Genomic DNA, 71040 nt, shown 5'->3' on the forward strand with positions numbered 1-71040 from the left:
CATGAACGGGGGAGGGGCAGAGAGAAAGGGAGACACAGAATGGGAAGCAGGCTCCAGGTTCCGAGCCATCAGCCCAGAGCCTGACGCGGGGTTTGAACTCACGGACCGCGAGATTGTCACCTGAGTCAAAGTCGGATGTCTAACCGACTGAGCCAGCCAGGCGCCCCTATTTTATTTTTTAAAATTTACATCCAAATTAACATATAGTGCAACAATGATTTCAGGAGTAGATTCCTTAGTGCTCCTTACCCATTTAGCCCATCCCCCCCTCCCACACCCCCTCCCATAACCCTCAGTTTGTTCTCCATATTTATGAGTCTCTTCTGTTTTGTCCCCCTCCCTGTTTTTATATTATTTTTGTTTCCCTTCCCTTATGTTAATCTGTTTTGTCTCTTAAAGTCCTCATATGAGTGAAGTCATATGATTTTTGTCTTTCTCTGACTGACGAATTTCACTTAGCATAATACCCTCCAGTTCCATCCACATAGTTGCAAATGGCAAGGTTTCATTCTTTCTGATTGCCGAGTAATACTCCATTGTATATATATACCACATTTTCTTTATCCATTCATCCATCGATGGACATTTGGGCTCTTTCCATACTTTGGCTATTGTCGATAGGGCTGCTATAAACATGGGGGTGCATGTGTCCCTTCGAAACAGCACACCTGTATCCCTTGGCTAAATACCTAGTAGTGCAATTGCTGGGTCATAGGGTAGTTCTAGTTTTAATTTTTTGAGGAACCACCACACTGTTTTCCAGAGTGGCTGCACCAGTTTGCATTCCCACCAGCAGTGCAAGAGAGATCTCTTTTTCCCCATCCTCTCCAATATCTGTCATTGCCTGAGTTGTTAATGTTAGCCATTCTGACAGGTGTGAGGTGGTATCTCAGTGTGTTTCTGATTTTTATTTCCCTGATGATGAGTGATATGGAGCATTTTTTCATGTGTCAGTTGGCCATCTGGCTGTCTTTTTTGGAGAAGTGTCTAGTCATGTCTTTTGCCCATTTCTTCACTAGACTATTTGTTTTTTTGGGTGTTGAGTTTGAGAAATTCTTTATAGATTTTGGATACGAACCCTTTGTCTGATACGTAATTTGCAAATATCTTCTTCCATTCTGTCAGTTGCCTTTTAGTTTTGCTGATTGTTTCCTTCACTGTGCAGAAGCTTCTTATTTTGATGAGGTCCCAATAGTTCATTTTTGCTTTTGTTTCCCTTGCCTCTGGAGACGTGTTGAGTAAGAAGTTGCTGCGGCCAAGGCCAAAGAGGTTTTTTTCCTGTTTTCTCCTGGAGGATTTTGATGGCTTCCTGTCTTATGTTTAGGTCTTTCATCCATTTTGGGCTGATTTTTGTGTATGGTGTAAGAAAGTGGTCCAGGTTCATTTTTCTGCATGTCGCTGTCCAGTTTTCCCAGGACCACTTGCTGAAGAGACTGTATTCCATTGGATATTCTTTCCTGCTTTGTCAAAGATTAGTTGGCCATACCTTTGTGGGTCCATTTGTGGGTTCTCTATTCTGTTCCATTGATCTGAGTGTCTGTTTCTGTGCCATATTTTTTAAATTTTTTTCAAGTTTCATTTATTTATTTTGAGAAAGAGAATGAGCACGTGTGCACAGGCAGGGGAGGAGGGGAGAGAAAAGGAGAGAGAGAGTCCCAAGCAGGCTCCCTGCTGTCAGCACAGAGCCCAATGCTGGGTTCGATCTCATGAACAATGAGATCATGACCTGAGCCAAAACCAAGAGTCAGATGCTTAGCCAACTGAGCCACCCAGGCGCCCCTGCAAATCTAGTTTTGATATTTCCACCTGCTGCGTACTATTCTATCATATGCACTTGCCAACTGTACTTATGCATATATTTCAGGACACACCCCCAAGTTTTGCTCCCAAAACACTTCTATGAACATCCACATATATTGCTATACTTACACTGCTCTCTAGGCTAGTCAGAGAAACTATCCCTAGAGAGAAGTGTTCAGTTTCTCCTCTTTCAAAACTGTCTAGTTTTTCTGAGGTATGTCCTCCCTAGGAGAGCTGCAGTCACCTACCTTCTCATACCAGTTGTGCAACGTTTTCTTTCAACTCATCCTCACCAGCACTTGGTATGTGTCAGACTTTATATAGTTTTTACCAATCTGATGATGTGCGATGCGATCTCAATGGTGTTCTGTTGGGCTCTTCTCTGACTGCCAGTTGGGCCGATTTTCTGTCTTCTCACATGATTATCTGTCACTCAAGATTCCCCTTCTGCTGAAACGCCTATGCATGTCCATTGTCCTTTTCTCTCCGTTGTTGTTTCCATCTTTTTATTAGCTGATTTGCACCAATTCCTTGCACATTCTGGCTGTTAACACCCTAAAGTTTTGGGTATTGCAAATATCTTCTGGACTGTCACCAGCCATCTGTCACTATTAGTTTTGTGATGTCCTTCATTGAACCCAAGTCTTCCATTTTTGTATTGTCATTCATCAATTTATCTCGACATTTTGAGTTTATGAGGTTTTTACTTAACCCAAAGGCAAACTAGTATTCCCCAGTGTTTTCTTCAATTAGCACATTTTGAAGTCACTGCATTTTGAGACACTTTTTAATGCATCAGGATAGGGGTTCAGTTTTATTTTTCTCCATTTAGTAAAATCGTCTTCTCCACGATTTTTGAAATAGTCTACACTTTCACTCTATATTCATTTAGCAGTCCTTATCATATACTTGCTTCTCCTAGATGCATCCTTTATTTGGGGATTTTTCATCCTTTCCACTGGAATGTTTGCTAGCTCTGCACTTCAGCCTGACAGTTGTCATTTCTATTCTTTCTCGAATGTCTCATTTTCAAGTAGAGTGGTTCAATCCCTTGCTTCTTCTTTTTCAAAGTGGCTTGGTTCCTCAAGAGCCATTATTCTCCCATATAAAATTTGAAATCAGTTCATCACAATCCCAGAAATGCTTGCTGTGAATTTGATTGGACTTGTAATGAACTATAAAGCAATCTGGGGAGCAGAATCCCTAATAGTACCTAGAGTTATCTGTATTCAAATGCGAATGTTGCAAATGTTCGCAGGTAGAGTTGAAACAAATAGGAATATCCCTCTTTTTTTTTTTTCTTATTTGAAGTCTTTTTATTTTTTTTCAATATATGAAATTTATTGTCAAATTGGTTTCCATACAACACCCAGTGCTCATCCCAAAAGGTGCCCTCCTCAATACCCATCACCCACCCTCCCCTCCCTCCCACCCCCCCATCAACCCTCAGTTTGTTCTCAGTTTTTAAGAGTCTCTTATGCTTTGGCTCTCTCCCACTCTAACCTCTTTTTTTTTTTCTTTTCCTTCCCCTCCTCCATGGGTTTCTGTTAAGTTTCTCGGAATATCCCTCTTTTTGCTCTGTCATTGTTCACCTGTTCCACTGGGCTAGATACTCCACAAGAGCAGGGACATGGTCTGTCTTGTTCATGTGCTTAGATTGGTGCTGTGCACAGAATGGGCACCCAGTAAACGCTTTTGGAATGAATGAAGGGAAGCCAGATCTATCAGAAATGGAACATCAGCTCTTTCTGGTTTCCTCACCTCATATACAGGCATCCACCAACCTCTGGGGCAGGGAGTAAGGTCACCAGATACAACTTGCTATAAAGTGCTTTCATGGTGCAAACAACTGCCTAGTTAAGGGCCATCTCAGGGAGCACTTTGAATTGATCTGCCAGGAATTCTAACGAGAAGAGTGAATCCACATTGCCCCTGACCTGACTTAACCCCTTAGTTCCAATGAATCCACACATTCCTGAGTTTATCTTCCTGATAAACTGAGTAACCTGAGATATCGAGCCCATGGCAATGTTATTGAATGAATGAGTAATGCAACAAGTTACAAAGTTCTTCAAAGAAGGTTGGAAGATTATCTCCTCCCTATTCTCTCCTGCTTTTCCAGCCTCTGCTCCTGGCACATAGTGGGTGGAATTGTGGGAAGGGAGGTCATATGAAGTGATGATCGATTGTTCTGTTTTTGTTTTCCTTTTGCTTCTACTCCCCTCACTTTGTTTTTCTGAGGGAGAGAATGAAGAGGACAGGACTGGAAAGGTGGCAGATTTCTAATGAAATCACATTTTTTTTTTTTTTTAAGAAAATGATAACACTAAAACCATAAGGCAAACCAGTAGGGGGTGTTAAAGATAAAATTACCACTCAGAAGTCAATGGAAATGCAGTTATAGGCAATTATTGCATGTTCTCTGTGTCCCTTGTAAGCGAATTGACCTTTAAAAATAAAATTGCTCTTGATTGTTTTTAAATCTCATTTTCTGTGTCTCTGAGATTGTTTCCAACTGGTATCTGTATATTTTTAAAATCTCCAAATGTACCGTCATAAATAATAGTAATCAAAGTTTCTTGCATTATTAACTTTCCCTTACATTAAAAAAAAAAATACTCCTATTGCCCATCTGGCCATGAATAAGCAAGTCATAATAGTCCCATAGACTGGAATATTATGCAGCCATTAAATAGTGTTTTAAAGAAGTTTAAGATATATGGGAATGTTTAATATAGAATCTTTTCTTTTAAATTAATGTTTATTTATTTTAGAGAGAGAGAGAGAGAGAGGAGAGAGAGAGCATAAGCAGAGAGAGGGGAGGGGCAGAGAGAGAGGGAGACACAGAATCTGAAGCAGGCTCCACGCTCCAGCACAGAGCCCAACGTGCGGCTCAAACACATGGGCAGCGGACCACGAGATCATGACCTGACCTGAAGTCAGACGCTTAACCGATTGAGCCACCCAGGCGCCCCTATTATATAATCATATATAAAAAAAATAAGATACAAAACCACGTATAGAGAATATTCTTTTTTGAGTTTTTTGATGTTTAAAATAATGATTATGGGATTATGGGTTGGTTTTATTTTCTTCCTTATGTAGCTCTCCTCTGTAATTTCCAGGTTCTCTTCCATAAATGTCATTCTTACAATCCGAAAAAAAGTATAAAATTACTCATGTCTTTCTGATGGAAGTTAATTTGTCCTGGAGGTATCTTTTGAGGTAGGTAGGAAATAGGTACAATTTTTCTCATTTAAAGTAGATTCCTGAGACATCATAAAGAGCCCTGCCTCAAATCACATAATTCATGACAGAGAACTGGAATCTGAAAGAGAAACCAACCTCTTGGACTTGGTCCTGGCCTCACTTAATAAACCTGGTGAGAAAAGCACAGGGCTGGTATCTTCTCAGAGCCTCCACATGGCTGGTTCAGAGGAACATCCTTCCTCCCTGCACTGACAGCCCCTGGAGGAGACCCAGACAGAGAGTGAGCTGAGGCTCCCCTTCCCAGGTAAACTCTCTTCAGCCTTTTGCCACAGGAAGGGAAGAATCTGGAAACACATCTCTGGATTATCACGATTTCCAAATGAGTGGCTCTATCCAAGTGAGATCGCTCCATTTGCTGACAAATGCTATTGTCAGCAAAGAGCAATGTGTCCATGTTCGTAAATTACTGGAAGGCTAACTTCAGATACGTCGTGTCTTCAATCCTTGAACACTTAAGAATAGGGATTGTGTCTATTCTTTTCCGAAGGCTCCTAGCCAAATTCCCAATACAGAGACATTACACTTGCCATGTAATCTTTCTAGATACTCATTAACTCACTAACCATTGGCCTTAGAACATTGTACCTTGAGGGCACTTCTTCAAATTCAAACCCAGTGGACAGTGTATGCAATGTGCAACATCTTATTACGATGTGAGGTGACTCATTCATCAGTGTGGGATCTCTACATTGCCATTCAGAGAATTGATAAATCTTGTGATTTTCTTTCAAGTGGCTCTTTTAATTTTTTGAAGGGCCAAATGACAGCTATTTCTTTCTTTTGGTCATAGCTCTCGATAAATTTATTGCCTGGGCTCACCTACAGAGATTTCGCTTCAACTGACCCCCAATGGAGCCCAGGCTTTGGAATTCTTTTAAATCTCTTTTGATAATTCTAATAGGGTTGAGAACTATTAATTTAAAGTCCGAATTTCGGCTCTATGACATATTTAGTATCCATGATTTATTTGATGGCAAGTCTTCGGTCAAGAATGTAACATCCAATTATAACACAGATCCCACGGGTAAGATCAGATTTAGGATTTTCCATGAGATTTCCAGAAATGTACTGCAGCAACAATCAAGTATTGTTGGATATTTTCTATTTGTCTAATACCCTCCGAAGAAGCACTAGGAGAAACCAGTTTTCTTAAATCTGTAGCTCAATTTAGGGAGAATGACTTCTTTGCAGTATTAAGCCTTCCAAACCATGAACATTATTTATTCCTGAATTTGTTTAGGTCTTATATCAGCCAGGGTCCAATGACGAGATGGAAACCAGATCAGTCATTTGAATGGGGAAATTTTAATATAAAAATTTATGTCCAGGGCGCCTGGGTGGTTCGGTCAGTTGAGTGTCCGACTTCGGCTCAGGTCACGATCTCATGGTTCATGAATTCGAGTCCCACGTCCAGCTCTGTACTGACAGCTCAGAGCCTGGAGCCTGCTTCCGATTCTGTGTCTCCCTCATTCTCTGCCCCTCCCCCGCTCATGCTCTGCCTCTCTCTCTCAAAAATAAACGTTAAATTTTTTTAAATATCAAAAATATTTTTTAAATATTAAAAAAAATTGTATGACTAGTACAGCTAGAACAAAGGTGGGTATCTATTCTTACAAGGGTAGAGGGTGACCCTAAGGGGTACGGAAGGAGCAACCACCAAAAATAGCTACTCCCTCTGGATAGTGAGGACATGTGAAAGGGTCCCCTTCCCCACCACCAAGGCTGAGGTTCAGACCTCTCTGGAGGAGGCGTGGCTACCATGGGAAGCTGATGGGGAAGCAGGGAGGGCCGCAGCTGACTCCCAGGAGTGACCAACCACTGTGCAGAGGGGGACGTTCCTGGAGGGCACGGGCTGAACCGCTGCCTACGCAGGACAGAACTTCCATGATAGTGGGTGGGTGGGGGTAGTAGCTATCAGGCACGCACCCCCAACCTCAGAGAGAAAATTGTCACTCTTTTACCAGATCTCTTTTCTTGATGGTTTTAGAGGCTGTGGGCAACACCCAGGGAAAATCACGATGCAGTTCTACGAGAACCCAGCCCTTTGTTAACAGAAGGATATGCTACTTATGGTAGCAAGAGCAGCCTTTAAAAAGGAAAATGTGGATACCAAAGAAATCTCGGTTACCTGTGCTGAAAGGGAAGACTTTTGCTGCTAAGCCAGCAGCCCTCACCCCAGGGCCCTGGGCTCCCGGGGGGGCCCTCCAGCCTCGCCTCAATCTGGGTCCAGAATCGGTCCTTCCCCACCACCAGCCTTCTCTTCCACAGCGCGGGGATCTGATCTTCCACATACGAAGCACAGATCCGGGCACAGAAAGACGGAATCTCTTCTGACTAATTTTCAGAGGAGCCTGGGGCAGAGGCTCTTCTGTGTAAAGGCAGAGACGTGGCTGGACGGATGTTGTGGCAGAGAAAGAAACAAGAGTGGGTGAAGGAACAAGGAGATTCAAGGCATTGTCTATCTGGCAAGAAAGGGGACGGGAAAAAGACAATAATGCCTCAGGGGCTGTAAACTATTTATGATTCCAGATCGATATCAAAAGAGCCGTATCAGAAACTAGTTTCGGAGAGGAAATTGGTGAACTTTGCTTCAGGACAGGATACGGTGGATAAAATCATCTTAGGGCTGCTTTTCAAATTTAAGTAAGTGAACTGACCTGAGGCCAAGGGCACATAAGGGAGCCTGTTGGGCGTTGGAACAGGCTACTTGGGGCTGCCTTGGCACTTCCGACCCCTTGCCCTATCTCCAATGTCTGCCGAAACCTTACCCCAGCTCCAGGCCCAGAACCTGCCCCCTCGCTACTGCCCTCCACGTTCTCTTCAGATTCGTCCTCCTCCAGCAGCTGGCAGAGGGAGGAGAAAAGTCCAAGGATGCTGGAGCCCAGGTGGCCATGAAGTGTTGCTGCGCGACATCACTCAGTAGCTTGAGGAGACCCCAGACAGGTGTGACACAGGGCCCCGGGGACAGTCACGGGAGAAAGAAGAGGCTTCCCATGAAAGAAATAGGGCTCTTCCTGAGCTAGGAGCCCCGCAAGAGATTTTAATTTAATGTTACCTTGACGCCAGCTCGCAAAGAGGAAGAGGTTTCCTTGAATTCTCTGCAATTCCGAGTAGTAGTGCGAATGTGTGTATATCTCTGTGTGTGTTTGTGTGTATGCGTGCGTTCAGATGCAGCTCCCTTGAGAAAGGGATAAAAGGAGGTTGAGTGGGATTTTTAAGAGGAACCTATATGAGTACCCAGGGCATCGTGGAAAACTCTATTTTAAAAGAACTGATCCTGGGGCGCCCGGGTGGCTCAGTTGGTCGAGCGTCCGACTTTGGCTCAGGTCATGATCTTGTGGTCCGTGAGTTCGAGCCCTGCTTCTGGCTCTGTGCTGACAGCTCAGAGCGTGGAGCCTGCTTTGAGTTCTGTGTCTCCCTCTCTCTCTCTCTCTCTCTCTGCCCCTCCCCACCCCCCCCCTCAAAAATAAATAAACATTTAAAAAAATTTAAAGAGCTAATCCTTCAAATTACACGTTTTGGATAGCCCTCATTTTTTTCTGTTTGGAAGGAAAACATTCCTGTTCTTAGAGCTGACTCTCCTGGCGGTCCTTCAGCTAAGGACACAGCACGGTGCAATGACAAGGGAAGGGGCTGAGGTCCTGCTTTGACATTAAGCAGGAGCTCTGTGATGCTGGGAAAACATGTGCCCCCTCCCAGCCTCATTTCCACTCTGTAAAACAGGAGGTCAGCCCCAGTTATTTCTGGTGTAGAATTTTCATTCCAGAGGCTCAGCGTCCTTTGTAAAACCCACACTGCTGGTAAGCAATCGCCCTATCCCCTGCATAGCCCTCCGCCAGCTCAAGAACCACATGCTGCTCCCTTGCTCTCGGTTCTGTTGTAGACATTTCCGATGGGCGGGGAAGGGGCTCAAAGGAAAGGACAAGCCTCAAGACCACCCAAGTGCCCAGCAGTTCTTTTCCTTCCCATATGTTGTCTTTGCCAACCCAGCCGTGTGATGCCAGCTCTGTCTACCCGTGGATATGGAAGACGCACTTGGCCCACAGGGCCCTGGCTGGCAGGTGCACTCAATGCTCCTGGATCCTCTTCTCTTAGTATGCAGGTGTGTGTGGTTGGGAAACAGGACTGCAACTTGACCATGCCCACCCCCTCCACGCCCCCCCCCCCGCCCCGGCTTTGGGGAATAGGAGTGGCTGGCAATCGAGAAAGCTGCAGAGAAGCGTATGCTGTGACATCCCGCTCTTAGACCCTCAGCATTCCTCCCAGGATGCCCACCCCTCTCTCCTGCTGTCTGAGGAGCTGGAAGCAGCCTCCTGGATCCTCTGGGAGAACAAGGTGATTTCAGTCACACATATTTCTATGACATGGATGTCCAAACAGGAAACCAAAAGGAACTGGCTTTTCAGTTTTGGGTTTTTTTTTTTTTTTTTTTTTTTTGGCAGCACGCGGCCAGGGATGGACAAGACCAACATTACTGCCGTAATTCTAAATGCAGCTTAAGAAATCCACCACCGGATTGAGGTAACCGGATACAAAACGACTTGCACTGTTTAGAAAGCAAGGTTTCTGCACCGCGCACGGGCTGTGCGCGCCTGTATTTAGAAGTCCGCGCGGGACCTCAGCTGACGCTTCCGCACCTGCCAGGAGTTGCTGATGTGAACCAGGTGGCCTGCTTCAAGCCGAATTCAATTACCCAGATGGCAACTGTTTCCTAATTCAAAGCTTTAACATTGGCCTTATTATTTTTTTTTTCCATTATGAAAAATGAGAGGGGGCAGAAAATACATAGAGTCTGAGCACTTCTGGTTTATGAGATTAGAGGCAAGATAGGGAAATGGGTCCCTGGCCTCCCCCAGCTCCCTGCGGCTCCGGCCTGCAGCGCGGTGCCTGGATGACTGACTGCGTGTTCCATGAACAGCAGTGACGGCCCTACTCCTGGGCCCCTCCTTGGGAAGCTGTGAGAATTCTCCCTTGCTCATTAGCGATTGCATTCGCAGATGGTATCTCTCTCTTTTTGTGCTGTGTTTTGTTTTATTATTTAAGGAGAAGGGAAAAATAAGAAGAGGACGTTGCATTTGGAGACCATGCCTTCTTTTTCCTAAGGAGGCTCTGCCGTGTCAGTCCTCCCGGTTCAGAACGTGGCTATTCAAGCGTCTTATTCTCACGGTGAACATGTCCCAGTGGGCTGCTGGTGCCGTGCGTTAGCAGTGGGTTCACTTCCCCGGTCCTCACCTGTGGCTTGGGGAGAACCAGTTCAGACAGGTGGAGAGCCCAGCGGCCCCCACCCACCCCGCTCCTGCCCTCTGCTCTCTGGTTACCGCTGCAGGTTGGCAGAATATCGGCAGACGGGCCCACGGTTGGGTAAAGGAGGTTGGTGGGGGGAGAGAAAAGCCAGCGTCAAGTAGATTCTGTGCTCACGCCCTTCTCTAGAAGAATTTTCGTGGACGCCTTCCTCCTTCTTTCGGTCTTCCTTCTCTCAGACTGAGTAGGAGTTTGAAATCGGGACAATTCCTCACGCGTTTTGGACAGTTACCGTGTGGCCGGGCGACGTTCCAATCATTCAGGTGTGTCATGTCAGTTGATGGTTGTGGCGGCCTGGTGGTGGAGTTACTGATAAAAAGGTTCAAGAGTTTCGTGGGAATAAGGAAAATGCTGTTGCTCGGGAGACGTGTTTGACTGGGGTCCTGTCTTTTGATCAGCCGTCTTGAGTCTACTGCCTCTATCGTCATTGCCGAGTCCCCCCACCTGCCCCTTCCCCGCCTCCCCCTCCGCTCCCCCCACCATCTCTCCTAACACCCTCCACCGCCATGCCTCCCACCAGACGCTAAATGTCAAATGGATGGGGATGTCCGCAAATAAAAAACAAAACCAAGAGTTGAGATTTGTTTATACACGAACATCTTCTGCTTGAATTAGCTGGACAACTGAAGCTAACATTTGCATTAATTTGGCCTTTTACGCTGTTTTCCTTACCCTCTCTTGTCCCAGTCTTTACATGGGGAATTGGGAGCCAGGTGGCTTAACTTTCCTTTAGTCTGGGGAATTGCCTCAAGAGCTGGTCTATGTGAGCCGTGGAAACCGACCAAGTCCTGGGGCGCCTGGGTGGCTCAGTCGGTGGGGCAGCCGACTTCGGCTCAGGTCATGATCTCACGGTCTGTGAGTTCGAGCCCCGCGTCAGGCTCTGTGCTGACGGCTCAGAGCCTGGAGCCTGTTTCAGATTCTGTGTCTCCCTCTCTCTCTGACCTTCCCCCATTCATGCTCTGTCTCTCTCTGTCTCAAAAATGAATAAACGTTAAAAAAAAAATTAAAAAAAAAAAAAAAGAAACCGACCAAGTCCTTGGCCTATCTGGAATTCAAGTTTAGCAGAAAACCATTAGAAAAACTGAATAAAAGTCCCGCAACTCCTCAGCTACTTGAGCTACCTTCTAGGGATAGGCTGTTGTTGGCTAACTGTTAAAATTATGTCCAAATCCCAGTTGTGTGTGTGTGTGTGTGTGTGTGTGTGTGTGTGTTTTGTCATATCCAGAAATGTAAAGCCTCTGTTTGGGGGAAGCAGTGGGTAGTGGGAATTAAGGATGCATGTGTGTGCACAAAAAGCAAAACAAAATTAGCATGTTATCTCAAAGATACGTGGGGAGACACAGATGTCTTGGGAATCTGAATTCAATAAGATCAGAAGAGCTTTGATAAATGGCCTGATTGCAAAGGCTTAGCCCGGCATTCTGGGACTGCCAGAGAAATCTCTCCAAAGCACAAATCTGATCATGCTACCACCTCCCTGCTTCAAACCCTGCCGTGTCTCCCCATGGCCCACAGGATGAAGTCCAAGCCCTTAGACTGGCATCCCGGGCCCTCCACGACGTGGACCCTGCTCACTCCCCAGGCTGATCTCCCGCTTCTCTCCCCCTCACTAGTGACGCTCCAGCCACTTTAAATTACCGGCTCCCAACACGCTAAGTCTATGTCCTGTGGGGTTTGACTATGCCACGCCTTTTGCGTACAACCCCCCTCCTACCTCCACCCCCCTCCTCCCCAACACATACTGCTCTACTTCAGGAACTCCTACCCGTCTCTCAAGAGCCAACCAGGGAAGCCTTTCCAGCTCTGCTGACAGACGGGACCCTCCTTCCTTCACGCCCTCATGATCGATACATGCCATGCACAGATATCCGGCACCCCTCGCCCTGTTACTAATACCTCTGCCTGTCTTTCTTTTATGCCAGATGGGGAACTATTTGAGGCTAGAGAACGTGTCTTGGTCATCTTTAGCCACCAGCAACAAGCACAGTGCTAGGCTCAGAGTAGATGCCCAATAAAGGGCTATTCTGGGTTTTGTTTCTTTGCATCAACTAGCCTTCTCTTTAGTTAAATGCGTAAACAACGTAGCATGCCAGAGGAAGGGGCTGGAAAGGATTCTTCGTGAGACGGGAAGAAAGAGAGGAAACCTTTCTTCGGGGCTTATCTGTGGGAGTCCACATGCGGAGGTCACCCATCAACCAAAATGGCAGCCTCTAGAGTAAAAGCCAAGCTGTTAAAAATGAATTGAGCCGGTTACTATTTTTGTCCCTGACCTACTTTTGGGTTACTTTCTACTGCTAGAGTTACAAAAACTCTGGGAGTTTGTGTAAATGAACCCAACGGCTTTTCGATGGTTTTGTATTCTCTCCTTTTCACTCCACTGGAAGGAAAATCTGCACAGTCCCTGAAACCCAGTTTTCACGCAAAAAAGCCTCTATGGAAGAGTGTAGATGGTTCTCAGTAGGACCGTCTTCCACGGGACTTTCTCAATTGTTTTTCCATGGAAGATTTAGCGGCCAGGAATAGCAAATCTATCCACCCCAGTGGCAGCATTCATTTCCTTAGTGCTCATGACTCTATTCCCCTGAGAACTAGAAGGGCTACACAGCAGTTATCTCCTCCTGCCTCCTCTGTGGCGGGCTTGCCCACACCGGGTTGTAAGCCTGCCCAAAGCCACGTCTCCGCTGGCTGAGTGCAGATGGGACTCTGGCAATAGACAATTTTCCGGTCTAGATCCTTTCTTTGTTGCCATTTTGGTTTGCAGTGCCCCAGTGGTCGTTGATTTCTAGAAGACAGATGATGAGGTTTCACATGTCAGGACACCGTAACATTCGATAGATCTGCAGTTGGAGTGAGGGGCATAGACATGTCCAGGGAGTGGATGCTGGAGGAGGAAAGCAAACCCCGGCTCTGAATGTCAGGATTCTGTGTAGAAGCAGTGGAAAAACAACTTACCGTCTTCCCTACTAGGACTGCTTAATAAGAACAACTGATTTAAGTGGCGGTTGCACGAAAGGGATGCTGAGGGGAAACCGAGTGCTTGACTCTCTTTGGTGATAATCGTTCCCGGGACAGGCACCAAGGAAATGCTGTTTTCTGAATTTCCAGAAGCAGAACTTGAGGGCTTCAAAATTCATTAAAGGAAGAAAATATGTTCAGGAGAGTCCTAAGGAGCCCTAAGAGGGAATTAAGAGATGAGTAGAAAATGGAGGCTGTGAGGAAAAGTTGGGGGGGGGGGGGGGCGTGCAGTGGGCAGATTTATTTCACTGACAGATTTCGGATATCAGTGGTGTGCCCAGTGCCGTGCTGGGAGATAATCTGTCTGCTGCTGGACAGGAGAAAAGAGATCTGCAATGGTGGGATAGACACGGTCTCAGAGGAACTTTGGACGGTGAGAAGAGCTGGCTTTAATGCAGTGACAGTGGTAACTAAACGGCTTTCTGGGGGACCTAGGATATAATGAAAGATAAAGATGCATGCTTACAATTGTTTCCACACCGACTCGCACGCGAGCTGGGCCAAAAGGACTTTTCAGCAAGTGCTTGTTCAAAGTGCTAGCACTCTTGGCTCAAAGTACTCACTTGCATCATATTTTTCATACATCTGCTGACTCGATTCACAATGGCTGGGCCAAGCCTCCCTGGTTGTGTCAGATCCTCCTCGAGGCCATCCACTCTTGGCAGCCTTGGGTCTACGAATGCTGAGTCTCCAGGGCCAATCAGTTTCATTGTGACCCAAGCTAGGAGCTTAAAAAGAGCTGATAGTATGAGAGGCAGGTAGAATAGAGAGGCAGAACTTGCCCAGCTATCCCTTCTGGAAGTATTGCTTCTCCCCGGCACTGCTCTAGGAGTTGGAAAAACTCAGCCACTCTCCTGGGACCATCCAGTGTCAATTACTCCCTGGGCCTCAGGGCCTTCATTAAAAAAATGAAGGCAGTGTTCCATCTCGAAAGTTCTATTCAGAAGCCTCTCCCGAGAGGAAGAAAGAAGGCTTTCCCAAGAAAAGGACTTTTTTCTCCTTTGGTCATCTATATTTTAAAGTGCCTCTCTCAAAGGGCGCCTGGGTGGCTCAGTCGGTTGAGTGTCCGACTTCGGCTCAGGTCATGATCTCGTGGTCTGTGGGTTCGAGCCCCACATCAGGCTCTGTGCTGACAGCTTAGAGCCTGGAGCCTGCTTTGGGTTCTGTGTCTCCTTCTCTCTCTCTCTGCCCTTCCCCGCCTCATGCTCTGTCTCTCTCTCTCTGTCAAAAATAAAGAAATATTTTTAAAAATTTTAAAAATAGGGGCGCCTGGGTGGCGCAGTCGGTTAAGCGTCCGACTTCAGCCAGGTCACGATCTCGCGGTCTGTGAGTTCGAGCCCCGCGTCGGGCTCTGGGCTGATGGCTCGGAGCCTGGAGCCTGTTTCCGATTCTGTGTCTCCCTCTCTCTCTGCCCCTCCCCCGTTCATGCTCTGTCTCTCTCTGTCCCAAAAATAAATAAAAACGTTGAAAAAAAAATTTTTTTAAATAATAAAGTGCCTCTCTCACATCTGAGATGCCTGCACCTCAGTGCTGCCACGCTGTCCCTCTGTCTTGATTCCACAGACCTGTCCAGAGCTCCATGTGACAACCAGGTGGGTATTCCTTCTACTACTCTTTCCCAGAAGACATTTGCAACTCTTGCTTCTTGACCATACTTTTCACCTTCACCTCTTAAAATTAGCCATTCACTCCTGGCAATAACCTTTACTCCTAAAAACACCCCTAAAGACTGCCCAGAAGTGCCTAGACCATATCACCTGGGGGTACTGTTTAGAGAAAGCATCAACCTTAGAGGACCCAGAGTGAAGCCCTTTCTGATATTCTGAAATTTTTTGTTGAATCATGTTTCTTTCAATAAGACTGCAATGGCAAATGACATTATCAAAAACCTTGAAAATGGATTGGGATTTGCCTCTGGAGGTGGTCAGGTGGATCAGAACGAGGGTGGGGGTGTGTGTGTTGATCTATTTCGGGTGTTTCTACAAAAGAAAGGTTCTCTGCCTTAGAGGTTACACAGCAGACTGATGAAAAGTGGGGCTCGGTGGGGAAAGGCTCTAGTCGAGGTCTTCTTGGTTATAAGAGGAGAGGTGTGTAGGAAGTGTGAGGACAGCAATGTTGGAAGCAATTGGTCTCCCCTCCACCCTAACTTCCTTGGTGCTATGCTCAGATACCAAACTTCAGAAGTAGGAGGATGGCAGGGTGCCTGGGTGGCTCAGTGGGTCAAGCCTCTGACTTCAGCTCAGGTCAAGATCTCAGAAGGTGGTGAGTTCCAGCCCCGCGTCAGGCTCTGTGCTGACAGCTCAGAGCCTGGAGCCTGCTTTGGGTCCTGTGTCTCCCTCTCTCTCTCTGCCCCTCCCCTGCTTGCACTCTGTCTCTCTCTCTCAAAAATAAACACTAAAAAGCAGTTTTGTGAAGGCCAGGCAATGTACAGATCTTAGTTGACACTTCTTACATTTTCATGCCTTTTCCCCACTCTGGAATATAGCTAGAACTTTGAGGTCTTCCAGGAAGGACCTTCAGCAATCTTCCAGAAGCCAAATAAACAGCTCTAGAGACAAAGGGAAATGCCTTGATCTATCACAGTTATATTCTTGAATGAAGAAAAAAAAAAAAGAGGTAGTTTTACTTAAGAAGGGAGAAAAAGGACATCAGCTGGCAGGAAACATCTACATCATTCAGCCTTATCCTTTCTACATTTTGTTGTTTTTCTTGCTGCACTTTTCCCATTCAGACTAGGGCCCAGGGGATGATTAATCTTAAACAAGCTAAGAGATCTTTAGCAAGCAGAGGCCTTCTAGGGGTTAACAGTAATGGGGGCTATAAGGGCTTCTCCATGAACCATTTTCTAGAGTCCTGGAGACAGAGCCCTGATAATGGTCTGTAACTGGTTTTGAATGGCCAGAACCCTGTTCTGGACTTGAGGGCTCTTTCCCTAGCAGTCACGAATTTGAATTCCTCTGCTTTTCATGGGGGGATGTAACCAAGCCTGGAGATCCCTGGAGGAGGCACCAGCCCTTAACAAAGCCTTCTTCGGTGAGAGGAAGAGACTCCTGTAAGAAACAGTATCTTTTAAGAAGTAATAGAAATTACCCTAAAGTTCTGATAATACAGTTTTCATTTTTCCTTTTCTCCTTCCTTCCTTCCTTCCTTCCTTCCTTCCTTCCTTCCTTCCTTCCTTCCTTCCTTCCCTATTTCTTTCAAGCTTCTTATCTTTATCTGTTCATGTTAAATTAATACTTAGAGTCCACAGGGCCAACTTTAACTTGGTTAGGAAGTTAATATTTTCCTTGTTTCTTGTAGGCATTCCCAGACGCATACTGACTTGCTCCTGCGAATCTTGTGCTCTCCTATAGTCTCTCTGACTTCCTGAAACCCTTGTTAGTAATACTCTGCTTTCTAAAGGTTGGAGAACTTCAACCACAGCAGCCTCTGCTAAGAAGCAGAAGCTGTAACGGGAGGGAAGTCACACAGCGCAGCCAGGCCAGGGCTTGGGGTGGGGGTGGGGGTGTCCCAGGGCTTATCATCATACGCCAGGCCCAGAGTCCCTCAGAACAGCCAAGGTTGCCCTGGCAAAGGCGCTGTGGTACAAGGGGGGGGGGGTCCTCAAACATCTCCCCACCGAGTCAGCGCCTTTTGCTAAAGACAGGCATTGCTTTAGGCTTGTGTTCCTTCCCTAAAAACCGAATCCCCAAACCGGGCAAGCAGGTTTCTTTCACACAGCAGCTTAAATAAATTCACTGGACGCCCTTTGGGTGGTCACTGGGGTCATGAAGAAAAGTAGGGGGAGAGCGCTCGGGCCTTCTGCAAGACCAGCTCAGACCCATTCCTCCTGGGGCCGAGGGGGAAGTAGATCACGCGGATCCCGGACCACAGGAGGCATTTGGGGGGGCACCGAGAGACTGGGGAGGCGATCCGCAGGTGGGCGCTGGGCTCGGACTGCCCAGGGAGGCGGAGTCCCTCAGGCGGGCGCGGGCTACCATCACACCCGACCCCCCCACCCCTACCCCGGAGCGCCCTCGGTCCCGGAGGAGCGCCCTGATACGCTGGAAAGGCCCCTCGGCGCGAGGTTTCTGTCCCCAGTCCGCAGAGATTCAGGGAGCCCAGTTCCGAAAGCGTGCCCGCACCCACTGCGGACCTCGCTTGTCCTACAAAGCAGGCCGGTCACGCTGGGCGGCGGGAGGAGGGGCGCGAGAGCTGCAAAGCCGCCGAGTCCCAGCGGCCCGGGAAGCCGGCGCGCCCCGCAGTGGCGCGGCCGCGGCCTCCCGGGACGTGGGCACGCGCGCCCCAGGCCCCGGCGCCCTCCTGCCGGGAGCCCCGACTGGCCGCAGCCGGCGCGGCCCCGGCCCGGGGGCGGGGTTTGGGGCGGGGGCGGAGCCAGGCCCAAGGCCGGTGTCAGGTTGCTCCGGTAACGGTGACGTGCCGCGGCGTGGGCGGGGCAAGCACGCAGGTTGCATATTTTAGGAAGTGAGGAGGAGGCGCGGGCTCGAGCTGCGGCTGGGTCTGGGGCGCGGAGCAGCGGCGGGAGGAGGCGGACACGTGGCAGCAGCAGCGGTAGCAGCCCCAGCGGCGGCATCGGCCCGAGCCGCCGGCCGGTCTCCCTCCCTCCCGCCCCGCGGCAGCCCTAGTTCCCTCCTCTCCGCTCCCCCGGCCGCGCTAGCTCGGCCGGGAGCTGCTCTCTTCTTTCCTCTCTGATTCTCGAGCGACAGGACCCGGCGCCGCGCACAGACCTCCGCCACCATGGGGAAAGGGGTGAGTGTGCGGCGAGCCCGGGGAGGGGCGCGGGGCGCCGGGAGGGAGGAAGGAGGAGGAGGAAGTCAGGAGGGCGACCGCAGCCAGCGGGAAGCGGCGGAGGAGGAAGCGGCGCGGCGCGGCGTGGACGGGCGGGCAGGCAGGCAGGGCGGCCAGGCTTAAAAGACGACGCACTTTGGAAATGGAGGGAGCGCAGCCCTGGGGGCCCGGCGGGTGGGGGGAGGGGGCGCCAGGGGACGGCGGGGGGGCAGCGCGGGGCGGGCCGCCGACCCCCGAGTCCCAGCGCGCCGCGGGCCCGGGGCTCCTGGAGGCGGCGCTCGGGAGCCGCGGGGCCGGGAGGAGGAGAGCGGACGCCGCGGGGCGGCCCCGGGAAGGCGCTGGCCGCCGCGGCATCCCCGAAGCCGGCTCCCCTCCCTCCCTCCGCCCGCCCTCACCTCCCATCTCTTGCCTTCCCTTTTCCTTCCGCCCTCCGTGCCCAGAGGAAAGGCGTGCTCCTCCCCTTCCCTTGGGGCGCGCTGCCCGGGCCCCTCCCGGGCTGCCTTCCCACCGCGGCCCCGGCCCGGGCGCCGGCGGGGGCTTCCGACGCGGGGGCTGCGCTGGGGGGCGAGGCGCCCGGTCCCGACGGCGCTGGGGCTTAGCCCGTTTCCCGCACTGGCGGCCGCCCTCCCCCTTCCCCTCCCCCCCCCCAAAAAAACTGGCTTCCCCTCACTGCAGAGCCGGTCGAGCTGGCTAATGCCAGAAAGGGTGTGTCTTCGCCGCCCTAAGATGGCCTTTAAGGTATACTTTTGCGAGCTTTAATGGGACGCCTTCCATAAACACTAGATGCGCCCTGGGGCGGCTGGAGTGGTCATTTCCTTAGTGGGGAGGGACGAGTAGAGTTTTCTTGGGGGGTGAGTCTGCTGGGGGGACAGGCTGGCACACCAGGGTCTCTGGGTACAATCAACTCGAAAAAGGACTGCAGGCGGGGGGTGGGGGGGCAGGACGCGGGGGTAGGAGCGCCGAGGCATTCCCGAAGGAACCAGGGGTCTCCGGGGCAGGAGAGGAGAATGCTGGAAGCTCTGGGAACCCCAGAGAGAGCCACAGCTCGTTTCTGTGTTTCTGTAACCGGTAGCCGTGATAACCCGGAGCCGCAGCAGAAGACTGAGCCCCAGACCCTAACGGGGCTAAAGTCAAGTGAGAAAAGTTTATACCAGATAACAGCCCAAAGTTATCAGTTCATGGGTTAAAATGACCAGGTCGTGAGAACACGGGTAGGAGAGAAGCCTCTCCATTATCTGCCGGGTTTGCACAGTGCGGGCGTCTGGTAGGTCTCTGGAGGTTTTTAGGGCTCTGCAGTGTGGAGTCAGAGGTGGGGGTAGAGGCAGGGTGCATTCTTTGGGGATTCTTAATTTTGGATTTTGAAGGCGGTAATTAGAAGGGCTCGGACGTGGTAGAAAGAGTGTGGAGAAGTGGAGTGGACGACTGGTATCTTTTAAAAGCACAGAATGTGGCAAAGAGCTGAGTGCCAGCCTCCGTGTTCCCCACGACAGAAAAGTGGGTTAGTGGCCTGTGCTTGTAGCAAGCATTCTGTCAAACCTTAGGTCATTCCCATAAACAAGCCCTGTAAAGCTTACCCCTTTATCTCTCCCCCCGCAAAAAAAAAAAGGAAAAAAGTTAATTTCCTGAGCCGGACGTTACTGATTTTGGGGGGTGTAGTGATCATGGATGTGTACACGAGGCCTAGGAAGGTGAAGTGACTTGCTCAAGGTCAAATGGTTGGTTACTGACACGCCAGACTTGCCTGATTTCTGAGCAGCCTGTGGTTTTCCCAGCCTGAACGCTCCCCTCCTTAACGTTGCCTTAATGTGCAGAGCTCCAGCATTATTCTTCATGTGAAACGGGGGTCTTTGTGATAATTGAATTAATGGACCAGAGAGACGTCTGAGTAACTAAGTTGTATCCACATATCTGTATGTTTGTATATCCACATATCTGTATGTTTCGTAACCGAACACATGCACCGCAGTGGTGAAGATCACACATCTGGGTTGTGGGGGTTCACCCAAGATGTCTTACGGATCCTAAGAAAACACCAGCGGCCGGTAGACGCCAAATCGAATTACAGCTGGTCCACGGGATGATACGCCGCTTATGTGCCCGGGTCATAGTTAGTGTTTTGGGTGCTCTGATAAATTAATTGAACATTAAGGGGGGTGGGGGGGAGACGTGTGTGTTGGTTGGTGGTGATTCTCCTGGGATAGCCTTTCCCCCTTTAGTCCCCAGTGACTTATTGTGATAGTCCAAGTGCTTAGAAGGATATTTTCTGCTGAAATGTTGGGATTTTTCCACATGGGGATTAAAATGTGGGTGGAGTGGTGACAAAAAAAACCCTGCTGATAATTGGTTAACCAAGAAGCCTGTGCTGGCAGCTAATTTTTAAGGTCATTGTTAATTTCTTCCCTTCCTCTTCCCGCTGCCGTGGGGGCCCAGGTTTTGATGATACTTCAGGTGATTTTATTTCTCCTTACAAGCCTAGCTCCTGAGCTTTTGGGAAGCAAATGAAAGAACTGCTCCTGCTGAATCATTCCTGGATGAGATAGGATTTTGTCCTTTTTTTCATGTTGGTGTTTTTGCCAGTGACTTGGCTTAAACCGGCAGCCAGGCCTACCGCCTGCAACTGTTTGGTTCACCAAAGGTACACCAAAAACTTGAGTCTTTTCTCAGGTTTACAAAAGGTGGGGGCAAGGGATGTCCCTAGGTCCTGCGGTGCAGTTCTCCATTGTTTGAATATTAACTTAGTTAGTTACCTAGAAAATGAATCCTACCTTATTTATGGGCGGTGATTTCAAGAGGAGAAGGGGAAAAAGCTTCAGGTGAAGGTTGCACAGGGAACACGCCTGTCAGCAGAAATCCTGGTTGTATGGTCACATTATCAACTGCTCTCTGGGAGCTCAACTTGAAAGTGTGACTGAACCGCCTCTGGCTGCTATAAAGCTAGCACTTTAGACCGAAAACATTGTGAGGCAGAGTCCTCAGGGTGGAAAGTTGCCCAGGCCTGGCCAGGAGCAAGCGGAGCCCTTACGGGAGGAACTGGTGACCAGCACTGGGGCCAGACCAGAGGGCTGGGATTGCATCACACCCCTTTGCCTGTTAAGCGGTTCAGTGTGTGAGTATGACAGGCCCTTGGGGTTCTTTCTGTACCGTTCTGAGGGTGTATCCTCTTTTGGTAACTTAACTGGTTGCTAATTTGTAGTGTTCTTTGCCAGTAAGTTTGTAACACTCTAGTGACTCACCTTTGGGTGGGAGGGTAGGAAAGGGGGAGGTCTGCATCATAAATCGGAGAACGCTGAGAATAGGCTAACCCCTGTATCCCTCCCTCCCTAATTCCCCTCCCCGAAGGAGGATTTTTCAAAATCTAGTACCTGTTCATCCAGGTGGGGGCTGAAACTGAAAATGTACAGACCTCTGGAAACATTGCCAAATTGCATTTGAAAATAAAAAGTGAATTCAAAATTACAAAGCACAATGGACTGGGTACTCAAACATGTTCCATCCCAGAACCCCTCGGAGCTGTTGGTTCGGGATGATTGTAGCAACAAATTAACAGTTAAGTGGCTTTCTGTTTCGAGGCCGGCTCTGTTCTCTTAAATACAACCAAACTTCAGAATGAGAAAAAGGCTGTAACTATTTAGAAGGATCGTGTATGTGAAAGTAAGTAAAATTAGTTTGTTGATTTAAAAACAAAAAGGTAAAAAAAAAAAAAATGTTTTTAAGTCCCTGAAGCTTCAGGTTCTTGACTGGCCCTTAGGTGGACCTACTCGCCCTGAGGACCAAGCAAAGTCATCTCTGTTCTGTCCAGCGTGAGGTCAGTGCAAGTAAACATCACCGCTTTCGTGGGGCTCACCAAGTGCTGGGCACTGAGGGAAGATCAGATCTTCATTAACTGTAGGTTTCCTGTTCACCCGTTAGTCTTAAGCCCTTCAAAACCAGAGAAGGATTTTTCTTTCACCTGGAAAACATATTAAGGATTGAAAATCATAGGAAATACCATTAATGACCCTCCAAAGGAAAGCCCAGTGAAAGAATCTGTTGACATTGTTGACCTATTTAATAACATCTTAGAGTCTTTGACTACTTTCACTTTTCAAGCAAGGGACTTTACATCTTTTGAGTCTTGGTAAAAGTTGCAAAAGGGGGTGGGGGGGGCAGCGTGCTTTTCAGCCATCTGTGATGGGAGGAGGGTGAACGTTTGTACCGCCGTGCCTTCTTGCTGCCCGGGGCTCTCTGCCAGCCAGCAGGCCAGAAGAAGAAACATGAGTGTCAGATCAGATGGGCTCACAGTAATCAGAGTGGCTGCGTTTGTACAGCACGGCGCTGGGCAGAATGTTCCCCAGCCCTGCCAGAGCTGTCCAGTTCTGAGTTGCTCTGCAAACACATGCCCAGTAACTAACTGATCGCGCGAAGTGAAGAGAATGTGAAAGTCCACTGGCTATTTTTTTAAACTCTCCTTCGTTTCTATATTTTTGGAAAAGGAGACGTAACCAAGTCAGGTTTGAACTTTCTCACGTTGCTATGAATTGAGTGTATGAGAGGAAGTGGATTCTTTGGCTTGAATCTCAGAGAGACTGTTCTTTGCATATGACTCACCTCATTAGTTGTGCTGGAAATGTGTTGTCAGGAATCCACAAGAAGTTCTTCACATGTATTTGACTGATGTTTGGGTAGCAAATCCTGTCAGACTAGAGCAGTTTTCCTCTCTGGTTTCCTTTGCATCCTGAGCCACGGGAATTTGGGCCCGTACACCTCATTCCTTGGTCCCTTTGCGACTCTATGATGAATGGTATCTGAACATTAATTATCTCTGTGTCTGGTTTTGTTCACCCTCTATTTAGCAACAGCTGTTAGGTGGTTTCTGTTGGCGATCTGAGAAAAGTTGGCTCTTGGTGGCTTGTGCTTTGTCCTTGGGGTTTGTGTTGTTTGGGGGCCTGATGGTGAAGAAGAGTGTCAGGTTGTGGGGATCGGTGGGTCTTCGCGTCTGATTTATCTTTTCAGTCCGTCGTCATGGCGAGGGCTCTCCTGCACTTTGGGGTGAATATCCTCTTGTGTCTTTCTTTCTTCTTCCACAGGATGCTTCCCTGGGGCCATATTTGTTTCATTGTTTCAGTTCAGGTGCCCTGTCTCTCGGGCCTTGTGCCGCCTGCCAGCCCTTTTAACTCCGTATCCTATGCTTCAGGGGACCAACTGAGGAGTGGTGAGGACTCAGAATTTATTCAGCCCCTCGTGGTGCTGGTGCCAGTTACTAATCCTTCTTCTCTCCACCTGACCACATCTTTTGAGTAGCACTAGCCAAAGAGGGGTCTGATAAAATGAGAAGAGGGGTGAGGAGGGCAGCCAATGGAGGGAACAGGCAGAAAGTTTTAACTCTTGGTAACCCGGGTGCCTGATGGTAGAGGTAGGGTTAACTCCCATGAAAAAACAGGTTCCGGTGTTTGGGGTTTTGTTTTGTTTTCGTTACTAATTGGTAACTGGAAAAGCAGGGCATATTTTAAAAGAGACAGAAAATCTCTTAATACATAAAAGAGAATATATTGATCCTTAAGACATTTTGGAATCTGATTCTCAGCCCTTGCGGGAGGGTGGGCTGGCAGGCTCGTTAAGAATTTACTTACCAGCAGGTTGGGGAGGAAGGTTGAGCCTAGTTCCTTTTGGGCTGAGGGAACCCAGCTAGAGCTGGAGATGTTTTTTTTGCCCCCCAATGGCTGATGGACCGTGGCCCAAGTTTGGAGGTAGTGAGCTGGCCTCCCAAAGGGACCCATTGCTGTGGCTTCGCTACATGACATTCTCCAGCCTGCTGTACGTCCAGGTGAGTGAGAAGGAATACGAAGCCATGGTGGTCCCTTGGGTCCCCTCCTCTACAGGAGAAAAAAAGCTATTCCTTCACCGCCCGAAATGCTGCTCTGGGCCACAGAACAGCTGCAGTACTCAGGCGGCGCGTGTCCTCCCTCAACCCCAGCCGTCCCCGAGCCCTCGATCCCGGGGTAGAAAATTCCTTGCACGTAAACCAAACTACTTAAGGAGCAACTGGAGGCGAAATGAACTGGGGTTGATCATTTCTTCTATTTTCTTTCTGTTTTAATGGATGAGAGGGGCCTGGGTGGCTCAGGCAGTTAAGCGTCAGACTCTTGATCTCGGCTCAGGTCATGATGTCACAGGTTCATGAGTTTGAGCCCCACACCAGGCTCCACGCTGACAGTGCAGAGCTTGTTGGGATTCTCTCTCTTCCCCTCTCTCTGCCCCTCCCCCACTCTCCCTCGCTCTCTCTCAAAACAAATAAACTCAAAAAAAAAAAGATTCTCTCTCCCTATGTCCCTCTCCCCCACTCGCGTGCTCGCTTGCTCTCAAAAAAAAAAAAGTTTTAATTAATGAGTTGAAATAATACCCCAAATGAGTTGTTTTTTTAAGATTAAGAGGAGTTATAGTGAGGAATGTCAGTAATTTATATGTTAATTAGAACCCAGTTATAATAGTAACCTTAGTGCAGTGCCTCGCCAAGTACCTTTACATACACGGTTGTGTCTGATACTGATGTAATAGTACACGGCCCCAGGAAGACGGGAGGGCGCCTTCCCGGCCCCCTTTTTTCCACGCAGAGGACGACGGAGCCCTCCTCCTGGCCCCTCTTCGGAGCCCAAGGCCTTTGTGTGTGGGAGTGGGTTTTCAGAAACGGTGCAGCTTTTAGGTGTTTTGTTTTCAGACTTGACGGGAGCCCCTTGGTGAGTCAGACGATCAGAAACGCCTTCTCTAGACCCGTCAGGAGTCACGCCAAGTGGTATTCCCATTGTGGGGATGAGGCCACCGAGGCTGACTGTCCAGGGTCCCCGCAGCTGGCACGCAGCAGAGTGAGGAGGACCGGGGGCCTCCTGGAAGGACGTCGGCATTCCCGTCTGAAGGGCACGGACACCGGAACTTCCCCAGAGGCCTCTCGGGGGGCACGTCCAGCAATCTTAAGAACTCGGAGCTCCCTGCTGGCCACAGGGCCATCTGTTGCTGTGGTGGGACAGGTGGGCTGGCCAGCGCGTCTGGAACGCCTGGCTGGGGAGAGCCTCCGAAGCCTGGCCTGAGCCGGGGAGACGGTGTGGAGTGTGGAGGCCCCGGGTGCAGCTGTGGTGTGCACAGGCCTCAAGTGACTTAACTCTGCCATGGAAGCTTCTCTCCTACACGTCCTTGCACCTTTTCGTGTGTGCCTTTGTGAACCTGAGGATGATTTTACCTGTCCTGTCCGCCCCGTGGATTTTACTGAAGGAGAGGAAGGTGCAGGCCGGGGTCGGGGGGTGGGGGGGTTACGTGGTTTTAAGTGAGTGAACCTGATTACTACTCATGCTAACCTTGGTTTGTCTTGTGAAGAGTTTTCTCTCCCCACCTCCTGGGCGCTTTTGCCCTCTGCCCAGACCCAACAGTAGCAAAACACCTAGGGCATCTTTGAGCGGATGGAGCTCCTGGGAAGCACAGGATGAAGTAATGACACATGTGAAGCTGTGTCACCCTGGGCAAGCCCCTGTCCTCGTGGTAACGTCCCACTTCCTAAATTAGAATGGAAAAAAAAAAAAAGCACAGACCAGAACCTAACTCACTTCATTAGTTTTACCAGTGGCCCTGGTAACTTGAGCTTCCCTCCCACTTTCTTCAGAGGCCTCATGGGGGTGCCTGAGGGGCTCCATCCATCACGGGGAGTGTGCTGGGGGCAGGAGGTAGGCAGTGTCATTGGAGTTTTGTAATTGAAGAAGTAGGAAGTAAGAGTGGGCAGGTTCCTAGAGTCAACTGACTGGGGAAACCACGTTTCTCATTCTCTCTCCCTTGCCGTAACCTATGTTTTCCCCAAATGGTTTTAAAAAGTAAAGAAAATGCTGTCTCCCCCCCCCCTTTTTTTTAATTTATATCCCTTTATAAAGTTCCTTTGGGGGTTTTTATAGTCAGTCTTCCCTTTTTAAAAAAAAAATTTTTAATACTTATTTTTGAGAGAGAGCATGAGCTGGGGAAGGACATAGAGAGAGGGAGACACGGAATCCGAAGCAGGCTCCAGGCTCTGAGCTGTCAGCACAGAGCCAGACGCGGGGCTCGAACCCACATACTGTGAGATCATGACCTGAGCCGAAGTTGGACGCTTAATGGATGGAACCACCCAGATGCCCCGTCTCCCCCATTTTTAGCATTGTTCCCCTATCCCACCCTGCACTCCTCGCCCCCAGACACACATGTACACGCACCTACGCACACAGATTTTTTTTTCTGCTTTGAATCTGTGATAATTGAGACCCATGGGGACTTCAGGAATGTTTAGTTCCTGTCACAATAAGCTAGTATTAAATCATTGTTTTATTGGTAGGGAAGAACCACACTGTCGAAGCCATCTGGTCTTCTGGACAAACTTTTCAATAGGCAATACTTAAAATCGCGAAGAAAGAGAAATTTCACATAATGATACTTCCCATGTCTCTTTTCACAACTATCCTCATTTAAAACTACGCCCTGTGTAGCATGAATTGGTGAGGAAGGGGGGGAGGGGGTGGCTAGTAGGAAATGAAACTCCCGGCTCACTTAACCATTGATAATTGCGAGGCTGGAGGCAACATACTTTGTAAATAGGGATACAGCTTGGGAATCTGTCTGGGGCCTCGCTCTCCAATCAGTCTCTCTCCCTCTTTGGGAATGGAAAATGTTGAAAGTCTGAGGCGAAAGCATATAGGTGGTAAGGCAGAGGGATTTTAACTCTGATTTTTATATATTTATTTGTTATTCTTAAAGTTACACAATTTTTTTTTTTAACACCTCAAATGGGAAAAAAAAAAGTTCAAGATCCTGCAGAAATGCCAATATTCCATGGACATCCCAGTGGGGTTGGAGGAGTGGGAGGTGGGGCTGGTTTTCATATTCTGAAATTAAACTTATTTTAATGATATTCCCTTGCGTAAAAGAGAATTTGTGAAGTATATTTTAAAAATCAATGCTACAAACCGGCCACATAGCCTTTTAGAGATTCCCTAGTCAATGCCTTCAAAATGATTTTTAAGTGTTGAGCTTTCCCATGAAATATGTGAAAGAAATCCCACTGCAGACTGTGGTTCTTGCCTGGTGGTGGCCCTGTCCTTTCTTTTTGTTTTATTTGCTTTCAGTGTGTGTGATTATTTTCCATTTTAACCCTGGCACCAGGGGCCCTGTGCAAAGAGGCACTTACAAATGTGGTTGCTCCACAGTGGAGAGAATTTCAAGAATGTTGACTATCTTTAGACCTGCTTCATTCTTCACAGATAAGATAGAAACAAAAGAACTCCACTCTGTTGGAAGAAGAAGTTAGTCAAGGAACACTGCAGAAGTGACCACCAGAGTTGAACCACGTGAATAACATAAACGTCCTTGCTTGTGGGCAACACCAGCCCATTTGGGGCAGGACTTCTTTAGAGCCTTGAGAAGAGGGTGTTTTCAAATTCAAGTGAACGTTGTATTTAGTCGCCACCGTCTTAGCTGTGACTGAACTACACCTATTCCCCCCTTTGATTTTTTTTTTTTTTTTTTTTGATTTTTAGCCCAGTAAAATGTTGATCCGGACACCAGTTCCCACTTAATTCTTCAGTGGCTGGTAGAGTGAGAACTGAGTAAGGGAGAGCCACAGAATAATAGTTAACAGCACCACCCCGCATCTGTTTGAAGAAAAATGCTAATATCTCCTTCCCCTGCCCTTGTTAGGGGTGGTGGTTGGTGGGAGGCAGTGTGTGGGGTTGGGGTGTCTGAGCAGGGGGTGGGGGGGCGCCCCTTCTCCACTGACTGAGCTCTGGAGCACCAGGTTCAGGCTTTGTGCAGATAAGCTCAAGCATGTTAAATGGAGTGGGGGGGAGGGGTGTGTGGAACAATCTAAATTTAAACTATAGAATCAACATTTTCTCTAAAAATTGTTCCAGTTTTCCGGAGGCGTGGGTGGATCCTGTGAATTGTGTGCTAACGCACATGCTTTTCCTACACGCTGCTTATGTCAAAACATTTCCAGTGACTTTCTTTTGGGGGGTTTATTTTCAGGCTGTAGATTGGGGGTAAGAACTCTTTTTTTTTTATAATAATTTCAAGGATTCTTAGGATGGCTTTTGATTAGAAGATGGAAAGGTCGGTGTTCTGATGTAAGCCCTGAAAGAACTTAAATTCGATATTTAATGACTTCTTTGCAAATCTAAGAATTTGAGCATAATAACAAAAGCCACTTAGCATTTAGGTGTTTTAAGTTAGCATTTGGTTCTTCCAGAAATGGAGGTTGGCGCTATTCTCTCCATGCTGTGGAAGAAAAACTTGACGCTCCAGCAAGAGTCAGTGACCGACCCCAGGTTCCGTAGTGAGTGGTAGGGTGCAGATTCTAACTTCAGACTCTTCTGCTCAGAATAAAAGGCCTGAGCATGATACTCCTAAGTTAATAATGGAAAGGTGATTTCATTCTTGCAGTGGGGAAGGTGGAAGGCTGTGGGATAGAGATTTTGATAGGGCAGGCCCCTCCCTATTCACCCCAAATGGAAGTGACTGGCAGGACCGTCCCGTGGTTGCCGTGACTTCACTGGTCTTACTGCCCTTGGGCGCGGAGGGCACATCTTGAGCTTTAGGACCGTTGCTTTTGTTTAGGATGTCATGTAAGCAGTCCGTTTCCATGATTATCATCCCGTTGACTGTTCAGAATGATGGCTGCCCTAAAAAATGCCAAAATCCCTTGCCCCAGAATCTTCTGTTCGTTCATAATGCACAACCACACTTTCCCCACATTCTTTGGTAGGTTGGACGTGATAAATATGAACCTGCGGCTGTTTCAGAGCATGGCGACAAAAAGAAGGCCAAGAAAGAGAGGGATATGGATGAATTGAAGAAAGAAGTTTCTATGGTAAGTATTAGGATGCTTTTCGTTCTCCTTAAAAATTACTTGTATCATTTTTGTTGTATGATCTTCCCCCTCCCCCACTGCTCCCCCTCCCCTCCAGTCATTTGAGTCAGAGACTTGGCTTCATTTTAAAAGGAAAGCAGTCATTGTACAGACCTTACCGAACTATAGAGATCAGTATGGAAAATTTCCATTTTTCCAGGCTGTTACAAGGGTTGGAAGAGTTATCCAGGCACCCTGGCCTAGCCAAAGGTGCACAGAAGGAAGTGTGGTTGATACACCATGGGCCTTTGCTTTTCTCTATTTCTGGATTATACCAAACCCGGGGAACCTCCGACCTTCCGGGCTCTGGAGGCTTCCACAGCCACAGGCTGGCTAGAACCTCCCTGGTCATCAGAGAAGGCAAGCAAGGTTTTCCTCGAGCTCCAGGACTGATGGGGTTTTCTGAAGTGATGTGACGGGCACCCAGGGACTTCATGCCACAGCTGTCTCTGTCCTCTGGTGACGGGCGCTCGGCGCACAGCTGTGTGGTGGCAGATCCATTAGGCCGCGGTGAGAGACGTATATCGCCTTCTGCACCGGAGAAAAGCCCGTTTTCGGAGCTTAGTAGCAGCAATGAGCCACATGAATGCTTCACCCCAGTGTTTTTTTTCTGGTACAGTGTTTAAGTCTTCTGTTTCTGTTTTTCCTTAGGATGACCATAAACTTAGCCTTGACGAACTTCACCGCAAATATGGAACAGACCTGAGCCGAGTATGTTGAATTTCCAACTTGTACAGAGTCTCACGTGTCCCTGTGGCATCTCCTCTGTGTCCTAGGCGTAACCCTGGGGACCCTGGGAAGACAGTGATGACAGGCACCATCCGAGTATCTGCTGTGCGACATGCAGAGCTTGGGTTTTTATGTGTTTCTTCAGTACCTTGTTTCCCCACGAAACTTTGAAAGTAGATGTTATTTTCCCCACTTTGTAACAGGTGAGATCCAGTCAGGGAAAGCACCAGGATTTGATCCTGAATGACTCCACAGCCGCGCGCGTTCCCTGGCCCTTGATTACAAATCTTTCTCTCCATTTTTCTACATTCGCGAAATGGAGTTGAATAGTTGACCCTCCAGTACTTAATCTTTTGTACTTCTACCAGTGAGTTCATTGCAGTATGAGAGAGAGAGACACAGAGCACGGGCGGGGGAGGGGCAGAGAGAGAGGGAGACACAAGAATCCGAAGCAGGCTCCAGGCCCTGAGCTGTCAGCACAGAGCCCGATGTGGGGCTTGAACTCACGGACCGTGAGATCATGACCCGAGCCGAAGCTGGACGCTTAAGACTGAGCCACCCAGGCGCCCCTCATCACCTCACTTTCGATGACACCTTAAAAGGGTTGTTGTGAGAATTCAGGCGAGGCTCTGGATTCAGTGCCTGGCACGGTGAGAGCACTCTGATGCTGAGTGGTGCTGTCTGTTACTCTGCTCAGGGTGGGGTGGGGTCACATGGGAACATGAGGCAGAGGAAGGTCCTAACTGAGTCCTCGTTTCCCCTTAACTTCTTGGTTTTCGTTTCCCTGGTCCCCGTACTCCTTAGGGAATTCAGATATTTAAAATAATGTGGACACAAACTACGTAGTAACAGACACTTTGGGCAGAAATTAGCTTTGTGTCCTTTTTTTTTTTTTTTTTTCTTTTTTCTGACTTGGGCATTTTGATAATACGAGATTTTGTAATGGTAGCCTTTTATCTCCTGTCTGCTGTCCCATGTGTTTTAAGGCTTATTTAAAGAAGCGTAAGGCCTTTAGTAACAATGGATTTTTCCAGTGAATACTTCTAAACTGGCATCTTGCCTGGGGGTTAGCTAGACGGTGCACCTACATGAACCCTCTCCAGCCAGACCCTGTGTCAGTTGCCATCCAAAGAATAAAGTTCTTTATTTAAAACTTGGCTGTTTAACCACTAACAGGTTGGATTCCCACAGAGATTTTTTTTTTTTCCTTTTTTGTTTATAGAGGCTTTCTGTCTTCCCCTCCCTGACAGATTCAATAATGCAAAAAAAACTCAGAAGCTCTTAATTTGTAAAACTGAATCAAGGAGTTGGGGTGCCTGGGTGGCTCAGTTGGTTAAGTATCCGACTTTTGATCTCAGCTCAGGTCATGATCTCACGGTTTGTGAGTTTGAGCACCGTGTCGGCCTCCACGCTGTTGCTTAGGTCTCTCTCTCTCTCTCTCTCTCTCTCTCTCTCTCTCTCTCTCCCCCTCCCTCCCTCTCCCTCCCTCCCTCCCCGCCCCCCTTGCTCTTATGCATGTGCTCTCTCCCCCTCAAAATAAATACGCTTTAAAAAAATAAATGAACTAATGAATTAACATTGCTCTATCTTTTTGGTAAAAACGCATTTTGGCAGGAGTCCCTTATCTAAATTTAGAAGAGATCAGACTGGATTCAGATTTGTTCATGGACCAGTTTAAAACGAATTTCAGTGTGGATGTTGTGGGGTCCTCCGGGACCTTCCTTGGGCAGCCGTGCCTGCCGGGGGGAGGGGTGGGGGGAGTCCTCATCAGAACTGGCCGGGTTTTACAGGCTCTGTAGCTTGGGCAATTTGGTTTCCTCCTGAACCCATTATCCTAGTTCTCCAGCTATCAGGTGGGTATATTCTCTTGTAAGGGCCAGGGCAGGGTATCTTACGTGTATCCATCCCTCTGCTTCTCAGGGCTTAACAACCGCTCGAGCTGCTGAGATCCTGGCCCGAGACGGCCCCAACGCCCTCACCCCACCGCCCACCACTCCCGAATGGGTCAAGTTCTGTCGGCAGCTGTTTGGGGGGTTCTCAATGTTGCTGTGGATTGGAGCGATTCTTTGTTTCTTAGCTTATGGCATCCAGGCCGCCACAGAAGAGGAACCTCAAAATGATAATGTGAGTTCTGTAGTTCCTAACTTAGATGACAAAGTGTGCACAAAGTATTCTCCTGGTCTTTGCCACCTGCCAGTTTTCCACCGGTTACCGCTGGTTGGCTGATGTTTTTTAAGCACGAGGGAAAAGCAGGGTTAGCAACTGGGGCCGTTGAGTTCCATCCATTCTTCTTCTTTTGCGGTTTCTCCCTCCAGCTCCGGCCCTCTAGATGCTCTTCTGGGCTGGAGGTCCATCCTGCATGTCGCTGCTGTGACAAGGCGGCTCTGCCCAGGTCCCGGCCCGGGTCCGGCTGCCACTCACACGGCAGAGCACAGCCTTTAATGTTGGCACATAATACACGTCCAGAGATGTGCGGTGGCCATCCCTCAGAAGTCACACGTTGTTTCAGAAACACGTTTGTCTTCATAAAATGAGAGAAACTGATTCACCTAAAAGATTTTCAAAAGTCTGTCGAGGTGGAGCGACCGAGTCCCTGGGACCCCATTTCTGGCACTCCTGTACACGGTCTCTGGGAAGCTGAATGTGAAGACACGAGTTCTGTATTGGATAATTCCTGAAGCCTTGACCTCTCTGTTACAGATTTGTTTTGTATTCAGTCAAGAACTACCTGATGTTCGCGGCTCCTTACGGAGAGCCCGCGCTTCTAACCCGTGTGTTCCCTTCCAGCTGTATCTTGGCGTGGTCCTCTCCGCTGTCGTCATCATAACTGGGTGTTTCTCCTACTATCAAGAGGCTAAAAGTTCAAAGATCATGGAATCCTTCAAAAACATGGTCCCTCAGGTACCTGCTGCTTGGTCTTTCCCCGTTGGCAGCCCCACGGGTGTGAACTAGTGTGAAGCTAAGTTCCTGAGTACTTAGTGACTCCGTCAGAGAAAGGGAAACCTCCCCCCCCCCCGCCCCCTGCCGACCCAAAACCACACCTGTTCTTAGACCCCCGGCAGAAAGTGATGGCCTCCCTTCTGAGCATACCCTGACAGAGCACCCGAGGGGGACAAGAGAGCCACCTCCAGATGAGCGAGATTTTATAGCTTGTATAAATAGAAAGATCAGCAATCTTTGTCATGCACTCGGATAATTCACATCAGCGATCATTTTCTAATTTGGCTTTCTCGTGTGACCACCACCCTGCCCTTGTCGGTAGTCGCTTTTCTCTGACTGAACGCTGTCAACTTTTCTGCCTCTAAAGCAAGCCCTTGTGATTCGAAACGGTGAGAAAATGAGCATCAATGCTGAGGAGGTTGTAGTTGGGGATCTGGTGGAAGTGAAAGGAGGAGACCGAATCCCCGCTGATCTCAGAATCATATCTGCCAACGGCTGCAAGGTGGGTTCAGCAGGGCCCACGCAGCTCGGGCGGGGTGCGTGGGGCGGCCCGGTGTGCGCTCACACAGCCCTCCCGTCTCGCGGGCAGGTGGACAACTCCTCGCTCACTGGCGAATCAGAGCCCCAGACCAGGTCTCCGGACTTCACAAATGAAAACCCCCTGGAGACGAGGAACATCGCCTTCTTTTCAACCAACTGTGTGGAAGGTAGGCCCTTTGGAGGCCCCCGTTCATATCCGCAGCACGGTGTCTGTCTCGGGCATTCGCAACAACGACAAAAGCCAGAGACGTCGTCTCTCTTCTTGCTTTATTGGCTCTGTGTCTGACCCCTGTGGTCAAGCACAGCAGATGCAGTTCACTCGCTGGCAGGGAGGTTCAGGAAGCCTGTGGGCAGTCTGTCCTGCTCCCCCACCCCCAGCATACATCTCCTGTTGGCCATGCTAGGCTGGCATGGACTTTGGAGCTGTTCTGCTCACGGATAGAAAGCCCTCTGCCGGTCTCTGAAAGAGCATACCCGCCACCAAAGAGCGAGCCCTTAAAAACGTGTGTGGCTTGTGTCTCTCTCTTAACCGTGCCAGGTAATCGCGCAGATTCCGTGACCTCGTTGGTGAAGCGAGGTACATCCAGTTCCCCCTCCCTCTCTCGTTTAAGGCACCGCACGTGGCATTGTCGTGTACACTGGGGATCGCACGGTGATGGGAAGAATCGCGACACTCGCGTCCGGGCTGGAAGGCGGCCAGACCCCCATCGCTGCCGAAATTGAACATTTTATCCACATCATCACGGGTGTGGCTGTGTTCCTGGGTGTGTCCTTCTTCATTCTTTCTCTGATCCTTGAGTACACCTGGCTCGAGGCCGTCATCTTTCTCATCGGTATCATTGTAGCCAACGTGCCAGAGGGTTTGCTGGCCACTGTCACGGTGAGCAGCTTGGGGAAGGCGACGTTCGCTCTTAGACCAGCTTGCATGTGAGACTCCTCCCCTGCCCTCTCCAGAGCGGCTGCCGACCACATGTCTGATCGGACGTGTGTGTGTGTAGTTTTTCTTCAGAGCCACATGGTAGGGTTAGACAGCGAGAAGGCCTCGGCATGGTTTTCCGTGGGAGATAGTAGCCCCAAAGCATACGTTTCGGCCTTACCCCATGACCCACAACAGTGTAACGAAGAATTTGGGGGTGAGTGGGAGAACTACAGTGTGGTAAATCCTAGTTGTTTTCACTTCATCTATTGCTTTACTGGGGGGAGAGAGAGAGCCCTCTCTGTACGTGGTCCTGTGCCAATTCGCATTTCACAGGATGGCTGGAGAGGTTTAACTTCAGAGAAACTTCTTCTGTATTAGGATGTAGCCAGAGTTGGTGTAAGACTCCCTCCTGGTCGAGATTGAAGTCCTCTGCTTCCTCCTGGTGTTTAGGTATGTCTGACCCTCACTGCCAAACGCATGGCGAGGAAAAACTGCTTGGTGAAGAACTTAGAAGCCGTGGAGACCTTGGGGTCTACGTCCACCATCTGCTCGGATAAAACTGGAACTCTCACCCAGAACCGGATGACAGTGGCCCACATGTGGTTCGACAATCAGATCCACGAAGCCGACACGACAGAGAATCAGAGCGGTAGGTGCAGGGGGGGCCGCCGCACGCTTTGGCCCCACCTGTTCACATGGCTTCTTTTTTTTTTTTTTTTTAAGTGGTTTTTGGTTTTAGTTTTTTTACTGTTAGGTAAGGAGTCGTGGGCGTGGGTTTTAGACTTTTCTTGACTTTGCCCAAAAGCCTGATGAGTTTCATTACTTGGGAAAGGAGACGTCATCGTTTCACCTTTTATGGGACTTGCGTACAAAGTTGAATGTGTGATTTTCCGCTCGTTTCCTTGCCTCCGTCAGGTGTGTCGTTCGACAAGAGTTCAGCCACCTGGCTCGCTCTGTCCAGGATCGCGGGTCTTTGTAACAGGGCGGTGTTTCAGGCTAACCAGGAAAACCTGCCTATCCTCAAGGTATGCCCAGAAGTTCCTGTTAGCGGTGAGGCTGCTTTGCGGGGGTGTAGATACCACCCGAGACCTCCCCCGAGAGTGTTCTCCTTGATAGCGCGTGACCTTTGTGTCCCGTAACGGAACCTCGTGCGACACTCGGAATGGCCCGTGTGATGCTTTGCTGTGTGTAGCTTGTATTGCCTGTGGATCCGGAATTCCCTTGGTTACCCTGTGGTTCAGAGAGGTTAGAGAAGAAGGACTTAGGGTCAAAACCGACCAGAGGTGGGAGGCAGTCTTCACTGTGAAAAACCGAACAAAATCCAGCCTTCCTCTACAGTGTCACCTAACCTAGCAGGGAGGGAGGGGCTGCTTCTGTGACTGGATGATCGCATTTGCATATCGGGATACACTAGATTCCAATAAATCCCTTAAGCCGTGTGTTTTCTTAAAATAGCTCAGCTCTTTCTCTTATCTTATTTGTTCTCCGCTTGCTTACTGATGATGCAGAACTAAGCTCAGCCTCATGGAATCCATGGGAATTGGGAAATGGCTGTGGTTTCACTGTGCTGCCCAGTGGAGACACAGCCTCAGAAAGGTCACGAGCCAAGCATGGGGTTGGTAGGATGAGGAAGGCATGTGCAAGGCCCCCCGGGCTCGCCTGTTCTCAGTGAGGCTGCCTGGGGTGCTTCCAGGGGGGTGGGGGGGGGGAACCAATCTGTTAAAGAGGATAAAGCTCACTTAGATGGAACAGAGATGGCTTCCACTGTGAAGATAGGACCCCTTTGTCCTTTAAGGGAGATGTTCTTGGCATTGAATTGATGTCGATTTGGGGAGGGGGGTGTTTCTCCTGGGATAAAACTTGAGATGCCTGCCTCCCATATTTCCTTGCATCACAGTGGAAATTTTGTAGGCTTTGAGCTTAGAACTCAACAGGTACCAGACCTCTCCCAGTTTAAAAGTGCCAGAAAAGGGAGCATGGGCTGTATTTCTGAGTATTTCAGGGGTTGCACCCCACAAAAGGCACGCAGTCCTGTTCAGCTTTACTAACTGGCCTTTATTAAAAATGATCCCTTGGGGCGCCTGGGTGGCGCAGTCGGTTAAGCGTCCGACTTCAGCCAGGTCACGATCTCACGGTCTGTGAGTTCGAGCCCCGCGTCAGGCTCTGGGCTGATGGCTCAGAGCCTGGAGCCTGTTTCCGATTCTGTGTCTCCCTCTCTCTCTGCCCCTCCCCCGTTCATGCTCTGTCTCTCTCTGTCCCAAAAATAAATAAACGTTGAAAAAAAAAAAAAAAATGATCCCACTTATTTCACATTTCCTACCAAACCTGACTACCTTTCTTCTTAAATGAGGCTACACTTGCATGTGCAGTCCTGTACGTCCCCAGTTCTAAAGTATTTATATAAAAGTTGGCTACAAGTCCAAATGTTCTTAGTGTGTCAAAGCATACATGTGTCAACAGTATATCACAAAAAAGAAGTATGTGTTACCTCAAGTGTGGTCTTGAACTTAAGATGTTAGCTGATTATATGACTGTTGGAGCTAATAATAGCTTTCAGTTCACACCATTCAGGCCCAGATAATTTTGCACAGTTGAATTATGTTTAAAGCTCTCTGTTTTGCCCTTGACACAGTTTGCCCCCAGTCCTGGGAACGCACCTAAGGGATTTTCTTTTACTTTGGAGGTGCTGTAAATATTTGGATTCTCACTTGGTATTTGCAGATTCATAACCAGAAATATGTGTTTGGGAATAGTGTTGGCTTTGAGACTTTGCAACAGGGGAAGATAAAAAAAAAAAAAAAGGCTAAAGTAGGTTGGAAGCGTGTGTTATGGTCTTCCCCAGGGTGGGGGACCCCTCGAGGCACCCCTCTTCTACGAGAAGCCGGGTTTGGGATGACGAAGGAGGGCTGACGGGAGGAGGCAGCTAGGGTGTGTGTCTGAAGGGCTGTGACCAGGGGGGGTCTGAGCACAGGGAGGCCCGTGCCTGCCAACAGCACTGCTTCTGCCTCGCCCGCCCGGTCCTCCACTTCTGACACGATCAGAGTACATCCGGGTTACACCGAGTTTTCCGTGGTGCCTGGGTGAAGCGTTTCAGGCTAATTAAGAACGATGTCTGTGTTCACAGCGGGCAGTTGCAGGCGACGCCTCGGAGTCCGCGCTCTTGAAATGCATTGAGCTGTGCTGTGGCTCTGTGAAGGAGATGAGAGACAGATACACCAAAATCGTGGAGATACCCTTCAACTCCACCAACAAGTACCAGGTCACCTGGCGTCGGTGCGGGTGGGCGAGGGGGTGGGCGAGGGGGTGGGCGGGGAGGCACGGGAGCTGGAAGAAGGGCTGTTTGACCTTTTTGAAATGTTACAAGCTTCCACGCTTCCTAAAACCAAACTATTCAAACTTCATGAAAGCTTTTAAGTTTTATGCCAGGCTGTGTATAGAAAGTCCTAATCTATTTGAGTATCATTAGGCTAAACAAAGCCTCCCCTAAAATGTTTGGGGCTCTCTGGGATACTTACTAAGGGTTTGGAGGGGGCAGGTGAGGAGGGGGCTGGGTGTCCAGGGATGTGCCCATCGTTGTTGCCACTGTCCCTTCAGGAAAGCTTTAGATACGAACCCGTGCCAGGGATTTCGGGCTGGGTCACTGTGCTTGCTTTTTTGGTAGCATTCAAAGCAGGCTACAAGGTGGGAGACCCCAAAGTTCAGATGTAGGAGGTTTTGGTGGTTTTCATGACTGATACCCAGGAGCCAGTGAGCTGTGCTCCCCATTTGGGCCAATGACGCCCAGCCACCAGGCGTTCACGTCTCCACTGCCCTTTATAGCTGTCCATCCATAAGAACCCCAACACGTCTGAGCCCCGGCACCTGCTGGTGATGAAGGGCGCCCCGGAGAGGATCCTGGACCGCTGTAGCTCCATCCTCCTGCACGGCAAGGAGCAGCCCCTGGACGAGGAGCTGAAGGACGCCTTTCAGAACGCCTACCTGGAGCTAGGTGGCCTTGGAGAGCGTGTGCTAGGTACGTGGGCAGCCGGCGGCACGGCCACCCGCCCGGTCTGCGTCTGCACGTTGTGCTGACCTCCCCAAAGCCTTTCGGGAGGAATCCTCCTCCTCGATCTGCCCCCTCCCCCTTGTTCTGAAAACCACAAGGGCCGGGCTGGGGAAATGTTTGGTGCATTGGGCCCGTGAGCAGCAAATTCCTGCTGGTTCGCTTCTGATCCGTACTTAGACCTTTGGTCTCATGCTGGTCAGTTCTGTTTGCCCGGGGAAGAAAGATCGGGGAGAAGAGCTTCATTATCAAACTTTGGTTGCCATGACCCTGACCTACAAACTTAATGAAATTAAAATGAATTGCCAGGGCTTCCAGAATAAAACCGTTTCCTGACTGGCACAGAATGGTTGTGCGTTTACACCAGAGCTTATGCGTCAGCTCGCAAATTAGATTAACGGTAAACTTTTCACCTAGGATGCTGCCTGTCCTTCCTACCACATCAGAGCCGGTGCAGATCAGAAGGACGTTTCACTGATTGTATAATGTAACTGAAACGGTGGCATTTGTGATATTTTGGAGGTGGACAGATGAAAGTTCCTTATGTAATTCTTCCTGCTCTCCTTAGTTACTCAGAACTGATTGCCCAGTTCCATACTCTGGTTCATACCTTCTCCTTCATCTAATTTTGAGGTGTCTTTCTTAACATACCCTGGTGCTCAGTAATACTAAAGGAATAGCGAGCAGAGATGTGGGCTCGATTTTTTCTTTTTTTTCCTAAAAACGGAAGCAGATGAGGCACCTGGGTGGCTCAGTCGGTTAAGCGTCCGACTTTGGCTCAGGTCATGATCTCACGGTTTGTGGGTTTGAGCCCCACGTCAACCTCCATGCTGACAGCTCAGAGCCTGCAGCCTGCTTTGGATTCTATCTCCTTCTCTCTCTGCCCCTCCCCCGCTCACGCTCTCTCTCTCTCTCTCTCTCTCTCTCTCTCAAAAGTAAACATTAACGAAAAAAATTTTTTTAAGAAGGAAGCAGAGACCAATAATTACATGCTTTGCCAAATCTGAGTACCTGAGCAAGCGGGCCTAGAAGCCTGAAATCCTGGGGCTCACCTGTCTCCTCCACATTGGACAATGCCTCTTCCTTTGAGGCTTGGTGATGGATTCTGTCATTCGCATGTTTTGTCTTCTGGTGATGCCACATCATTCATAAAGGTTAAATAAAGCCTCATTCTGTTATAAAAAAATAATTCCCACTATATACGGAGCCGGAGGCGGACTGTCTGACTAGCCAGCTGCTGTTGTCCTGTGCCTGTTCGGTCAGTGAGGTCCTCACGGGCTGCCTGCTCTCCTTGCAGGTTTCTGCCACCTTTATCTGCCAGACGAACAGTTTCCTGAAGGCTTCCAGTTTGACACTGATGATGTGAATTTCCCTGTGGAAAACCTCTGCTTCGTGGGGCTCATCTCCATGATCGATCCTCCTCGGGCTGCTGTTCCCGATGCCGTGGGCAAATGCCGAAGTGCTGGAATTAAGGTGGAGCCCAGGGTGCCTCCTTGGCATCAGCTTTTAGTGCCCCGGGGCACCCTGCTCGGTGCCGCGGGAGCCACACGGCCAGCTTGATTTCTCACCTGGCCGATGAGTGTCTTACCTCCAGCACTTCAGTTATCACCAGAAAGGGCCAAGTTGTTTTAAAAGGGTATCATCAGTAGATGGGGGAGGGCGGGTTTAAAAGAAAACACACACACATTTTGGGGGAAAGAAATGGAAGCGTAATAATATTTGAAAAGAGCAAACGACTTAGCAAGGTTTTACATTTTGAAATGCTTGGCAGTGCATGGCACGTCTTCTCTGCTTTCAGTCAACCGGTTTTCTAATGGACGGTGTCCTCTGAATCTTGCTAAGCCCCGGAACGTTGTTTGGGTGCACCGACCCGGGGTGCGTCGTTTCCCTTGGTGCCGGCTATCTGATTTGTTTCTGCTTTTTCATTCTCGTTAGTGAGACTGCCCCTCAAAGCTTTGGAAAAGTTACTCCCCCACCACTCGGATTGCGTTCTTAAGTATATTTTTTGGAATGTAATCCTTGGGTCAAAAAAGAGCAGTCACAGTTTTGAATTCCTTTTACATACTTACCCTCTCTCCCGAATTGGGCCAGTTTGGGGATTGTTGACCAGCAGTATGTGGCACCTTTGCCTGTAGTGTGATCCGCATCAGATTTTTATCTTTTTTTTTTTCCTTCCTTTTCTTGGCTAGTTTTAGTAAGTTTGAGTTTTTTATGTGACTGTGTAAAGGAGAAGCAGATACCATGTATCCTGTGTGAACATGTACCAAGATCAAATCTGGTTATTGCTTTGTGTTTTCTGTAAACACACGTTTGTGTTTATATTTTTGGTTAGTCACTGTTGTATCAATTTAAGTTTGCATTCTTTCCTTTTGATCTTCCAAGATGAGTAATCCTTAATACTTCCTCGTGCCTGTTTACAGAAGACTCTCTTTGAGGTCATTTCGCTTGGCGGCTGCCTTTGCTAAATTGTCCTGTTTCTTGTTCAGGTTATAATGGTCACTGGAGACCACCCCATCACGGCCAAAGCCATTGCCAAGGGTGTGGGCATCATCTCAGAAGGCAACGAGACCGTGGAAGACATTGCTGCCCGCCTCAACATCCCAGTGAGCCAGGTGAACCCCAGGTGAGGCAGGAAGCTCGAGGCACGGTCTGCCTTGAATGTGCAAATGCTGGAAGTTGGGAGTCATCAGCCTGGGTCTCCGATGGTTTGCTTCCAGGCTTGCTCCTGAATAGGGATTGCCCCTATGGTTCCAGAAAGGCAACCTTGTCTTTCCACGGGAGGGTTGCCCTGAGAGCGAGTCCTTATGGCCAACCCCTAGGTGGTGCTTACGGTTCTAAGCACTTGGCGCAGTGATGTATTAAAGTAGGTATTATTCCCACTTGGCAGAGCAGGGAAGCTGAGGCTTCGTCCTGAAGTACGCTCTGCGGCCAGGCTTCCGATTCCCTGCTGTTAACCGCAGATCATACCGCCTAAACCTAGCAGCAAGTCAGTTTCTAGGGCCACACTCACTTGTCCAAGTAGTCAGGTCAAACATGGAGAATTCGGCAATACGGTAAACTAGATGAGAGATAAAGCAGTATTGTTTTGATGTTTCGTTAAAGTTTGGGACCCCTTCACCTACTTCAGGGTTATTAGAGGGTTTGCTCTGCTGTCTAGAATTTGGTCCTTTTACATCAGTGCGTCTTCTATAAAGACCAGGAAAGGAAAATGACAGGCAGGCTGCCCCCCAGGTGTCTGTGATCCTTGAATGGAAGGAATAGATAAGAAGATGCTTTGTATCCTGTAGAATACCGCACAGAGAATCGCTTTCACCTGATGGGGAAAATTCCCTCTGGCTTTACGTTGCTTACAAAGTGTTCTGCATCGAAGAACAGCCCCGCTCGGTGACGAGCATCATGTTGGCGAAGCACTGGGTGACCTCTTTTCCTATCCCGATCCTAGAGATGCCAAGGCTTGCGTGGTCCATGGAAGCGACCTGAAGGACATGACCTCTGAGCAGCTGGATGACATTCTGAAGTACCACACGGAGATCGTGTTTGCCAGGACCTCTCCTCAGCAGAAGCTTATCATTGTGGAAGGCTGCCAGAGACAGGTTAGTGGGCAGCCGGGACCGGGCTCTGATCTCCGTGACGGCAGGGCCCGGCTTTTCTCAGACTCACCGTCTGTGTGCCAGTGTATGCCCCGGGCGTGGCTCCAGGGGGGGCGGAACTTGATAACGGTCTAGCAGTGCCATGCGCTTTACAACACACGTCTCCACTGTGGCCCAGAGTCTGAGCCCCCACACTTGTCTGGAATAGCAGTACAGGCTCCTCCTGTCTACACTGGGGCTGTGAATGGCCAGGAGAGACTCTCATCCCGCACCTTGAGAAGACTTGTAAAGGAATGGGGTTTTCCAGAGATCTCCCCAAAGTCCTGCATTTGAGGAGCTCTCGTTGGGGTGGGGAGGATGTATTTGTCATCACTCCTCCGTTCTCTTGTTGAGTAGTGGCTGGGTGGCTTCTTGGGCTGAGCCGGTTCTGAGCCCCCAGAGAGTCTCCGTAGGAAAGGGACAGTGTCTGTAGCGCCTCGGGTACTCCTGCCCGGGGACTGTGTAGCTCTTACAGACCCCTCCCCCTTCTTCGGACAGGGGGCTATCGTGGCCGTGACTGGCGATGGTGTGAATGACTCTCCAGCCTTGAAGAAGGCAGACATCGGGGTTGCCATGGGGATCGCTGGCTCTGACGTGTCTAAGCAAGCTGCCGACATGATTCTTCTGGATGACAACTTTGCGTCCATTGTGACTGGAGTCGAAGAAGGTGAGAGCAGTATGTGTAAAGCGTCCCCCAGAAACTCCTCCCGTTGCTGTCAGTCTGTAGCCGTTTCCGGCCTGCCCATCTCTTTTGAGCTACACGGTGAAACAAACTCTTGCATTCCCAGGTCGTCTGATCTTTGATAACTTGAAGAAATCCATTGCCTACACCCTGACCAGTAACATTCCAGAGATCACCCCCTTCCTGATATTTATTATTGCAAACATTCCACTACCACTGGGGACCGTCACCATCCTCTGCATTGACTTGGGCACGGACATGGTGAGTGATTCTCACAGCTCAGGCCCTGTCTCACCTACGGCTGCTTGCTGGCGTCCACGAGGCTGTGGCGGCTCGCTGTAGTGACACCGGTGTGCGTCACGGCCTCCGGGAAGCCGTGTTCTCACTCCTTCTCCGAGGCAACTGTCAGCGCCTGTTTGTCAGAGAGCAACGTTATATAAAAGGGAAGATTCTTTTTCTTTTTTTTGATGGGACTGGTAATAACATCTCATGGTACAAAGAACGGTTTTAAAAGGGAGAGGGCAAGGAAGGTTCACGAAGTCAGCTTCCTGGTATCTGATGACGTTTATACTCCTCCCTCCCTCCCCCCACCCCAGGTTCCTGCCATCTCCCTGGCTTACGAGCAAGCTGAGAGCGACATCATGAAGAGACAGCCCAGAAACCCCAAGACGGACAAGCTTGTGAACGAGCGGCTGATCAGCATGGCCTACGGGCAGATTGGTGAGCCACTGTCCCCGGACACCGGCACTGAGCAGGGAGCGTCTGTCGTGGTGGGGGCGGCCTAGGGGCTTGCTTTGGGGGACTTCAGATCTAGCAAGAGCCAGGAAACAGTGTGAGACTCAGGGGAGCTTTTGTACAAAATCCTCTTGAGTGAGAAGAAATCTTCTGCTGTCTGCCCAGTTACTTCTTAGTGGAAACCGTAGTTCTTCAGCCTGGGCTCAGCGGTCCCTCAGCTCGCCAGGCACAGGTCATTCAGAGGCAGTCGTTCCCGGGGGTACGTAGTACTGGCCATGGATTTGGATAGAGAGTTAGGCTTTGACGAAGTTGCATGAGCTTGAAACTTTGGCTGGCTGGTTACCACCACATGGTGACCCCGCACCGGGCTTGATCTCTGCTCCACCGGTGGAGCTAACAGGTGGTCTCGGAGACCTCATTTTAAGGAGGTCCGGAGCATAGGAGGAAACGTGCCCTGGGGAATTCAGGGCAGTGTGGCGAGACCAGATGCCAGGGGAGAAGCGAAGGGCCCTGAAAAGGAAGGAGGGGGAGGGTTGGGTCAGAAAGTGCCCCGGTCACTATTTCAAATATGGGAAAAAGAGATGGGGAAAGAAGTCTCCATGTAGCAGAGATTAAAACATAGGGAAGCATTTTCCCCTGAAAGGCTGTGCCCTGGTAGAGGCAGATGATGAAGTCAGAGCCGGGGGGCCACATGTCTCCGAGTGAGACCTGTGTGTCGTCTTTTAAAGCCCTGAAAAGTGACTCAAAAAGAGAAGAGGGCGCTGGGTGAGGGATGTGTCCCTGTGGTCCTCCATACTCCCTGTCATCTGTCAACTGGTGACCAAGACCGCCCTGAAGGCAGTCAGGTGAAGTGCGTGCAGATGCCCCAGACCAGGTTAAAGGCGTTTTTCCGCACTTGCAGGGATGATCCAGGCGCTGGGAGGCTTCTTCACTTACTTCGTGATCCTGGCTGAGAACGGCTTCCTCCCGACCCACCTGCTGGGGCTCCGCGTGGACTGGGATGACCGCTGGATCAACGACGTAGAGGACAGCTACGGGCAGCAGTGGGTGAGCACGGGTCTGGCCAGTGGGAGGACCCTCCAGCCCCCGGGGGGGGACGGTGGCCACTCAGCCATCGGCCGTGCGGGCCGCGGGCCAAGCTTACCTGGCTGCCTTCCGTGTCCCAGACGTACGAACAGAGGAAGATCGTGGAGTTCACTTGCCACACGGCCTTCTTCGTCAGCATCGTGGTGGTGCAGTGGGCTGACCTGGTCATCTGTAAGACCCGGAGGAACTCCGTCTTCCAGCAGGGGATGAAGTGAGTAGGGAACGCTCGGGGCCCTCACCCAAGGGGTCTGGGGATTTCTCAACTCTGCAAAACCCCGGCACCTGACACATGGCAGTTTCTGGAATCTCGCTCTTGGAGATTTAGGAAGCAAATTGTGATTTTCTTTTTTTTTTTTTTTTCATCTGCCCTCACGTTCCTGAGTATAGCTCTTACACAGAGACCTCGATCTGCCCTTTGACATATGGATGGCTTTCGAAGATAAACTTCTGTTTGTGTCCTTAAGCTTTCTCTCCCCTTGATTCTTTAGGAACAAGATCTTAATATTCGGCCTCTTTGAAGAGACGGCCCTTGCTGCCTTCCTTTCCTACTGCCCTGGAATGGGCGTGGCCCTGAGGATGTACCCCCTCAAGTAAGTCGCTCCTCTTCTACCTCCACAAAGTGCGAGATAGACGTGGAGCGTTTCCTCTCGTGACGTGTGCCTGTAGCTACTATTGTCAGGAATTGGGGGTGGTGCGTACAGAATTCCTCTGGACTGGAAATTAGGAAGGACTGGCCAGTGCTCAGGCTTTGGCTAAACAGGCTCTGGTACCACGGTACCAGATCGCTCACCGGCCAACCGCGTGAGTGCTTGCGTGCCCCATGGTGCCAGTCCAGTTGTCATTAGAGGTGGACCAGATGTACCCTGGGGTTTGGGGATCAGGTTCAGATCTTGATTTGCTTTCCCTAGCCCCTGTGTGTTCCCACCACAGGCCCCAGCCGTCGTGGGCCTCTGAATCCTCTGCTTTCCCAGGAAGGAGGTGGGAGAAGCGGGCTTGAGGTGGATCACGGGGGGAGGGGACCAAAGAAAGCTGGCCGCTGGTCTTTGCTCAGAACCAAACTGGCCTTTTTAAATTTTTTTTTTTTTTTTTTCAACGTTTATTTATTTTTGGGACAGAGAGAGACAGAGCATGAACGGGGGAGGGGCAGAGAGAGAGAGGGAGACACAGAATCGGAAACAGGCTCCAGGCTCCGAGCCATCAGCCCAGAGCCCGGCGCGGGGCTCGAACTCACGGACCGCGAGATCGTGACCTGGCTGAAGTCGGACGCTTAACCGACTGCGCCACCCAGGCGCCCCCAAACTGGCCTTTTTAAAACACAGTGAAGGACTTTGTGGTAAACCCCCGTATGCAAAAAATTCGGGTTTATCAGAGGTCCAAATTTTGGTACTTTTAGAAACAGAAGGTGTTGGGTGGGGTCTACTCACTGGTTGAGGTTGAGCGACTGCATTTGATGAAAAGATGCTAAGGCACAGAATGTGGCCCCTGTACAACATGAGCTTTTGATGCCGAAGTCTCCCCAGCCTCTCTCAGACCTATCCCACCTGGCTTGTAGCCGACACTTCTTCCATTGACCCCAGCCAAGCCCCATGGGCCTCACTGACATCTTGTCACTGCAGACATCCTCGGTGCAAGGCTGGCCTGGCATCTAGGGTCTGTCTCATTAGCATCTAAGCGGTCTTTCTAGCCTTCTCTTGTAGCCATTCTTGTAGCCATGCAAGTTTCTGTAGGTGAATTCGATACTCTCTTCCCCTGCACATGTACTTGGTCAGGATGTTTCCCCACCCCCCACCCCATCGGTCTGGGTAATCCTTCAGGGCTGATTGCCCTGGAGCTCACCCCCCTCAGACATGTGCAGGTACACCCCTTCTTTGGTATTACTGGTCACGTCTACTCCTCCCTAGATTGTAATCTTTAAGGCATGGGCTATCTTGTTTGACTTCGCGTCCCCAGCACCCTGCACAGAGCTGGCGTACAACAGGGGCAGGCCTTGTCCGAGGGGAATTCTGTCTGCTTGAGCCCACTGTTTGTCAAGAGGAGGCCAGGAGAACCACCGAGCTCTCTCAAAGCCTGAAGTGGAGAGTCACACTGAAATAGAGTAGGGCCTCAGGACCTCCTTTGCTGTGCCTAGAGAGTTTGTTCCCAACAGGTTCTACCCAGTTAGGAAGGTGGTTCAGTTACTCTGGGCGACCGAGCCAAAGGAGATCATCTCTTAGCTGTGGAGGAAGACCTCTAGCGCCAGGAAGAAGAGATTGCCAGGCTTCTGCCCTGGGAACGCCTTCCTCTGTTGACTGCAGAAGTTGGTAGTCAGGAAAGCATGGCCCTTGACAGGGCTGTCCAGGGTGCCTGTCTCCAGGCTGGGGATGTGGCAGCAGCCGCTGGGCTCCCAAAGCTCTGTTCTCTATTAGGGCTCAGCTTTATTCATTCCCTGGCGCTGGGATTCAGCACCCAGCTGACTGAATTCAAGGGATGGATACATGGTTCTGATCTACTCTGGCAGTGCTTTATCTTCAGATGCCAGGACGTTAGATATAATATATATATACCACACTCAAGTTCCTCAAACACTTTAGAGGGGAAGAAAGTAAATGCCCATTTGCTGAGGGATGGTCAACAGAAAATCTCAACTTACCCTATAAACCAAACTTGTAAAAGGGGATTCCTTCATAAAGTCTGCAGTCTGGTTTCCTGAGCCTCTCCAGGCCCTGGGCGCAGGGAGCAGCATTCTGTTCTTAAGACCTTTCTGTGTGTTCTGTGCTAATGGCTCAATAGTTAACCATGATTATACTTGGCTCCTCCTTCCAGGCTATTCCACTGTCCTGGGTGATATGTCGTTTCTCTTTCCTTTGACTTGTGTTCATGTATAAATTAGTACCTGATTCTGTTTCCAGACCTACCTGGTGGTTCTGTGCCTTCCCCTACTCTCTTCTCATCTTCGTGTACGACGAAGTCCGAAAACTCATCATCAGGCGACGCCCTGGCGGTAATTTCATCTTACCTTCAGCAGGGTTGTGGGAGAGGCGGTATTTCTGTGTCTTTTATTTCCTCTGAAGTGTCTGGGCTCGGCCCAGGCCATTGGACCAGCCAACTGCAAACTGCCCAACGCTATAGTCCCATCCTCACGATCTCCATTGAGGTTTCAGAACCGATCGTATTTTAGACTACAAACCAAATACGATCCAGTGGAAAGTTGGGCAGAAACCTAAACCATCTTCCTAATTAACATTTTCCTTCTAAAAACAAAGAGAGTTGAGGTCTAATGCCGAATTTGAGTGACCCCCCCCCCGAGCTTCGTCACCCACCCCCAGGTCACTCCTCAACACTTTCTCCCACTGTGCCCTAGAGCCAGGACTTACTGCAAGTGTCTTGTCTCTCTTTGCTGCCTATAGGCTGGGTAGAGAAGGAAACCTACTACTAGGCCCCCCGTGTCCTGCACGCCGTGGAGCATCCTACCACGCACCTGCACCCACCCCCCACGCCCTCTTTGTGTACTTCAGTCTTGGAATTCGGAACTCTACCCTGGTAGGAAAGCACCGAAGCATGTGGGGGAAGCGAGACGTCCCGGAATGAAGCATGTAGCTATACAGGGGGGGGGAGGGGGGAGGGCTGCCTGACAAACACCGTCTATGGGAATGACAGCGGGGAAGGTTTTTATGTGCCTTTTTGTTTTTGTAAAAAGGAAAACTTGGAAAGACTGAAAGAATACATTTTATATCTGGATTTTTACAAATAAAGATGGCTATTATAACGGAATCGATCTTGTGCCCTCATCACCTTCGTGGCCCTGATGTCAGAGTGTGGTTCTCTGCGCGCATCCCTGTACTGGCTACTTCAACAGCCAGGAACTTGTTGGCACGGCAAACCCAGACCCCCCGAACCAAAGCTAACCAGTCCTCTGGTTGTATAAAAGCTCTCTAGGCGATTCTGAGTCCCATTCAAGTTTGAGAACCGCTGTTGAGGGGGAACTTTGTGCCCTGGCTCTTTTGTTCTGAGTAGATGCATTTGTGGACCTACCTCAGGGTGAGTGATGTGGCTGCAACTCCAGCTGTCTCACATCTGCTCCTTGATGGAGGCACATGTCCTGTGAAGGATTCAGTGCCTTAGTACCATACCCTCTTGTCAAGCTGGCACAGCCCCCGGGTCCCCACCACAGCAGCCTCAAGCGTCTCTAGACCAAGGTCTGAGAAGCAGGCCTACACGGTCTCGTGGCCCGTGTATCACAAAGCGCTTCCCTATCACATAGCTCGTTCCTAATGTAGCATCAGACGGCTCCATTGCAGAAAGAGCTTAGGTGCCAGAAGGCACTTAAAGAAAAAGGTAAGAGAGACCTGTTTACATCAGGGTCAAGTCTGAAAACACCTGTTCTCGAAGAGTGAGTGTAACCCCCCTCCCTTCCCCCCAGCCCTCAGTCTCAAGGCTCAGCACTCCAGTGTGCTTGCTGTCACCTAACCATGCTCCGAGGCTGTCCCTGCTTCAAGCAGACACAATAGAGTCCTTAGTTCTGGCACCCGAGTACGTCGACAGGCAGGCAGAGAAGGAGTTCAAGTATTTTTTTTCTCTCTGAAAGCTTAATGCATTGCTCATGCCTCTTGACTGCAGCTCACTTCCAAGCTGCACCGATGGGAGAGGAAGGGAACCAGCGAATTCCCGCATACTGGCTGTCATCGGCTGTCCCCTCTCCAGCTGGAAGAACTGGGAGGGCTGACCTTAGTCTACCCAGTTCTAACCTCCTCTCTCGGGACACTTTCCCCTGGGATGATCTCTGCACTTGTAAGCAAGTCAGTTTGTAAGTTTTTGCTTTTAGAGAGAGTGAGTGGGGTGGTGGGGGGAGGGGGGCGGAAGGAGAGAGAGAGAGACGCTCCAAGTTCAGCGCGGAGCCCGACGCAGACCTCAATCCCGCCACCCCGGAATCGTGACCCGAGCCGAAATCAAGTCGATCAGATCTGAGCCTATCAGATGCCCCAGCAAATCATCTTTCAAAATAGCCGTCTGCTCGCCCAACATGGAACCCAGGATGAAGCTAACATAGAAAGTCCTCAGGATTATGAGTCCAGGAGACGGGTGGTAACTGGCCACTCGAGGACACCTTGCCCTTCACTGCTACGATGGCCCTCATGAGCACCCAACCCCCTCCCCATGCTTCAACCGGCACAGCCCTGTCAGATTTGCTGTCCCCACCCCTAGTGCCCCTGTGTCTGCTCTCTGGCACCCCTGGAGGGTTGACCAGTGAACCCAACATCACTACAACGAAGGTCATGGGTATTCCCAAAGAGCTCGAAGCAGCCTGACACGGTAGAGTCAGGGTCCGGGGGTGACCCCAGGTAGATTCCAGGCCAGGCTTCTCACCGCTCTAAGCGGCCCTCGACTTCGAAAGACCTGGAGGAAGTGTGGGGCAGGACAAGGGCAGTCTCCGAACCTCCCACCCCCTTCCCACCAGAACATTTCTACCCTCCGACAATCACTGAATAACCAGTTTTACAGCCAAAAGTTTGCTCCAGAGGAAGCAGCTAAGTGACGGGTAAAACTGGTACCAGAACCAGGCCTCCTGATGGGTCAGATGTTTCCAAGCTTTCTAAAAGACTCAACACCTGGGCTCATTTCTACTTTGCGCTCCAATTCTCACTTTAGCCCTCTCGGTAGTGGCTAAGTATGGCTCCAGAACAAGGACAGAAACAGCTGAGGGATGCTGACCCCAGAGACGGTGCACCCCCACAAATCTGCAACACAGCCATCCTGACCAGCCTCCTCCCTCTACTTGCTCACCTAATCATCCCTCCGCCGCCTCCCGGCTCCTGTCAATAACATCAGTCCACTGATAACTGTCGTCTCCGACCTGATTCCCAGTCCTTGGCTTCTACAGCACCTGTGTCTCCATCACCCCCTTGCCCAAACCGGACCCATCATCTCTACCATCATCATGGCTGCCCACTCCTTAGCCTTCTGCCTCCTCCTCACCTGCTCCTTGGCTGTTCGTTTCCTCAGGGGGGTCCCCACGCCTTTCCCTCTGCCCACTTCCTATTCTTGTGCATTTCACAACACGACACCCACAATGCTTTCCTCTCTTCTGAGCCCCCAGACCCGTGAATCCAGTTGTCTACTGGACATCGGTATTTGCCGACAAAGCACAACACGCTAGTCTCAACATGAACATAGTCTAGGCAATGACATCTATCGCCCCGTTGCCCAAATCAGAAAGCCGGAAGTCACATGAGGTTTCTGTCTCCCTTACCTTGCTGCGACCCCTGCCACCATGCAATCGCCACTCAGTTCCAGTGTGGCTGACAACAGGCTTTGGGTCTTAGCCTAGGCACACTTACTGACCATGGGTACAGAATTTTGCCTCTCGGCCCTTCCTTTAGAATCCCAATGACATTTGAGAATTGTTGAAAGCACGGAGGTTATATGTAAAGAGATTGGCACGGTGGCTGGTCCTCGATAAAACCCTTTCTCTTCTGGCACTGCCCTTCACTTCTGGACACCCGCAAGAGCTCCTGGCCGGTCCCCTGACTCTCAGCCTTCAGTCCAGTGCTTCTCTAAATGTGGTCTCTGGACCAGTATCTCCCGGGGAACTTGATGGCAATGCACCTTCTGATGCGCACCGACTGAATCTGAAATTGGAGGCGGGACACAGCAATCTGCTTCAAGGAGCCTTCCAGGTGATTCTGATGCATGTCAAAATCTGAGAAGCATTGCTCAATCCCACCTTCCAAGCTCTGCGTGGCTGCCTCTCTCACATCCACGTCTCCACCCTTGACTCCAGCCAGAAACCTATCTCTGCTCAGCCGTTCAGGCTCCCAGGAAGTCCCTTCTGTGCTACATACTGCCTCCCCCGCTGTCCTACAAGTCCCCCTGGCAAGCCACCCGCGTGGGCCCAACCTGCATTCCCCCGGCTGACTCAACTCTCCGGCTACCATTCAGGCCTCTCCCCTTGGAAAGGCGCAGTGGGCCCTTGTGTTTTCACACCTTCTAGCACCTACACCTATTATTAGTGTGTTCCCGATAAACTACGAGTTCCTGAGCACAGCAGCCCAGGCCATACCCACCCCAACATCTGGCACATTGAGTACTCGTTGAATGAATGAATGCTCATTACCAGACCTTTTCCATATTTTTAACACTTCACCTCACCCTGCATTTCAGTTTCTTGAATCAGAGCTGACGCTTCACCCAAGGGAAATGTATGCCCAGGTCTGCAGGAGCCTATGAATTTGCCTGTCTCCTAAAACTTTGATGCTGAAATTCAGAGAGTATTCAGGAGCCATTCATGGAATCAGGATGTGAAGAAGTTTGGTGGGAGACCATGGCAAGTGATGATAGAAGGCAAAGAGATGTACAAACAGAGGTCAAGGTGGATACAAGTCCTTGGACGTGCCTGCTCCCAGAGCTTTTGAATCCCTGTCTTGGGCCTCAAACGAGCTCATTGAAACCCCCCACCAGGTTGTCACCTCCTATTAGATAGCTGGTTACTTAGTACCCCTTCACAGAAGTCACAATTCTGTCATTCAATTATGCAATCACTAATATCCATTTCCCCCTGCTAACCTGTAAGTTCTGCGAGGTCTAGGAGCCTGTCTCTTCTGTTTTCCCCGTCATGTTCAGCCCAGCGCCTTCAGAAGAGAAGCTGGCACTTTAGCACGGTGGCCAATACTCCCTATTTAAGGAGAAAGGCGGGCTCCACTTCAAGATGGCATCATAGGAAGATCCTGAACTCACCTCCTTCCATGGACACACCAAATCTACGGCTGCATATGGAACAGCTTCCTCTGGGAAAAAAACCTACAAAGAAGCAGAGTGATGCCTACACATCAGGCGAACAAGAAAACCCCAACACTGACGCATGTAGGAGAGGCGGAAACACAACCCTTCCGGAAACCCCAACCCTGGCATGACTGCCACAACTGGACGGAACTCAAAACCCGGAGCTTTTTACTACCCCTGGGGAGCAAAGGTTTCGTCCTCCACAATGGGCACTCCACCTTCACCTGAGAGACAAGCCCCTAAAACATTTAGCTTTGGAAACCAATGGGGTTTACGTCCGTCATGCCCATAATGGTACAGCAAACTGAAAACAGCTGTAAAAAAAAAAAAAAAAAGTTTATAAGAGCAGAGAGAGAGAATCCTAAGCAGGTTCCACGCTGTCGGTGCAAGAGCCAGATGTGGGGCTCGAACCCACAAACCGTGAGATCATGACCCGAGCCAGAATCAAGAGTCAGACGCTCAACCGGCTGAGCCACCCAGGCGCCCCTGAACAAGTGCATTTACAAAGCTTGTGCACGGTCTTACTTGGCCCGGGGAGCAGCACAGAAGCAGCTTGAGAGGAACCCAGACTTTATGTGAAAGAGGTTTGTTTGCTGATCTTAAGGAATCAACTGAGGGGCAAGCTTCTAATGAAGCATACAGTCAAGGCCCTGTGGTCCTCCTTTCCGGAGCCCACAGAAGGTGGGCGCTATCTTCTCGCTTTCTCTCTGCCACACTCCACGGTGCCAGTATCTCCTGGAGAGGAGCTTGTACATGCGTCTGGTACCCAGCTTTCATGGGTTGCCCCCCAGGAGATGCTCCTGGATTGCCCAGTCCCTAGGTGAGCAGCAGGGCTTGCATTTCCGGGATCCTAGGGGACTAGAACAATTCAGGGGCTTGCTCTTGGCTGTTTATCACCTCCAGGGCACTGCACAGACAGCAGACTGAGAGACGCACTAAGTCTCTTTGTGAGAGACCTATCTGCTTGTCCAAGAGCCTCAGCCCCAAGAGCAGGCTTCGGGTTGGTACACAGCCGAGATGCACTCTGGGATGGAGGCCACTGGACGCCATCTTTGCACTGTCCTTCTGCCTGGCTCCAGATCGCCAGCATCTCCCAGAAAGGAACTCTGACTCTCGTCTGACACCCTAATTTCTGCAACTACTACCCAGAGGGCACCTCCAGATTGCCCGGGTTTGGCGTCTGGTGGGACTTGAGCTGGCAGCCCCACAGAACTATATATAGAGAGAGAACTATATATATAACTATATATAACTATAACTATATATAACTATATATAACTATATAAACTATAACTATACACACACACCACAAACATATATATATATATCTATATATATACACACACATATATATAAAATGGTCATGGCATATGGTCATGACTATATAGTCATTCTCTAAAGATACTGCCTAAGGGTCTGGTTCCAATCGCCTGAGTGTAGTGCTGATGGAACTCCTCCCCTTTGGGACACTGACAGATGTTGGTACACCCTCAACTACTGAGGGCCACTGAAAACAATGCTTGGACAATCACAAAGGTTTGCGACACCAAAGCTAAGGCAGGGTTGAACTATAAGGTTCATTTCCTACATGAGGGCTGCTCCTTAAGATGGGAGAGGGAGTTGTTTATCTAATGCATAGAAACCAACACAGGGAGTCAAGGAAAATGAAGAAAATGGAATATGTTCCAAATGAAAGAACAAGATAAAACCTTGAAGAAGTACTTAACTGATGAAGTTTTGGGGTGATGGGGGGGTTCATGGGGTCCGGAGCCAATGGCCAAGAAAGAATTCTTGAGGACCTCTTTGGTGCAAAGAGGTGATTTTATTAAACATGGGGACAGGACCCATGGGCAGGAAGAGCTGCACTAGGGTCGTGACAGGTAACTCATTATATACCCTCAGATTGGGAGGGGATCAGGGTGTCTATGGAAGTAAGTCTCTATGGAATTTTGGACAAGGTTTCCAGGATCTTGAGGGGCTAGCTGTTGCTAGGGAAATGCCGTTTATTACCACTTAATAAAACCTCAGTCATGAGACCCTGTAGATGTATATCAGGGGGCCATAAGCTTGGAGTATGATTGACAGCCTAGATCTTAGGGAAGTTGAGATAAAGGAAGAAGACTTACAGGATCCTTGAGGTTGGGACAATGTTAAGCTAAGATTCTCTTTTGTCCCCAGCAAAGTGTCATCTTGAGGGAGCTGAGCTCCTAGAGGAAAGGTCACTCTGCAGGTCTCAAGGACTTGTCAATGGGCTGTAGGCAGGAAGGGAATTTAATTTTTCATTTTTGCCTTAGTTTCCCACGTGGCAGGCATTTAAACCCCTTCCCTTTGTTCTTGGGTAGCCAGGAATGTCCGAGGATATCACACATATCCCACCTGGAGCTGGGGGTGGGAGTGGGTACCAGCCTGTATTTCACCCTCAGCGTGCCCCATGCTCCCTCACCATTAATGAACCAGAGATATGTGATTTATTTGATAGAGTTCAAAAGAATCGTCACAAAGATGCTCACCAAACTCAGGAAAAGCATGGATGAACACAGTGAGAACTTCAAAAAGGAGACAGAAAATATAAGAAAGTAGCAAATATAAATCTCGGGGCGCCTGGGTGGCTCAGTCGGTTAGGCGGCCGGACTTTGGCTCAGGTCATGATCTCGCGGTCTGTGAGTTCGAGCCCCGCATCGGGCTCTGTGCTGACGGCTCAGAGCCTGGAGCCTGTTTCAGATTCTGTGTCTCCCTCTCTCTGACCCTCCCCCGTTCATGCTTTGTCTCTCTCTGTCTCAAAAATAACGTAAAAACAAAATTTTAAAAAAATATATAAATCTCACTGGTAAAAGGTAAATACATCATACAATTTCGATGAAATTTGTAAAGATGGTGGATCGCCCACTAAAGCTAGCGTGAAGGTTAACTGTTGACTACAACAGTTAACAGATGCACAAGATAAACAGATGTAGAATATGACATTAAAAACATAAAACGTGGGGGTGGGGAGCAGAGTAAAAATGTAGAGCCTTAGAATGCATTCAAACTTAAGTTGTAAATTTATACTGTTCTAAATTATCAGTTGTTATGTGTCAGCCTCTTGATAACCACAAGGCAAAACCTTATAGTAGATACACCAAAAATAAAGAAATCTAAGCCTACCACTGAAGAAAGTCATCCAATCACAAAAGAAAACAGTGAAACGAAACCTGCCAGAAAACAAATAACAAAACAAAATGGCAGTAACTATATACCTATCAATCATTACTTTGAATGTAAATGGATTTGCTTCTCCAACTGAAAGACAGTGGCTGAAACAATTAAAAAAAAAAAAAAAAAGACCCATCTATTGCTTCCTACAATAGACTCTTTTCAAATATAAGGATGCACCAGACTGAAAATGAAAGGATGGGGAGAGACAATTCAATACTCCATACAATGGAAACCAAAAGAAAGCTGGTGTGGCTATACTCATACCAGACAAATAGACTTTAAAACAATGCTGTAGGAAGAGACAAGAAAGGCGTAGTATATAATGATAAGGGGTCAATCCGACAAGATGATAGAAGAGTTGTAGGTATTTATGCACTCAATGTAGAAGCACCTAATATATAAAGCAAACAGTAACAGACCTAAAGGGAGACCAGACAGCAATATAACAATAGTAGGGGAATTCAATACTGCACTTTCATCAATGGATAGATCGTCCAGATAGAATATCAATAGGAAACATCAGCCTTATATGATACATTAGATGCCTATTAAATTCATCTGGTCTAGAGAATATCCCATCCAAAAGCAGCAGAACTAATATTCTTCAAGTACACATGAAACATTCTCCAGGACAGATCATATGTTAGGCCCCAAAACAAGTCCCTAATAAAGACTGAATATAATCAAGCATCTTTTCTGACCAAAATGGTACAAAACTAGAAATCAACTATAAGAAGAAAGCTGGAAAATTCACAAATATGTGGAGATAAAACAGCATGCTACTTAAAACAACCAGTCAAAAAAAAAAAAAAAAAAGAAAAGAAAAAAGAAATCAGAAGAAATCAAAATGTACCTTGCATTTATCATGATGAGCACTGAGTAATGTACAGAATTGTTGAATCACTAGGGGCGCCTGGGTGGCTCAGTCCGTTAAGCCACTGAGACTTCGGCTCAGGCATTGATCTCAAGATTCATGAGTTCGAGCCCCATATTGGGCTCTGTGCTGACAGCTCAGAGCCTGGAGCCTGCTTCAGATTCTGTGTCTCCCTCTCTCTCTCTGCTCGTCCCCCGCTTACACTCTGTCTCTCAGAAATAAACATTAAAAAGAATTTTTTTAAAATAATTGTTCCATCACTATATTGTATATCTGAAACTAATATAACACTGTATGTCAACTATATTGGAATTAAAATTAAAAACTTAATACAAATGAAAAAAAGTACCTCGAGACAATATGAAATGGAATACAATGTACCAAAACTTCTGGGATGTAGCATAGCAGTAAATGCCTTCCTCAAGAAACAAAACATCTCCAACAACCTAACTTTATACCTCAAGGGACAAAATGCAAAGATAGTAGAAGGAAGGAAATGACAAAGATCAGACCAGAAATAAATGCAATAGAGACCAAAAGATAATAGAAAAGATCAATGAAACCAAGGGCTGGTTCCTTGAAAAGATGAACAAAATTGACAAAACTTTACCTATACTCACCAAGAAGAGAGAGAGAAAGGAGGTCTCAAAATCAGAAACGAAAAGAAGGGATATTACAACTGATGCCACAGAAATAGATGAGATCGTAAGAGAATACCATGAACAATTTTATGCCAATAAATTTGACAATATAGAAGAAATGGATAAATTCTAGAAACATACAAACAAGATTGAATCATGAAAAAATAGAAAATAGTGCACAGACCAATTACTAGTAAGGAGATTGAATCAGTAATAAAAAATCTCTCAAAAACAAAGTCCAGGACCAGATGGTTTCACTGTGAACTCTACCAACATTTAAAGAAGAATTAATGCTAATCCTTCTCAAAATTTTCCAAAAAATAGAAAAGGAGGGAATACTTCCAAATGTATCTATGAGGCCAGCAATATCCTGATACCTAACCTAGACAGGGAGTCCACAAAAAAGGAAATTTACAGGTCAATATTCCTGATTAAACATAGATGCAAAAATCTTCAACAAAATACTAGCAAACAATAAATTAAAATACATTACATACATTAAATACAATACATTACATTAAATCCATTAAAGATCATACATCATGATCAAATAGGATTTAGATGCAGAAAAGCATTTGACAAAACTCAATAAATGGATAAAACCATTTTTTATGGTTTTACCCATTATGATTTAAAAAAATAAATAACTCTCAACAAAGTGGGTACAGAGAGAAGATACCTCAGCATAATAAAGGCCATATATGACAAACTCAAACATCACACTCAGTGGTGAAAAGCTGGAAGTTTTTCCTCTCAGGTCAGGAGCAAAACAAGGATCCCCACTCTCACCAATTTTTTTTAAGTTTGTTTATTTATTTTGAGAGTGAGAAAGAGTGTGCAAGTGAGTGGGGCGGGGCAGAGAGAGGGAGAGGGAGAATCCCAAGAGCGGGCCCCACGCCCAGCATGGAGCCTGATGCAGAGCTAGATCCCACAACTCTGGTATCATGCCTTGAGCTGAAATTAAGAGTTGGAGATGCTCGACCGACAGCCACCAGGCGCCCTCACCACTTTCATTCAACGTAGTATTGGAAGTCCTGGACACAGCAATTAAGTAAGAAAAAGAAATAAGATTCGTTCCAGTCCAAGATGGTGACCCAGAAGACCCAGAAGTCATCTCCTCCACAGACACACCAAATCTATACATACTTCTAGAGCAATTAATTCTTCCTGAAAAAGAACTGAGGGCTGTCTGAACAGTGTCTGCACAACAGAGAGACCACATAGAGAAAGGCAAGAGAGATGGAGACATGGTAACAAAAGCCACCTACCCCCCCACACACACACCCCGCGCTGCGATTTGGCAGTAGGGAGGATAACATTGAGGGACCATGAGCAGATCCATCTACTATGGGGCATGGGAAAAGCCATGGTTTAAACATGCAACTAGAATATAAAGAAACAGCAAAATGGCAGGAGAGCTGCTGGAACTCTGGGCCAGAGGGACTGGCAACCACCACAGAATAGTTCCCTCTCCACCTTGATGACATGGACAGGGGGGAGGGTCCAGGTGCCTTAGCTGGCCTGCCATCTCAGTGAGACCCAGTCCCTCGCCCACACAAGCCCCAGATGTCCCACAAGGCGGTCCAGTGCAAACACACCTAGGACACCCCTGGTCAGTGCTCACAGCTCCATCTGACTCACCGAGGTGACACAGACACAAAGCACCGTGGAACACTCAGCCTGCGCCACTTCGGCTTTAGAGGATTTGCCAGAGCACCGCCCAACACAGAGGGCTTCAGGAAATGCTGGCTCACACCTGCCTCAGATCCAATTGCCCCATCGGGGCAGTCCTGTGCGGAGCATACCAGGACCCCCTGTCTTGCACTCGCTGAAGCTTCAGCTATCCTGCCAGGGTGCCCTGGAACTGCCGTGGCCCGTGTCCACTTCAGCTCCAGCCATCCCACCGGGGCAACTCCAGTATGGAGTGCCCCAGGACCCTTGGCCAATGCACCCACAGCTCCAACCGGCCAGCCAGCAAAGTCATCAGGCACACACAGTCCATACAGGGGATGGCACACACGGGCGCGTTCCCTCAGACTTAGAAGAAGCAGTCGTTCCACCCAATTCATAGAAACAAACACAGCAAGTCAAGCAAAATGAGGAGACAGAGGAATATGCTCCACAAATGAAAGAACAAGACAAAACCTCAGAAAAAGAACTAATGAAATGTAGATAACCAATCTAATAGAGTTCAAATAGTCATAAAGATGCTCATCAGACTGGAGAGAAGAGTAGATGAACTCAGTGAGAACTTTAAGAAAGAGATTTTAAAAAAATACATAAAAAAGAACCAGAGCTGAAGAGTACAATAACTGAAATGAAAAATAAACCAGAAGGAATCAACAGTAGATTATAGGACGCAGAGGACAGACAGCAATTTGGAAAAGAGAATGGAAAGCACCTAAGTGAACAGCAAAAAGGAAAAAAGAATTTTTTTTTTTTTAAATGAGGATAGGTTAAGGGATCCCTTGGATAACATCAAGCAAGCAAACATTCACATTATAGTGGTCCTGGAAGGAGAAGAGAGAAAGAATGGGACAGAAGACTTATTTGGAGAAATAAACAGCTGAAAACTTCCCTAACCTGGAGAAGGAAACAGACATCCCAGTTCAGCAAGTATAGAGAGTTCCAAACAAGACGAACTCCAGGAGGGTCCATACCTTCGCACATAATAATTAAAATGCCAAAAAATGAAGAGAGAATTTTAAAACGCAGCGAGGAGAAAGGCAAGGGGTTATGTACAAGGGAAATGCCATAAGTCTATCAGCTGATTTTTTCATCAGAACTTTGCAAGCCAAAGGGTAGTGGCATGGAATACTTGAAGTACTGAAAGGGGGGGAAACCCACAACCAAGAACATTCTACCTGCCAAAGTTGTCACCCAGAATTGAAGGAGGAATAACGAATGCCCCAAATAAACATTAAACTCATCACCATTAAATTGGCCCTACAAGAAATGTTAAAAGGGACTTGTTCAAATGGAAAAGGCCATGATTAGAACTTAGAAGAAAATTAGAAAGGAAAAAAATTTCATGGGTAAAAGTAAACATAAAGGTAGTAGAGCAATCACTTACAAAGCCAATATAAAAATTTTAGAAGGTAGTAAAAATCAATTATATCTAAAAACTCAGTTAAACTCACAAAATAAAAAGATAGAAAATATGATAATATACACATAAAATGTGGCGGGGAGAGTAAAAATAAAATTCTTTTTAAATATTTTATTTTTGAGAGAGAGCAAGAGTGTGTGTGTGTGTGTGTGCGCGCGCGCGCACGCGCAGGGGAGAGGCAGAAAGAGAGAGCAAGAGGGAGACACAGAACCTGAAGCAAGCTCCAGGCTCTGAGCTGTCAGCACATGGCCCAATGCCGGGCTCAAACTCATGAACCACAAGATCATGACCTGCGCCAGAGTCAGATGCTTAACCAACTGAGCCACCTAGGTGCCCCCAAGTTCTTTTTTTTTTTTTTATGTTTATTTATTTTGAGAGAGAGAGATAGACAGATTGACAGAGAACACAAGCAGGGGAGAAGCAGAGAGCAAGGGAGAGAGAGAGAGAGAACCCCGAGCAGGGGAGAGGCAGAGAGCAAGGGAGAGAGACAGAGAACCCTGAGCAGGCTCCAAGCTGTCGGTGCAAGGCCCAATGCAAGGCTCAATCTCACAAACCATGAAGTCATGATCCGAGCTGAAATCAAGAGTCAGACACTCAACTGACTGAGCCACCCAGGTGCCCCTAAAGTCATTCTAGAATGTGTTCTAACTTAAGTGACAACTATGTTCTATATGAGCCTCATGGCAATAAGAAACCAAATATCTATAATAGATACACAAAAAATAAAGAAAAAGAAAGCCAAGCAAAGGCAAGCATAACACCAAAGTCATCACTCAAAAGGAAAGCGGGCAAGAGAAGAAAGGAACAGAAAAGAACTGTCCAAAAAACCAGAAAACAATTAACAAAATGGCAATAAGTACAACCCTATTAATTACCTTGTAAGTAAGTAGTCTAAATGCTCCAATTAAAGTACATAGGGTGACAGAATGGATTTAAAAAAACCCAAGAGCCATCTATATGCTGTCATAAAAACATAACGATAAAAGATCAATCCAACAAAAGGATACAGCAATTGTAAATATGTATGCATGCACCATTGGAGCACCTAAATACATAAAGCAAATATTAACAGCCATAGGGAGAAATTGACAGTAGTAGAATAATATTAGGGGACTTTATTATCCCAATTACATCAATAGATCAGTCATCCAGGCAGCAAATCAATAAGGAAACAGTGTCTTTGAATAATACATGAGACCAGATGGACTTCACAGATATATACAGAATATTCCATCATCCCAAAACAAGAGAATACATATTATTTTCAAGTGTACATGGGACATTCTTTGGGATAGATCACATGTTAGGCCACAAAACATGTCTCAATAAATTAAAGAAAATTGGAATCACATCAAGCATCCTTTCTGATCACAACAATATAAAACTGGAAATCAGTTACAAGAAAAAAAACTGGAAAAAAACACAAACACGTGGAGGCTAAACAACATACTACTAAACAACCAATGGGTCAGTGAAGAAATCAAGGAGGAAATAAAAAATACACGAAGACAAATGAAAATGAAAACACAATGGTCCAAAATCCCTAGGACAAAGCAAAGGCAGCTCTGAGAGGGAAATTTATAGTGATACAAGCCTACCTCAAAAACCAAGAAAAATCCCAAACGATCTTATAACTAAAGGAATTAGAAAAAGAAGAATAAAGCCCAAGGATAGTAGAAAAAAGGAAATAATGAAGATCAGAGTTAAAATAAATGAAATAGAGACTTAAGACACCATAGAACAGATCAGCGAAATCAAGAGTTGTTTCGTTAATAAGATAAGCAAAAATAGAGGCACCTGAGTGCTCAGCCCATTGAGTGTCTGACTTTGGCTCAACTCATAATCTATCTCACAGTTCATGAGTTTGAGCCCCGCATCGGGCTCTGGGCTGACAGCTCAGAGCCTGGAGCCCACTTCAGATTCTGTGTCTCCCTCTGTCTGCCCCTCTGCTGCTTGCACTCTGTCTCTCGCATGGTCTCAAAAATAAACATTAAAAAAAAATTCTTTTTAAAGATAAGCAAAAATGGATAAACGTTTAGCCAGACTTATCAATAAAAAAGAGAGAACCCAAATAAATAAAATCAGAAATGAAAGAGAAATAGCAACCCACACCACAGAAACACAAGGATTAGAAGAGACTACTATGGAAGATTATATGCCAACAAATTGGACAATGTAGAAAAAAATGGATAAATTACTAGAAACCAAATAGCCTCCCAAAACTGAATCAGGAAGAACTATAATAACATAGATTCAAAACTGTTGAACAAAATATTAGCAAACTGCATTCAACAATACATTAAAAGGATCCATTCACCATGAACAAGTGGGATTTATTCTGGGGATACAATGATAGTTCAATTTCATAAATCAGTGTAATATATGACAAATAATATGAAGGACAAAAATGACGATCATTTCATAGATGCAAAAAAAGAGCATTCAACAAAATTCAACACCTGTTCATGATAAAAAATCTCAACAAAGCAGATTCAGAGGGAACATACACCTCAACATAATAAAGGCCATCTAGGCAATGAAAAAGAATGAAATCTTGCCATTTCCAACTACGTGGATGGAACTAGAGGGTATTATGCTAAGTGAAATTAGTCAGAGAAAGACAAACATCATATGACTTCACTCATGTGAGGAACTTAAGATACAACACAGATGAACATAAGGGAAAGGAAGCAAAAATAATATAAAAACAGGGAGGGGGACAAAACATAAGAGACAAATGTGGAGAACAAACAGAGGGTTATTGGAGGGGTGGTGGGAGGGGGATGGGCTAAATGGGTAAGGGGCATTAAGGAACCTACTGAAATCATTGTTGCACTATATTCTAACTAACTTGGATGTAAATTTGAAAATAAACTAATAAATTTAATAAAAATTAAAAAAAATAAAGGCCAAATAGGATAAACCCCCAGCTAACATCATCCTCAATGGTGAAAACCTCAAAGCTATTCCTTTAAGATCAGGAATAAGAATGTCCATTCTTACCACTTTTATTCAACATAGTGCTTGCAGTCTTGGCCATGGCAATCAGATAAGAAAAAGAAATAAAAGTCATTCAAATTGATAAGAAGTAAAACTGTCACTGTTTGAAAATGACATAATACTATACATAGAAAACCCTGAAGACTTCACCAATAAACTATTAGAATACTGAATTCAGTAAAGTTGCAGGATACAAAATTAATATACAGAAATCAATTGCATTTTTTCTACATACTAATGATGAAGTAGCAGAAAAAGAAATTAAGAAAACAATACCATTCACGATTGCACCAAAAAGAATATAATACCCAGGGGTAAACTTAACCAAGAAAGTGAAAGACCTGTGCTCTGAAAACTATAAAACACTGGTGAAAGAAACTGAAGAGGACACAAACAAGTGGAACATATTCCATGCTCGTGGATTAGAAGAATATCATTAAAATGTCCATACTACCCAAAGCAACCTACAGATTCAATGCAATCTCTATCAAAATACCAATAACATTTTTCACAGCACTAGAACAAATAATCCTAAAATTTCTATGGAACCACAAAAGACCCTAAATAGCCAAAGAAATCTTGAGAACAAAGCTGGAGAAAACCTATCCCAGATTTCAAGGGATACTACAAAGATGTAGTAATCAAAACAGGATGGTGCTGGCACAAAAGTAGACGTATGGATCAATGGAACAGGATAGAGAGCCCAGAAGTAAAAACCATGTGTATATGGTCAATTAATCTATGACAAAGGGAGCAAAAATATACACTGAGGAAAAGACATTCTTTGCAATAAACAGTATTGGGAAAACTGGACAGCCACATGCAAAAGCATGAAACTGGACCACTTTCAGACGCCATACACAAAAATAAACTCAAAATGGGTTAAAGACCTACATGTGAGACCTGAAACCATAAAAATTCTAACATAAATCTAGGCAGTAATCTCTTGGACATTGCCCTTAGGAACATATTTATGGATCTGTCTCCTCAGGTAAGGAGAACAAAAACAAACTATTGGGATTACGCCAAAATAAAAAGCTCTTACAACACAGCACAAAGAAATGATCAACAAAACAAAAGGCAATCTGCTGAATGGGAGAAGATATTCGAAAGGACATAGCCAGTAAGGTGTTAATAACCAAAACATATAGAGAATTTATACAACTCAACACCAGAGGACAAAGAGCCCTATTAAAAAACGGGCAAAGGACCTCAACTGACACTTCTTCATTTTTCAGTTTTTATTTAAATTCCAGTTAGCTAACATACAGTGTAATAGGAGTTGCAGGTATATAATATAGTGGTTCAACACTTCCCTATACCACCCATGCCCATTGCAATCACACTCCTTAATCCCCATTGTGTATTTCACCCCTCCCTCCACCCACCTCCCCTGTGGTAACCAGTTTGTTCTCTACAGTTAATACTCTGTTGCTTGGTTTCTTGGCCTTTCTCTTTCTTTCCCCTTTGCTTGTTTGTTTCTTAAATTCCACATATTAGTGAAATCATATGGTATCGGTCTTTCTCTGACTTACGTCGCTTGGCATAATACTCTCTAGCTCCATCCGTGTTGTTGCAAATGGCAATATTTCATTCCTTTTTTTTTTTTGGCTGAGTAATATTCCTGTGTGTGTGTGTGTGTGTGTGTGTGTGTGTGTACACTTATAAAACTCAACACCCAAGACACAAATGATCCAATTAAAAAATGGGAGAAGACATGAATAGACATTTTTCCAAAGAAGACATACACATGGCCAACAGACACATCAAAAGATGCTCAACATCACTCACCATCAGGGCAATGCAAATCAAAACCACAATGAGATATCACCTCACACCTGTCAGAATGGCTAACATCAAAAACACAAGAAATAACAAGTCCTGACCAGGAAATGGAGAAAAAGGAACCCTTGTGCCCTGTTGACAGCAATGCAATTTGGTGAAGCTACCATGGAAAACAGTATGGAGGTTCCACAAAAAATCAGAAATAGAATTACCATATGATCCAGCAATTCCACTACCGGGTATTTACCCAAAGAAAATGAAAACACTAATTTGAAAATACATATGCACCCCTATGTTTGTTGCAGAATTATTTACAATAACCAAGGTATGGAAGCAACCTGATTCTCCATTGATAGATGAATGGATAAAGAAGATGGGGGTGCATATACATGTACACGCGCACGCACGATGGAATGTTAAAAGGAATGAAATCTTGCCATTTGTGACAACACGGATGGACCTAGAGGGCATTATGCTAAGTGGAATAAGTCAGCCGGAGAAAGACAAATACCATATGCTTCCACTCATATGGGGAGTCTAAAAAGCAAGATAAACAGACTTTTAAATACAGAGAACAAACAGGTGGTTGCCAGCAGGAGGTGGGTGATGGTGATGGGAAAAATGAGGGGAGTAAGATGTACAAACTTCCATGAAATAAGTTAGTCTCAGTGATGAACAGTATGGCATAGAGAATATAGTCATTGATATTCTAAAAGCATTGTAGAGTGACAGATGGGGACTACACTTTTCATGGTAAGTACTGACTCATGTATGGAACTGTCAAAATGATCTATCACACACCTGAAACATAGGACAGTTATACTTTAATAAAAAAACAAAACAGACATATAGATCAACGGAACAGAATAGAAACCCCAGAAATAAATTCACGCATATATGGTCAGTTAATTTATGACAAAGGAGCCAAGAATATACAATGGAGACAGTCTCCTCAATGAATGGTGTTAGGAAAACTGGACTGACACAAACATAAGAATGAAACTGAACCACTATTTTAAACTATACACAAAAAATAATTCAACATGGATTAAAGATGTGAATGTAAGACCGGAAACCATAGAACTCCTAGAAGAAAACGTAGGCAGTAAGCTCCTGGACATGGGTCTTGGAGATGACTCTGGGTTTGACACTGGGACTATATTAAACTATATGCTTCTGCACAGAAAGAAAGCCATCGGCAAAATAAAAAGTTAACCTGCAAAACGGAAAAAAAAAATTTGCAAATTATAGATCAGATAAGGGGTTAAGATCCAAACTATATAAGGAACTCACAATTTAACAGCAAAAACAATCTGATTTAAAAATGAGCAAAGGATCTGAACGGTTTTCCAAAGAAGACGTACAACGGCCAATGGGTACAGGAAAAGGTGGTCCACATCACTCATCATCAGAGAAATGCCTATCAAAACCACAAGATAGCACCTGACACCTGTCAGAATGCCTCTTACCCAAAAGACAAGAAATAACAAGTGTTGGCTGGGATGGAGAGTAAAGGAAACACAGGTACTGTTGGTTGGACCGCAAATTGATGCAGCCACCGCGGAAAACAGTATGGAGTTTGCTCAGAAAACAAAAACTAGGACTACCACATGACCCGGCAGTTCCACTTCTGGGTATTTATCCAGAGAAAATGAAAACACGAACTCAAAAAGCTATCTGTGCCCCCGTGTCATTGCAGCATCGTTTATAATAGCCAAAAAGACGGAGACAACCTCAGTGGCCATCAATGGTTGAATGAATAAAGATGACGTGCCGTGTGTATGACGGAATGTTCAGCCACGAAAGGAATGCGATCTTGCCATTTGTGACCCCAAGAATGGAACTTGAGGGCATTATTATATGAAATAAGTCGGCCAGAGAAAGGCATATACTGTATGATCTCACTTATATGTGGACTCTAATAAAACAAATAAGCAAAAAATAAAACCCAAGCAAATAGATAACAGAGAACAGACTGGTGGGTGCCTGAGGCAGGGGTTGAGGGGTGGGTGAAACGGGTGAAGGGGTTCAAAAGGTACAAATTTCCGGTTAAAAAATAAGTAAGTCCTGGGGATGGAGTGTCCAGCATGGAGACTATGGCTCATAATACTGTATTGTAGGTTTGAAAGTGGCTAAGAGAGTACATTTTAAAAGTTCTCGTAAGCAAAAAAAAAAAAAAAAAAAAGTGTAACTATGTCTGGTGACAGACTTTCCTGTGGTGGTCATTTGGAAATACATGCAAACGTTGTGCACCTGAAAGTGATACGTATTCCAATTATACCTCAATTAAGAAAAGCGGCAGTGAAGTCGTTTGATGCGTGGAAAAAAAAAATAAAGAGAAGGGCCAAGGCGCAGAAGGACTTCTCCAGAACCTCATGTGGCTCTGGCCGGCGGTCTTTCGTCTCCTGTCCTCCTGGAGGCAGACCTGCCAAGTGCAGAGCTTCAGAAGAGGCTTTGGTAGAGTAGAGTGCCTTCCGGGCGGGCTCAGGCTTGGCCTTGGGGCTGCATGGGCCTGCAGAGTTTCATGTGGTGGGTTTCATTTTCCCTCCTCCTTCCCCGCACCCGGGGCGGGGCTAGAGAGAAGTGGCGTCAGCAGTGGGAAGCCTGCTTCCTCAGTGTAATATGTAGGCGAGCTGGGCAAGGCCTTTGCTTTCTCCAAGCCCCTCTGTCTACAGAACAGAGAAGACTGTCATACCTTCCTTGTGGGGGCGCCATGAAGAGCCACCCCCGCGTATACGCACATCTCCACCAGAGCTGTGCTCCAAGGGGCCCCTGAAGATAAACCCAGGAGAGCGTACTTGCGGCTCCCACAGCACAGAAATAGCTACTTGTGCCAGGGAATGTCCTAAACCACAACCATTTATGAATGAGAAGAGTGAGGCCCCTGCCGAGTGGAGGAGCTTGCCTGAAGTCACACGGCTAGTAAGGGACAGAAGTGGGGGGGTCGGCCTCAAACCCGAACAGCTGAGCTCAGAGGCCAGGCTCCTAAAACTCTGTACCTGGTACTCAGAAGCAAGTGCCAGGGAAGCGTTGGCATTGTGGTGGAAGGCGAGGACTGGGGCCAAGACCCCTAAGAAGGGCAGCGGTTTTATTAAAAAGCACGGGGAAGGTCAGAGCCGGTGTTTAGACATAAGATCATGGAAAGTTTCTTAGAAATCAAGCACATGCTGTTGACCAGTTACTCGAACGGATTTGCCCCCAGGGACTGCCAGGTGACTGAGCTGCAGCTTGGGTAACTGGGAAGCGTGAGGCCAGGCGGCTCTAATCCCAGGCCGTCTCTGCAGTGGCAGGGCTGAGAGCTGGAGGGTGGCGAGTCCCTTACCTCCCGCAGCCCCCAAGTGAAGGACTGCTCTCCAGCGGGCAGTGGTTCTACCACCATCCTTCCTGGCCCTGCCTTCTCCAGGCAGCAAGGATCCCTTCCCTTCCCGCCGTCAGGACGGCCTTGGTGTAACAGGTGCGTAGGAAAGCGGAACTGTTTAAAGAAGCAGTTCAGTCATGTAAAGGATCTTTCTCGAGTAGAAATAACTGCCCCCATTTAAAACTGGTTGCAAGGTTTCAAATCCTTCCCGAAAATGACAGACATCCGAGGACATGAATGCCAATAAACATTGTCCCAGAAACATAGTTTCATCCTTCACGACGAGCCGAGGGGTGGGGGTTCGTTCTCTCCCAAAGAACAGACAGCAGAACCCTGAAGGCCAGCTAGCTCTCAGCCAGCACCCGCAGCTCTTCGTGCACACCCCAGGAGAGAAGCCCAGAGTCGTCCCAGGCATCTGCTCTGGTCCCCGGATCTCTGGTGCCCTCAGGAAACTGACATTTGCGGGCACATGGACTTTGTGCCTACAGCACTGTCTTCGCAGCCCACTGCTTATCTCACCTAATCCTATGAAGTAGCCAGAAGTAGAAATGATTCCCACTTCACAGAGGGGAAACCGAGACTCGGAGAGATTAGGAACTTGCAAAGGGTGGTTGAGGAAAGGTTTGCGCACGGATCTGCAAGCTTGGTTTTCCCACCACAACAGGCTGCCTCCCTCCAGGGACTCAAGTGCACCCTATGTAGCCTCCGGTAGTTTTTTACATCAACATAATCATCCTAAAGCCAGCAACTCCCACACACTCACATGGCTGACACTGTGGGTCCACACGCACGGGTGTCCATCTCCTTACAATTGTTCCAGAGTAGCAGTTAGGGGAAGGCATGGCAGCAGCTTGCCAGTTGTTCAACAAGCTGTGCCCCCCTTCCTCCCGAGTGTCCAGCACTTCCCGGTCTCCCCTGTGAGAGGCAGGCACGCGATGAGACGTGAGCTCATATACAGATCACCTTCGGGCCTGGCCCATAATCCCCTCCGCATAAAGTTCTCATTCTCTTCCTACATCCACCTGCTGAATGAAAAAAGCGATGGGCCCTTAAAACAGTGGTTCTCATCCTTGGCTGCACACTGAAATCACCTGGGGACCCTTGCTATCTGTCTTCACGACCAGGCTGCCTCCTAGGCCAATCAGATCAGGATCTCTGGAGGTGGTACCCAGCCATCGGGATTTACTAAAGCTCTCCAGATGATTCCAATGTGGTTCTCAACACGTGTGCCCCGTCTAGCAGCATCACTTGGGGGGCTTGTAAGGAAATGGCCATTCCCGGGCTCCCGGGCAGCTGAATCAGGGCTCTGGGGAATTGGGTTTCCAGCTCTCTAGCGGATTCTGAGGCACACGAAGCTTGAGAGCCACTGCTCAAGAGGAACGGAAGTTGCAAGATAGAAGGGGTGTGGGTCCCGAGCTGTCTGGAGGAAAGTCACACAGGAGAGCTGTATGAGGAATACCCAGGTTGGAGGAGGAGGGAGGAGTAAACTTTTATTTGGTTAAGCCATTGGCTCAGTAGGTAAGTGTATGTGGCTGAAGAGAATCTGGTAGAAGGGGAGTCTAAGCAGTCGTGTGTGAGAGCGGCCCTCTACCAGCTCATTTGATTAATTTTCAGGTATTCTGCATGCCAGCTGACTTCACCAGGGTAGCCTGAAATTGGCCAAGGTTGGAATGTTTACACCAAGGAAATTATCAAACGTTGAAACCAAAGCCTGTTTTCTCAGAGCCGGTTGTTAAACACTAACTAGCATGTCGTTGGGACCAAGTACCCGAGAGTGCGAAGGCGGTGTGGTGCAACGGTCCTGGACCGTAACGAACCATCAGAGGAAATGATACCATGACATGGGAGACCCCCTAGGCCCAGCCAACATTCAGGCTTCTCCTGACAACACCCTTTGTCAAGTCCTTATATTTAGAGCTTCTGGAAGCTGAAAGAGGACCAGAGTAAGCCAAGGGGGTGAATGGAACTATCTCACAGGCGAGGGCAGGGCTGTCCTGTGCATCGTACCATGGTTAGCAGCACCCTTGGCCTCTACCCATTAGAGGCCATTGGTTACCCTCTCGCTCTGGACATTCCCAAATGACTCCTAGAGGGCAAAACCACCCCCAGGTGAGAACTACTGATTAAGAACCACTAGAAGGGGGGGCACCTGGGCAGCTCAGTTGGTTAAGCGTCTGACTTTAGCTCAGGTCATGATCTCACAGTTCTTGAGTTTGAGCCCTGCGTCGGGCTCTGTGCTGTCAGCATGGAGCCCCCTAGGATCCTCTGTCTCCCCCTCTCTCTCTGCACCTGCCCCGCTTGCACTCTTTCTCTCTCAAAAGTAAAAGATAAACATTGGGGCGCCTGGGTGGCTCAGTCAGTGGGGCTTCCGACTTCGGCTCAGGTCATGATCTCGCAGTCTGTGAGTTCGAGCCCCGCGTCGGGCTCTGTGCTGACAGCCCGGAGCCTGGAGCCTGCTTCAAGTTCTAGTTCTCCGTCTCTCTGCCCCTTCCTCTCTCATGCTCTGCCTGTCTCTCTCTCTCAAAAATAAGTAAACATTAAAAACATTTAAAAAAAATAACAGATAAACGTTAAAATAAAAGGAGTACTAGAAGGGAAGACACACACCGTTGGGGAGGCTGGCTCAGCCTCTAATTTCAGCCCTGCACAGTTTAGAAAAGATGTTCCTGGATTCAGTCACATGCCGGCCTCCTGCAGCTTTCTTTAGCAGGGTCTTTTCCTTTGCTTCCCTTCTCCCTGATCATGCCATTTCCTTCTCAACCGTGCCTTTGACATCAGAACCTGTACCACCACCTTCGGCTCTTGGTTTGGGAGTCCCTGCTGGGTGCTCTCAAAGCTTCCGGGGTGTTAGCATCTCCTCTCAGCCACAGCGGATGCAATCCCTCCTTCAGGACAGTACGTACAGGTACAGTGGTTGAGAATATTGGTTCTAACGGCAGAAGGTCCGACTGGATCCTGG

At 47.9% G+C, this 71040-nt stretch overlaps 1 protein-coding gene across 2 annotated transcripts; it reads left to right on the forward strand.

The window, feature by feature from the left end:
* Window positions 1-17882: 17882 nt before the first annotated feature.
* ATP1A1 (ATPase Na+/K+ transporting subunit alpha 1) lies at window positions 17883-48026 on the forward strand. Of its 2 annotated transcripts, none has more exons than XM_030324046.1 (23): window positions 17883-18135; window positions 28919-29023; window positions 29714-29773; window positions 31712-31915; window positions 32579-32692; window positions 33099-33233; window positions 33321-33438; window positions 33883-34151; window positions 34641-34839; window positions 35106-35215; window positions 37315-37449; window positions 38010-38202; window positions 39530-39705; window positions 40719-40855; window positions 41675-41825; window positions 42360-42528; window positions 42650-42804; window positions 43140-43263; window positions 44180-44325; window positions 44445-44575; window positions 44853-44954; window positions 47253-47344; window positions 47751-48026. In XM_030324046.1, the coding sequence occupies exons 1-23, from the start codon at window positions 18124-18126 to the stop codon at window positions 47777-47779; spliced, it is 3066 nt and encodes a 1021-aa protein (XP_030179906.1). In that variant the 5' UTR covers window positions 17883-18123; the 3' UTR covers window positions 47780-48026. The 2 variants fall into 2 exon arrangements, with proteins under 2 accessions (XP_030179906.1, XP_030179905.1); XM_030324045.1 differs by lacking the exon at window positions 17883-18135 and adding an exon at window positions 23887-23977.
* Window positions 48027-71040: the final 23014 nt, after the last annotated feature.

This window comes from Lynx canadensis, chromosome C1 (assembly GCF_007474595.2).
Source record: "Lynx canadensis isolate LIC74 chromosome C1, mLynCan4.pri.v2, whole genome shotgun sequence".
Taxonomy (NCBI): domain Eukaryota; kingdom Metazoa; phylum Chordata; class Mammalia; order Carnivora; family Felidae; genus Lynx; species Lynx canadensis.

Bases quoted from the DNA above. Each gene is read 5' to 3' on its own strand.
- ATP1A1 (XM_030324045.1), top strand. From the start codon at position 23,948: ATGACATTCTCCAGCCTGCTGTACGTCCAG. The intron at 31,916-32,578 runs GTGAGTTCTGTA...GTTCCCTTCCAG, and splicing joins AGGAACCTCAAAATGATAAT to CTGTATCTTGGCGTGGTCCT. The intron at 40,856-41,674 runs GTGAGGCAGGAA...TCCCGATCCTAG, and splicing joins GTGAGCCAGGTGAACCCCAG to AGATGCCAAGGCTTGCGTGG.